At 36.6% G+C, this 72,089-nt stretch overlaps 2 protein-coding genes across 10 annotated transcripts in view; one reads left to right on the top strand and one right to left on the bottom strand.

Annotated features, from left to right (window-relative positions):
• Positions 1-25,885: 25,885 nt before the first annotated feature.
• Positions 25,886-55,893, bottom strand: LOC127864079 (sodium/glucose cotransporter 4-like). 9 transcript variants are annotated; one of them, XM_052403779.1, is made up of 20 exons: positions 55,751-55,887; positions 51,402-51,795; positions 50,507-50,607; positions 49,930-49,998; positions 49,426-49,530; positions 46,239-46,298; positions 45,894-45,998; positions 45,265-45,370; positions 43,977-44,057; positions 43,180-43,317; positions 42,009-42,082; positions 40,943-41,078; positions 39,880-39,987; positions 36,478-36,628; positions 34,614-34,779; positions 33,135-33,350; positions 31,129-31,270; positions 29,159-29,245; positions 28,406-28,488; positions 25,886-26,539 (listed from the first exon to the last, which is right to left on the bottom strand). In XM_052403779.1, the coding sequence occupies exons 3-20, from the start codon at positions 50,594-50,596 to the stop codon at positions 26,423-26,425; spliced, it is 2,034 nt and encodes a 677-aa protein (XP_052259739.1). In that variant the 5' UTR covers positions 50,597-50,607; positions 51,402-51,795; positions 55,751-55,887; the 3' UTR covers positions 25,886-26,422. The 9 variants fall into 9 exon arrangements, with proteins under 9 accessions (XP_052259739.1, XP_052259734.1, XP_052259736.1 ...); XM_052403774.1 differs by lacking the exon at positions 25,886-26,539 and adding an exon at positions 26,779-27,310 and having other exon boundaries at positions 51,513-51,795; XM_052403776.1 differs by lacking the exon at positions 25,886-26,539 and adding an exon at positions 26,779-27,310 and having other exon boundaries at positions 51,672-51,795.
• A 2,030-nt stretch (positions 55,894-57,923) lies between these two features.
• LOC127864078 (sodium/glucose cotransporter 4-like) overlaps positions 57,924-72,089 on the top strand; it is a gene marked incomplete at its 3' end in the record, with an annotated part of 20,670 nt that continues 6,504 nt past the window's right edge. The window contains exons 1-10 of the mRNA XM_052403770.1: positions 57,924-58,004; positions 58,189-58,261; positions 59,337-59,474; positions 61,691-61,764; positions 62,653-62,788; positions 63,233-63,335; positions 65,773-65,928; positions 66,803-66,968; positions 67,843-68,058; positions 68,693-68,834. Coding sequence (XP_052259730.1) covers positions 58,228-58,261; positions 59,337-59,474; positions 61,691-61,764; positions 62,653-62,788; positions 63,233-63,335; positions 65,773-65,928; positions 66,803-66,968; positions 67,843-68,058; positions 68,693-68,834 — 1,165 coding nt within the window. The remainder of the gene's footprint in view (positions 58,005-58,188; positions 58,262-59,336; positions 59,475-61,690; positions 61,765-62,652; positions 62,789-63,232; positions 63,336-65,772; positions 65,929-66,802; positions 66,969-67,842; positions 68,059-68,692; positions 68,835-72,089) is intronic.

The raw sequence follows: 72,089 nt of genomic DNA, 5'->3' as shown, positions 1-72,089 counted from the left end.
ATGAAGAATGCGAATGAGAAAATGCTAAGTTAACGTATGGCTGGAATTTTCACTAGCGCATAAACTTGTCGAAACTTGTGAAAGTATCGAGTACTTGAGTTAAATATTCTCTGCGTACTTGTGTTGTAACATTCGATGTTTGTATTCGAGTAGTATTAGGGCAACATTTGGTATATGAATAACGAAATCGGGTCGCCTGTTCTGAATTGTAATTCGTGTTTATGTACAACCGACAGTCGCGCGTAATGTGGAAATGTCTTTCTGAGGTACTGACCCAACTCGCTAACGTACGTTGATCAAAATCTTTCAGACATGAAACTTTGCTCAGCGCTTTTCTCAAATATGAGTGTCGACATCTACACGCGTAAAAAATTTGCTATTCATCTTTATCAAGGACTTTGGTATGTAAGCGCTATGCTTTGTCTATACACTGAAAACGCACCAGCCCGTTGGGTATATAAAGCGACACGGACAGCTATTGTCATCATTTTGATTTGAGACTCCAAGAGAGAACATTGACTCGAAATCATGCCGAAATACGCAAACCGACTGCCAAAGTTCGAGGACACAGACGCTGCTAGTGGTAGTAGCGAAACGACTGGCAAGGGCAAGCGACATGCTACAAAGCCATACACTCGACCAGAACAATCGGCGTCAATTGATCTAAAGTCGTTCGGCTATCATTTGAACAGACTTGGAAGTCAGGTTACAGCGTTCGTTAACAGCAGCGACTTCGCTATGTCTAAAGAAGGTCGCGATGTCTGCAAGAAAATGGTATCGTGTATTCAAAAGGCTTCATCTTATCAGCGAGAAGCGAGCGAACATTTGGTTGATGATCAAGAGCGTTTCTTCGAGGATGAGTGGTCTAAACGCGAACGCGCGCTAAAAGAGCAACATGAACTCGAAACCGATAGGATAATAGCGCAGCTCCTATTTGAAAAGAGCAGGCTTTGGATTCGCTTAGAACAAAACTTCAAGAAGAAAAGATGAGGCTATTCGAGGATTGAAAACGTGTACCATATGCTACGATGAGGAAAAAAAGCAGTACCTTGACAAGGTGTGGGCACACTTTTTGTGAAAACTGCTGCCTGATGATGTTCGATGGAGACTGCGCTATGTGTCGAGCTGACGTTACTGGCTGGGTGCGAATGCTTTTCACGGATTAAATGTTTTGACTGTTTTCATATGTTTGATGTTTGTTGTAAAATAAAATGTTTAAATGCATATGATGTGTATGTTGTTAGTCGAGCAGGTTAGATATAGTTTGATTGTATAGTAGAATAACGTTGAGCTTACGAACAATTTCGTATCGAATTGCGATGGATTGAATGCTAAGTATGAGTCATTGTGGAATCTAGCATCTTGTTGCATCAACATGTTTCGAAATGTACAGCGAAATAAAAAAAAAATATAACTCAAACTTGTACGATAAAAAGCCAGTCTTTTGACAAGCTCAATCATTCTCATTTGAGTAAGCAAAGCAAAATGGTCTCCAAACAGCGTGCCGATGTTGGTTTATGTTTGGATGATGAAAGTCATCCGTTGTATCTCACCCCAAGTGAGCTCGACCAAACTTGTCAAAATGTGCACTCTCTTCTCAAAATGACAGACGAAGAAGCTGGCAATCAGTTTCAATCCCGAGAAGACGAAGAAGCTGTTGATTTTTTAACGCAGCTTGTACAGAACAATTCTAACGACTCGTCAGGTTCGACTAGTAAAAGGATTCGAATAAACGCAAAGCTATTGCCAATAATAACGGCCAAACTGCCAAAAAACCTAAAGGTTCGCGAAATACAAAACAGGACCCGATTTCAACTGGAAACAAGCAGACTGACTTTGTAGAACAGTATCTGAAGAAACAACAGAGACTAAAATCGCTGCACGCTGATGCTCGTACTAGGATCGCGTTTATTGAAAAATCGTTACAATATGTACAATCCAAAGAAAGCGATGAGCCAACGGTTTGCTCTTTTCTGTCAAAGGCATCTTCAAACATTGCGCTTGCTATAGAAAGCATCTCAAGTGAACTACAAAACAGTGGCGATGTTGACTCGTGCCGAATATGCAAAAATGAAGACAATCCACCAACAGTTATAAGCAAGACGTGCGGACACGGGTTTTGCTGTATGAAGTGCATAGTGAAGTATTTGGAATACGTCTACAACAAAAATTCTGGGCGACTTATTTGTTTGAAATGCAAACATTCATACGATAAGAATGCAACATGTCAACTTGGTGCTTGCTATGGCATTGTTGGTTGATACATTGAAAGAATAAATCATATAAAACATGTAATCTGTGTTTTTTTTTTTCACATGCTTGAAATGAATGTTATATGCTTACACGACTTCAGGCTCATATTGGCCTTAAAAAATAGCGGAATGAAAACTCAGATGAACACACGTTATTGTTCAATATTTTGACCCATTCCACATATCAATGTTTCATCATAAGTAAGCGTTTTTTTCAACAGTTTTGGGCTTGAAAACATATTGATATTAACTGTGATATATTGCAAGGAAGCAACGATGTTTGATTTATCTACGTCACGACACAAAATATGGTTCATATGGTTGTTGGTTAATTTGAGTAATATCGCTATGAATATGGCTATGGGCTTTAGTCGAAATCTCATCAGCTTGACTCAAATGCGAATGCGTGAAATTGACAATTACCATAAATGAATACAAAATAGGAAAATTAAGGTCATGGGTATAAATACCTCGCTTTTGACACAACTTAATCATTCTTACTTGAGTTTTCAAAGCGACATGGCCTCCAAACAACTTACAAATGCTGGTGTTCAGTTAGGTGATGAAACTCATCCATTGAATTCAACATCCAGTGAGATCATACAAAAGCATCCAATTTTGTACTCACTTCTCACAATGACTGACGAAGAATTGAAAACAGAATATCGCTCGCGAGAAAACGATGCAGCAGCTAATTTCATGGCTCAGCCATCACAGCAATGTTCCAACGACTCAACAGGTTCAACTAGTACAACGACATCGAATAAACGAAAAGCTATTGCTAATTCTGACGGTCAAACTGTCAAAAAACCAAAACGAAACGCAAAACAGGACGCTATTTCAACTGAAAAGAAGCATGAAGACTTTTTCGAAGAGTATTTAAAAAAACAAGAGATACTAAAATCGTCGCACGGCAAAGCTCAGATAAAAATCGACAGTCTCAATAAGGCGCTAAGGTACGTTAAATCTGTACCAATTGATGAGCCGAGGTTAACATCGTGCGTAACAACTGCAGCTACAAACATTTCCAATGCAATTGATTTGATTATTTCAAACCATCTAAAAAGCAGCAGCAAAATCGACTACTGCAGACTATGCAAACTTGAAAGCAATCCACCTAGAGTGTTCAGCAAGAAGTGTGGGCACGGGTTTTGTTGTCTAAATTGCTTTCCAAAGTACATGGAATTTGTAAGTGCTAACACTGGTGAACAAATTGTTTGTTTGAAATGCAAAATACCATATGATTGTCACACTGGTTGTTTTGGACCAGGTTATTTCATGTTTGGCTAGCAATTTATCAATAAAATCTATGTTAAACCTTACATTTGTGTTTTTGTGTTATATGATTATACATAGAGTTGTGAGTGAAAGAATCTGAAAATACTGAAAACTGCCATTTCACACAATCAGACAAGTAGAAGGTTGTGCTTGCTAGCAGTAATAGGCTCTCGGAATGGCAATCTCTTTTGAACCAGACCAGTTATGTAAGCCGAGTATGAAAATTCTCATCTTCTTATTCATATAGACAAATAAAACAAATCTGAACAAAAAATTGGCTTGTGGTTGTGCTTGCAAGGTCACACACACACTGTAATATGCGCTCGGAATGGCAATCTCTTTTTGTACCAGACCAGTTGTGTAAGCCGAGTATCAAAATTATTGTATTCTTAATCATATAGACGACTAAAACAAATCTGCACAAAAAATTGACTTGTGGTTGTGCTTGCTAGCTCAAGCAGACACTGTAAATTGCATTCAGTGATTTCTCAAATCATATCAGAGCTAGGACTTGAACCTAGATCTCCTTCTGCAAGAGAAGGCGTTCTTCCTTGAACCACTCTGAGAATATGAACTGAACATCACTTCACACATAACACACACAATGAGTTTTGTGGCCAGACATAAATGTGCTGACAAAAAACCATGCTTTCAAAATAACCTGTATATACTTTTTTTCTCATAATTTGCATCATACCTGCTATGTTGGATGTGTACTAAAATTGTCAAATATTCTTCTATAGATATCAATCTGAACCAAAAACTGACTTGTGGTTGTGCTTGCTAGCTCACACACACTGTAAGATGCCTTTCAAATATTGACACTGAAACAAGACAGCAGATGCACTTAGATTACATGTATTTGTAGACAGATGAATGTCAAGGTCATTTTGCATTAGGCTGTTATGTAGGCTGTGTATCAAAATTATCATATCTTCTCTTATAGACATGAAGAGACAAAATCTGAACAAAAAACTGACTTGTGGTTGTGCTTGCTAGCTCAAGCAGACACTGTTAGATGCGCTAAGTGAATGACTGAATCACTGCACAACAAACACACACAATGAGTTTTGTGGACAGACATGAATGTGCTGACAGAAAACCATATTTTTCTAAATTGCATTTATATACTTTTTTTCTCATCATTTGCATCAGAAATCTTATGAGAGCCATGTATAAAAATTCTCATATTCTTATCCATATGCATGAATAAACCAAATCTGAACCAAAACATGGCTTGTGGTTGTGCTCGCTAGCTCAAGCAAACACTGTATGATGCGCTCAGTGAATCACAGTATCACGGCACAACAAACACACACAATGAGTTTTGTGGACAGACATGAATGTGCTGACAAAAAACCATATTTTTCTAAATAGCATTCATATACTTTTTTTTCATCCACTTTCATCTGAAATTGTTATGCGTGCTTGCTTGAAAAATTTGCAAATACATACACTATAGGCAATGATAATAAAAACTGACTCGGGACAGACTTACAAATGGGTTTGCTTGTTGATACACACATTTGTGTTGAGTTGAAAGAAAGATTGTTGTGACCAAACATTCACATGTTGGCAAAAAGCAGAATTTGCATTTTGGTGTGTATATAGATTTTTTTGCAGTTTTAGACATCAAATATTTTTGTGAAGAAGACTTTGAAATGGACAATTATGCATTCTATGGATAAAATATGAAAAGTGAGCCTCTTTAGAAGTATGCTGACAAATCAGTTTTTTTTCACATAAAGTGTCATATTAAATGTAAACTTTGGTCAGATATTGTTCAACCTATGACATGAGATGAAATATTCAGTCACGGTGTTAGCAGCACTCGGTTACAAGTAAATACTGAGTGTTCATTCATTGTAGAAATCAGCTTTGTATGGAAGAGTTTGATGTTTACAAATAACCTACAGTCAAAAAAGTCTAATGCCGCTAAAAAACAAAACAACACATATCAAGTGTTAAACTGACTGACTTTGTATAAATCAGAAGTTTTCACAATAATCTGAATTGCAAAACACATTTTGTAAAGAGCATATAACTTTTGGTACCAAAATCTACACAATATGATTTATCATGTACTTCATTTTTCTTTGTTTACATTTGAGATGTGTTGACATTTCAACAATACACGGTTTTGTCTATCACAAAAAAACAAAACCATTTTCGTGGTACTTGCTTGTCATATCATCCATGTTTTGACAGAATTCATCGTTTCTTGAACTCTCAATCCAAGAAAGAAAGCCTTAACATGCCTCACATACATGTATCGATACTGTACATAGAACAACACCCATTTTTCGGAAGGTTCGGATGAAACTCATATCTTTGAACGTTGTATTTCTCCAAAAAGCAAAGTAAACTACAAACTTTTTGTCAAGCATGAATTAAAACTATCTTTTCTAGAACTAATGACACCGCATATTCCGCAAAATTCGGCTTGTTGATAAAAATACTCGTCGATGAAAACATAAAACACTTTGTTTACATACAATTGGGGCTTTTGTCGACTTTGTGAAATTTCGTGTTTTGGGGAAGGGACATGCATTTCGAGTTTTATGCTGTTGAACTGAAAAACGGCAGGCTATAAAAGGCGAATCGCTTGTGTTTGAATCATTTCGATTTTTGAAACTGAACGAACAACACGCATAATGAGTGCCAGAAAAGCTTGCGAGCAATGGATGTTAAGTGTGGAGAAAAGTGGCAGTTTCCAGGCATGGTTAGAGAGACAGAATAAACATCATGAGAATAAGTCGTCAGCTGGAAACAACAAAGCAGCTTGTGACAGATGGATTAAGAGCATGGGCGAAATGCTGCCAACTGTGTATGACACTACGTTAGTGATTGTGTGTCATAGGTGCAAAAACTTTTTTTCGATGGTGAACTTTTGCCGTAGATGCGAGGCCCTCAGCTGTGTGTCATGTACGCGGATCGACGATCGCTGCGAATGGTGTGGCGAAATTCAGGGTTACGGCCAAAAGAGAGGAGTGAGGCTTTTGCATCTGTGATCGAGCGGACTATGTGGGCTGATCTAGTGGACTATGTAAACTGTTGTACGTTGTTGTTGCGAAAGATTGAATGTTTGAAATATTGATTGTTGCAGAATAAAATCGTTTGAAACTACATATACATAGTTGTTTGTATTTGCTTTGATTAGAGTTGGATAATATAGTTTGAGAAAACATACGACACTGGGTTATATCAATAACTAACTCAATAGCGAAATCAAACATTCGTGCAAACAATAGTACTTGTTTTTCAACTTTGCGTTTGGTAGTTGCATGAATAAGTATATGTTACTACAAGAACAAGAACAAAACAAATTAAACGGTTCATGATATTTATTTACAACACGATCATACAAAACATACTCATGTGTCTATCAATAGTCTTGTTCCTGGACCCACCATTCGCAAAAACTGGCAATGTGGTGAATGTTTATGGTGTTCCAAGAAAGCATCGTCTGTAGATTTCCAATGATACAACACAATGCCACAACGAAAACATTTGCAACGATCGTGTTGTCCCAAGTAGTACAACCCGCACGAAGCAAGCTGGTATTTGTTTGGCTGTATTTGGGGCGACCAATGCTCAAACGTTTTCAGTCTGTCGATATAGTTGTTCATAAACATACTTCTTTCATTCGTGCAAAAAGCGTCGGTATCATCCATGATATGATATGATATTATATTACACATGCAATTGGTTATTTCAACATCTTTATACATTTTTTGTCTCAAAAATACTCTTGGTCAAACGTTACGAGTTTTGTTCTCTTGGCTTTTGAGCTCAACAAAATCCCATTAATGGTTTGAAGTCGTTTTGTGGGATCTTGGTGTGTCCAGCACAAATCATATTTCGGATTGATCAGAATAACCTCAATATCGACATAGTACACAATTTCCGTATCTGTCGCTTTCCAACATTGATCTCGCGTCGAAAATGTAAACTTCACATCTGGATAGAGATCCATGATGTACATTTCGACAGCTTTGTTCCACTTTTCAATATTCAAACGCAACATATGTCGAAAAAATCCCAAATCTTTGAGTTCAACGGCTAGCATTGTTTAGGTGTATAGAGTCAATTTTCAAGTTACTACCTATATAACATTTTCTACCAAACAAACAAACACATGTTAACGTTTCAACAAGTTTATTCAATGTTTAGGACATCGACAATTGACAGGCACGCAGTGACAGGTCCAGCATCGGTGCATTCGGTTTATACGTCGCTGTGTTATTTTGCCCACGCTGAGAAAGAATGGAGGACGTTTCGCCACCGCAATTTCAGCTTCCCAGTCTTCGGTTTTCGTTTTTGGAGTGACCACCCCGATGCTGGTATTTTCTGAAACAGAAAAAGCAAAAGTTAACAACTAAATGAACAATGCTTACAATAAAAACTGCTATGAAAACACAATATCTTATCAACACAACTTACTTTTCATCTCGGACTGGCTTATTTCTAAGTCCCAATTCTCAGTCTGTGGAACTTGAAATTTATTTGCTGGTACAGACATGTTGTCGCTTTGGTGTTTAAATCAAAAATGATTTGAATCAATAGTCATGTAGCGCATTTTATATCCAGCGAATGTTTGAGAACCACTAACCCAAAGTTGTTGTCACTTGTGTTCGTGTACAGAATATTGAGAATTTTGTTTGCAGTATTGTATTGACAAGAAACAAAGTTGTACTTTGTTTGCACCAAACGCTCAATTTCATCACGAAGTGTTGTTGAGTCATCTTGTTGTGAGACCTTATCTATTTTATCACGAATATTTTTTGTGCGAAATGAGTCAAGTTGTTTGTTCCAAAATTCAGTGGTGCATTTGGGTACGAGTGTTTGACCATAACGTTTGATTAGACACGAAGCCAGTTTGTCATGCGTATGCTTTGAAAATGTAAGTACTCCAATCATACTCAACGCGTTTGTCAAGTAATAGCTTGTAGCTGCCATATCTTTGGTACATGTGTTTGAAAAATAAAGGTGACACTGATGAACCTCATTGCCGTAGATATCTTCGTAATCGGTCTGTTCACACAGCAGAAAATCAAACCCATTGCTTTTAGAATCACTAAACCTGAGCTTCACAAACTGTATGAATTCAGATTTTGATTTATGAATGACAACTTGTTCTAAATCTGTTTGTGTGAAATTAACAGGCAAAACATGTTTTTCGTTGATAACAATGTAACACGATGAATCAAAATCAAAGTTTTGATTTATGTGTGTTGCTAACAACTCGGGTTGGTTTGATTTGATGAGTGCATTTAATTTGCTTTCGCCTTTCCTTTCGATGCAACGAGCCATATCTGTTTTCAAAACCTACTTTTTCAAGCTTTTAACACTAACTTTGTAACATGACGGGTTGTATATAAAGCGAAACGACTAACTGAATGCGTCTCATTTACAATCTGACAACCAAAGCGACAACATGTTCGTCCAAACATTGTGCGAAAAATTCATTCGCGAGAAAAGAAATTTCAATGCGAATGGTCACCAGAAGAAGTACATGTTTAGCGTTACATGTCCTTTCACAGATGTCGAGGGACTGCGTTTTACGTCGATAACGAACAGTCCGTATGACTACTTGAACTACAAGCCAACGCTGGACCATGTGTTTCTCGATGAACCGACACTAGCTGCGTTTGAACGATATGTTGACTTGATGTTTTCTGTTGCCGATGAAAAGATTGATATGTGCTACTTCAAAATATTGAAAACATTAGTACCAGAACATTTCGCAACTCTAAACGAGCGCATAAAGAAGGGTAGATACATGCAGTCGAATCCCACGTTAAACTACAGACTGCCGATATGCATAATACCAGTGTTGGAGTTGCACGGAATCGAGGAGTTTAGCAAAGTCTATTCGGTGAAATCCACTTGCCTATCTTTGGAAAGGACTCAGATACGATTGAAGCTGAACACCTACTTTCGAGCAGTCATGACATTACTCGATTGTTCGGAAAATGATATCGTGGAAATATTGGTGAAAAAAGGAGTGCTACCGAGTAAAAACTTTCAGCTTGTCAGTACACAGAAAGAGCTCACAATAGGTCTGAAAATTGTGAGAAGCTGTGGTGAAATATACGAAGCGTTGCAAACTGGCATCGAAATGAGAGAGATGAATGCTAACGTATACTCACTACAACCAAATTATGGATATCCAAATACAAATTTGTGTCAGGCGTTAGAGGTTTTGTTTGTGATGCATCCTTTGTACCGCAAGCACATCAACAGTCTTCACATTGAAACGGAGCTGATCGATGGGGGAAAAGGTAGACTAGTCAATGCTATTCCTAATCGCAAACGCAAATTTGTTGAAGATCCAAAGGATCAGTCGAGTCTCCCCAAAAAGATGCTTTGCAAAATTTGCAAAACAAATGAAATGCCTTGTTCTGATGTGAAGGCATGTTCGGAGCAAAATGAGATAATCAGTATGCCGGTCGATTTGTCAATCGTGAAAGAAGAAATTGCGGAAACGTTTATCCCAAAACAAGAGGTACAAGAAGCCCCAATGCCCGTTAGCGAAATGTTACATGAAGAAGACCCATGTAAAGTTTACTTCATCAATCAGTGTCAAAACGAAGAACACGAAGATATGCTCTCTCAAGCGGTTAGAACATGCATTCCCAACATTCACATCCCACCGAACTTTGTCGCATTTTGTGTGTCGAAGGAATTGCTGACAAACGGCCTCGTTTTGTACATTCCTGCAGATTTTGTGTTGTAGTCTGTTGTGTGCAAATTTTTTGTTATATAGCTATTACATGTGTTTTGTTAGATGAATGAAATAAAAACCAGCTATGTTGCGCTTCATACTATTTGTCTTGTTTGTGTCTCTATGTAGCTGTAACGATAACTGCTTCAAGAAATCGCCAGAGCGCGATCTGGGTATATACAATGGTGCATTCTCGATCGTTTCCTATGATGATGCGCTAGACAAGTTACGCAAAATTGTATATATTCCTGAGAGAATGTACACAACGCAATATGATATTCTCGAGGCCATACGAAAAGTCATAAATCAAAATTTGGGCGTGAAAGACAATTATTTGACCATTGAAAATCACAGGGACAGGTTTTGTTTCCAAATCAAAGGCACACTCTTTTTGATTTTGACGCCGAATATAGGTAGGATGCTAGCTACTGATTCTCTATGGCGATTCTTGGTACCAGACAATACATCTAATCATGTTGCTGACATCGAAAAACGCAGTTCCGAAGAATCACACAATAATGGTTCAACAACCACAAGGCAGGAACGAAAAAATGATATTGTCAATTCGACTGTTGCATACAATAAAATCAATAACACAACGCTTGAAAATATCACCAACAATATTTCAAGAACCAGAAGGCAGGAACGAAAAAATGATAGTGTAACTTCGACGGTTGCATACGAAATTGACACACAAGGATACAATAAAATCAATTACACAACGCTTGGTAATATCACCAACAATGGTTCAACAACCACAAACGTTGACGAAAATAGCGAAAACATATCTGTGGTCGTTATAATCGAAGGTGTGTTTGCCATACTAGCATGTTTTGCAATTATTCTCGGACTGATAATATTTGTGTCAAATGTCATGAAAAAACAACGAACCTAAAATAAATATAAAAGACCTTTACAAACGCATCTTGTCATTCTTGATGTTCTAAGCCAAGCATGCGGTCGTTGATCATTTTGTGTTTTTGCATAGTTGTCCGCGCTGACACAACATTTCAAAACGTTTCTTCATACGGTTTACAAAACTGTTACTGCAATAACTGCGATCCGTCAAAAATCATTGGTAAAATATTTAATGGGTCTTGCTACTTCATCAGTATAGAGCAACAGTTGAAAGTTAATTACAAGTTTTCAACGCCAGTCAACGTAAGTAAAACTGTTAATAGCACCGACTATAATGCATACGATGTGGTCATTTTTGGACATAAAAACATTCATCTAAAAACGGTTTTCACTCAAGTAAGCAACGAATTTATTTTGAACAACATTCAAGGTTCTATCAAGATAGCGCTGTTCAACAACAAAGATAGGCCTGCTCAATGCGTTCATTTGTTCAAACGAAAATATTTGGGCGTATCATGCGAAACGGCTAACGTAGCGCTGTTAAAAGCGGATCGAGGAGAGTTTGTGACTGTGTCACCTTTCAATCCGCGTGCGTACAAGACATGTTCATTTGACGAAAACGCAGCAGCGTCGATCACATCACCTAAAACTTGTTTCGTGGTGAATGAAGATGGCCAGTGCTTACCAGCAGTGCTGCAAACAGAAGAAGAGTTTCAAAACGCTTTTGACTATCTGATTAACAGAACGCACGACCCGAAGGTAAATGCAATATCTCAAAATTTGATGTTTAAAATTGACAGTCTGAACGAAACGCTCGAATTAAACGATTACGCGATAGTTTATTCGCGAGTGACATATGATGAGGACAATACGTGCTTGTATATCGACGTGAATGAAAAATCTATTTCGTATGAAAATTGTACGACAACACGAACTCTGTGTCAAATTAGAATTCCTGGTATGGGACTGGATTCACCGAGTGACGATGATTCCAAAATAAACAGCTTTTGGGTCTTATTTATTGCACTTACATTTGTGGTTGTTTCTTTGGTTATAGTTATAGTTATTGCGTATGTGTTGCAAGGATTTCAATCTAGACGTTTACAAACTACTACAACAGTTCAAATAACAAGCGCCTAACTCGAGTATAAAACCATTCACGCAAAGTCAGTAGTTGTCATAACGTAAAAAAATGTTCAGCTGTGAGTTTGTGGCTGCGATGGTAGCAAATTACTTGGAATGCAAGCAGTTTGAGGACTCAAATGACACTCTTTGTGACATCGTCGAATGTGTGATTTTGCTTGTAAATAGCACTGTTACGATGCATGTTCTTACAAAAGATGAACTGGCCATAGCTTGTTTTGATGAAGACTATTTCCCCGAATTGCTTGAACAAAAGCTGAACAATGGTTTGAGCTGGGATGTGTTTGTGACTGCATTTGTTTTGTTTGCGGCCGTCGTACGTGAAATATCGAATTACAACGCTGAAGGCTTCTACCACCTGAATAAACTACAGAACGTGTTCCGTAAATATAGACTTACTGACTGGGTTGCAAATCAACCTGGTAAATGGACATCGTTTGTACAGTATTGTAAGCGAGTTTGTTGAATAAAAAGTAGAAAACAAACAAATTTGTGTTAAGTTGTTTTATTCAGTATCGCATTCACATTCAACTTCACTTTTTATAGATAACGATATGTTTGAAATCAAATTTTCGAATAATTCATACTCATCGATAATGTCTTTGAGACCAATCATATCGATGATTTCTTTGCACATATCAGAACCATTGGTTTTAAGCAAACTGTGTTTCTAATCAACCACACCATCGCGGTCAAAAATGTTGAAATATAGTTTTGTATCGTCTGGTCTGTCCATAACAAGCATCAAGTCGTCCTCGTCGTCATCTTCACCTAATCTAACATACACAGTCAAATGAACTGTTAGTCCAAAGCATGTGATTTTGACCTGATAATCGAATTCGGGTGTAGGTTCATAGTCCGGAGAAAACAATGCATATGGTTCAAATGTTTCAGATTTATACATGCGAAACAATTTCACCCTAGGCTCCTCTGTGGATTTAATGCTCATATGCTTTGAAATAATCTCCCACAACTTGTTTGCAGCAGATTGAGATTGGATTTTCCATTTTCTTTTCTGAATACGTTTCTGCTCTGGTGTTTTCGAACGAGCATTGAAGCATATGCTTTGATAGTTTTCCATGTTCTGAAATGTGACCAATGTGGCAACGTTAACAGACAAAGTGAAATGGTTTGTTATACAGATCGTTACCAAATTTGCATATAAAAGCTCTGCACAAAAAGTAAGCTTCATTTCATTTGTTGATGTTTGCGACTATATTTCTTGGCATTTTGCTTATTCGATTCATCATCGAAGAACGAAACCCCGATTTTTGGGATCGCAAAACGACTAAACTTGACAACAACAAGAAACCATGATCGGTGTTACAATGCTTGCGATGATCTGTATTCAAGACTTACGATGGTGGTTTTCTGTTAGAAAAATACGAAAAGAATGCATACGGGAAATGAAAGAACTTCGTGAGGACTTTCGAACAGATTGTTGCTGTGGTCGCAAAGTCTGCACCAAACTTATGGCGAAACTTAAGCTGGAGAAAGAGCAAGCAGTGAAAGACTCGCATACGTGTATCATTTGCTACAATAACGAGAAAACCTGTGCCGTGACACCATGCATGCACCTTTTCTGCGTAAACTGTTGCTGGCACATGCATATGCACGGGAACAAATGCGCTGTTTGTAGAAGTGAAATGTTTGGTTGGACGCCGATTCATTGGACTGACTAGCAGTAATAACTTTGTGTTTATGCTTGTGTGTGTATTTGTGTGAATAGTATCGTGAAATAAAATGTTGAAATGAATTTCATGTTTTAGTTGTTAGTTGGTAGATAAGATGCAAGTATATTAACATTATGGTTTTTATCTTGCTGCGTGAAGAAAACAAACACGAAAACAAACACGCAAGTTTACTGTTTTTACTCTTTATTTTCGACATACAACAAACAACATTTATACATACAATATTTAGTTCATAACATTTTCTTCTCTGCGCTTTCGGCTCAGACTACGACTGAACACTTTTGTAAAGCTTCTCTTTCTAGTTCTTGACCGCTTTTCATCGTTTTCGCTAGGTTCGTTGACAGACATTGGTTTTTGGTTTTCCTTAGACTCGTTTTCTCTTCTGAGCAATTCGTTATCATACGCGGTTTTGTTGTGAAATGTAAGAAGTTGTGGAATGCGTTTAAGAAACATCACCACTTCTGTCATGCCTAGGTGCTCAGCGAGTTCGATCATGTTTACCAGACTAGAGATTGACTGCCAATCCGAGTAATCTAGCGTGAGACCGTTACATTGGTACTCAGACAGGTTCATGAGAATTTCAAACACGTTCATCAATTCTTGAACACTGTACTTCGGCTGAATCTTGACATGATTTGTCTTAACGTTAGTGAACATTTTCACAATTGCTGCTGGGTATGATCTTTGTTCTTTGCCCACATAAAATACAACCCTGTCTTTGCTTTGTTTAAGCGACTGAATGAGCTTTGAAGAGATTTCAATACCAATATCGTACTTCAGTTAAGTGAACAAGCGATTAGTGGCTTCGGTGTCAGTGACCCGTTTAATATCTTTAACGTTTATGGTTGACATGGTTGACATGGTTGTGTGTGGTTTGAGTGTTTCTATAGAAAAACTAACCTTAAATAGATTTTTATCGCAGTTTTCCAAACCGTAATTTGTGATTGTATAGACAGTTGAACATCCACAAAAAGTCATGTTTTTTCTTGAGCTGGGAATCACATCCTATAGTGTTAATCATAACAAGAAAAACATAAACGCCTAAAAGCGAGTAAGGACAGAGTGAAGTGTTTCTCGAAGTTTTGTATGTATCGTAAATAAACTTTATGTATGTGGAATTGTTAACCGTACTTTCGTCAAACAGAGAGAAAAAATTGTAAGCTTTCAGTCGGTTGTATCCACACATTGGATAACCAAACACTGAGTCAAAATGACTTGTTATTTCGCTAGTTGTCAATTTCGTGAACAGCGACATGCGTTCATCGTCTTTGAACTCATTGAGAACCATCGTGACACACGTTTGAATTCCGCACCCGAGTTTCGAGTTAATATCTACTAGCTTGATTTCGAATGTGCGTATTTGCTCTTCGTATTCTGTTATGTACTGCAAAATGCATAGCGAACATTCGTTGTGATGTCTCGAGTACATGGGTGAAAACAAGTAGGTGTTTTGAGCTAACTGTTCGTCTTCGTCAATAATCAAATCCTCATCGATATCCATTGATAAAGAAACACATGTGTACAGTTCAATGGTACAATTTATTTAACATATATACGAAAATATGACAAATACAAGTCAACATAATCATACAATATTGCAACAACGTAGTCATTGGTCATCATCGCTCAATTCTAGATCACTGAGTATTGTTTTTTCCTTTTTCGGTTTCTTAACAGTTTTTTTTTCACCAGATTTTCGCATTATCTTAACAGCCAGAGCGTTCATAATTTCCTCTTCATCATCATTCAGCGTATCTGACATTTCTGCATCGGAGATGTCGATATCGGCATAGTTGCGTTTTTCCTCAACCTTGGAAGATTTGATTCGCTCTATCAAAGAAAACATGGTTTCGTCTTCCCCAGAACCGAGTATTTTGTTGAGCACATCAATTGGAACTCGATCGAAAACCTTGGAGCTCACAGTCTTCAAAACATCGTCTTGCAGGGTTTTTGTTTTCTTGATGCCCTTTATCAGATGCTGCGTTCTTACTTTGAGGCGTCTGTACTGCGCTAGTTTGGTATCAATCTGTTGTAATTTCTTAGAAAGGTCTTCTAACTTCGAACTATAGTTAGGCGACACGAAGACACCTGGCTCGACTTCAGAAACCCAATTCCTTTTCACGCCGTGTTGCAGGACAGCATTTGCAAACTCATTTATTCGTTCACGGTTGTTCAGCATTTGTTGTGCCATCGTTGAAAGTTATTGCGAGTGTGCTTATTTCGTTAAACGCATCAATATATATACGTGTGAAAAAATAATGCACGCCTTACTTGTTCATCATTGGCTTGAATAATCGAATGTAGTACGCCTCTTTGGCTTTACGCACGTGCTTGTCTCGCTCTGTCTCCAAAACGAATACAGTGTACCGTTCCTTAACATCGCACAAGTGTTTCCCACATTCTATCAAATGGTCAGTAGCTCGACACAAATGCTGCTCTGTTCGAATATGAGAGTTGTGTGTATGAATGCGTTTTCTCAGATTAATGGTCTCTCCAATGTACTCACCGCAGCAAGTGTTGCACTTCAGTACGTATATAACATCTGTTGATTTACAAGTTAAGTTCTCTCCATCTTCCACTATATACACAAAACCACAATTAAACTGAAAACTATTTCCACTCTTTATTTGAGAACATAAAGTGCAACGCATACCGTTACATGGTTTAACTTTGTAATCCATACAAATTTCGATATTTCGAGATTGTGAATAAAAATGTGTTTATACGCTTTTTTTTACGCAAACGTGAAGATCAGCTGGTACAGTGAAATTTATTCCCTGTTCTTGCATAGCCAACGTAATGTCAAAACACGAACAGTTTTGCGAATTGAGCTGACTGAGATGTAACGTTTTACTAACGTTTGTGAAACAAAACTCGATTGTCAAGTCGAATATGCACACGTTTTCGTCTCCGATATCGTCTAGTATGGTTTCAAAAATGCTCTCGAGCAGTTCATACGAAGACATTGTAAATTGTGACAAGATGCATTCATCAACATGGATCCAAAATTCTTGAATGTAACCCTGGCTCTCGCTTTCAATCGTATACATGTCCTCATACGAAGAAGTCATTGTGAGTTGTGACAAGAACGGATACAAACGGTTTGATATATGTCATCAGTTTAAAACATTATCGTTACGACTAGCGATGTTGTGCAGTGCAACTATGAAGCAAATAACAGCCATCACAAGCACAATGAATCCACCAACACAAACAGCGACAGTTTCCCAAAACGTTAATTTTCTTAGTCCCGGTTCGTCATTCAATGTACTTTTACCCAACAAAACCTCGCAAATCGTGGGACTGTGTTTGCATTTTTCGATTGAAATGGTCTTTGATCGCATATCGACATACGTGCATTCTTGTCCACTGTTCGTCCTTTTGTTGTACACAATGAAGTGTTCGCTTGTGACAGAACTGTCATCTATATTTTTTATTTGAAACTTTGCCTCACTCATATTGTGTGCAGTGTTCTGAGTAATGCTAACCAAATATGAAACAACCGTATTATCCAAATTGTAAACACTAGCAATACTTGAGTGCGAACAATTTGCATCAATCCGAAAACATTTGCCATTTTCCGCTTTCACAGCACCAATATCGCAGTACGTGAAATTAGCCAATTGTATTTGTGGTACGCGAATGAAATGACCATTTCTCGCTATAAGCACAGCATTCGTGCTCTCGGTACAATTCTCAATTTGATACGTATTTCTGAATAACGACATACAAATCTTATCAACAGTTGTGCCATCTTTGGTGCTGAAGACAGTAAGTCGATATGATGAAGCCTTTTTCGCGAGAATAACTTCGTTACTCACTTGTTTCACTATTTGACTTAGCATCGCACGTAAAGCATGATTACGTTCGTTGATAATCAAGAGTGTGTATTCACGAAACGGAGAAAAATGCGTATTAGAGGAAATCTTGAATGATGAATCCAAGTTGATGAAATAGCAACGATTGTTATGTACTTTACCGATTGTAGTTGAACGATTACATGTTAGGCAGTAACAATTTTGCAATCCATACGTAGATACTTCTGCAACGGTCTGCTTGTGGTGCTTAATTCCCATTTTATGCTTGTTGATAGCATCTTGCATATTTTGAAATTGTTGGTTAACAATGTTATCGTTTTTAACTGGCAGACTAACGTTGAGTTTTGGCTTGGTAAGAGCATTTTGAATTTTGTGAGAAGTTTGGTTAACAACAGTATTTTTTTTAACTGTTGGACTTATCTTGTTTTTTGGCTTGTTGGTAGAAGTTTGAATATCGTAAAATTTTTGGCTAACGAAAGTATTGGCATTTTTAATATCGTGAACTTTTTGGCTTACGATAGGTTCAACGATAGGTTTGTTTGTTACTGACAGAACTTTAGTGTTTTTGAAAAAAAAGTCAGAAAAATCGATAATTGGTACATTTTCAGCGCTTTGCTTTTCATCCAAATTATCGTCAGAGTAATCCTCATCAAAGTTATCCTCGTCAGAGTAATCCTCGTCAGATTGATCATAGTCAAAGTCGAACTTATCATCGATTTTTAAGCGGATCTCACTCATTTCTTGCTCTATTTGTGTAATTGTGTCTTGCAATTCTTTGGACTTAGAAGGGATTATTTCCAAACCTAGATCATATTCTTTGATATACTTGGCGACTGACAAATCATTCAGTTTTCTCTTCAATAACGCATTTTTGATTCGTGTTAACGCATGATCCTGTTTCTCGGGACTAGCACCTTCTAAATTTACATCGCACCATGTTCCGAACGTTGTACACAGTTCAGTATTAAATCTGATGAAGGCATGACCGTGCATCCCATTTGCACAAATTTCACTTCCATCATAGGTCAATGAAAAATTGTATGGAAACAAAGGTATCCAAGCGTGTGTGTAAATCTCAGTAAACACAGATTCCACAAACTCACTGATAGAGTACGTTTTCGGCTCAATTTGCAATCTAACTAAAAGACTGGGTAAGTCGTAAGTGATAAACATTGATCCCGCTACAAAACCATCAACTACACTGTATACCGGTTTCGAAAACGCTTTTTTCTTGTTCGGACATCTAGATAGACCTATGGATTTGCATTGTTGCTCATGACCTTCTAAACTAAACTCTGGGTTGTTCATCCATTTGTTGAAAAATTGTAAATTTTCTTTGACATCGTCGTATAATGACAAATACTCATAGGTTACGTTTATCAACACATAAAATAAACCATTCGTAACGTCAATCGGTTTGTCCTGTACATGCTTCAAACAAGACGGTTCATAAAAATTTGGTTTAGGACGTCCTAACGCATTTGTTTGTAAAACTAAGGGAAAAAACAGGGCGACTATATGCACAAACATATACATGACGAGTTTTTGATGCATTGTCATTTTGGAAAGTTCCTATATAAGTATTTTCTACAAACAAATTGAAGTTATTTGTCTTCCAGTCATTCACATGGTTTACACCACAAATAGCATTCCTATGTGTCTGTGGACAGATTTCCAGCATGTAGAAATAAATACAAGAGAACATTTTGCACATCAATTCGAAACGTACGCAAGACTCAAAGCTTCTCTACAACCAACGAAGTTGATAATGTGTCTATTTGATGAAATTGTTGAATTCGTTTGCAGCAAAACAAACATAAGCAAAATCAAGATTCAACATGCGCTGATGGACTCTTGTACTTCAAGGAAAACCTTTTCAGTTTGGTCGTTTCTGATCAAAGATGTGACAAAAGAAACTTTAAACGTTCTTGCTACGAAAGCGAACCTGTGTAGATTCGATTTATTGTATGGTTTCATTCATGCCGAAAACTGGATATGTGGTGCAATTGATTTTCGAGGTGCTGAAAAGTCAAAAGATATTGCCAAAGATATTCTTGAAACAGAGCACGTTTTTGAAATGTTTAGCGCGAATGCGATGACAAGATATTCCAATAAAATGTCCATGAAGAATATTCAATAAAACGTATTGTATCATAGCTTGTGTTTTCGTGATTTGTTCAGAACATACTCAAATAACAAACAACACGCACAATTGTTTCAAGGTTTTTTATTAACATATACAATCGAACACAACAATACAAACATGCATAAAATGTTAATTATTGAGTCACACATCTATGTGTTAATATCATGTATCACTCGAATGCCGCATCGGATGCATCATCGTCAGAAAAATAAATATGGTCGGCCTCTTCGTCCCGCGTTTCGATGTATTGCGCCAATGCCTCGTAATCAGAAAAATAAATATGGTGGGCCTCTTCATCCAGCTTTTTGTCAATCAAATATTCATATGGCGATTGAACATATGGTAGACGTTCAATTTGATTTTGTTCTTCATCATCGACGCCACCGATTTCGTCCGCAAAACAATTTTCGGTTTCTTCTTGATATTTTTCCTCAAAAAACCGTTCGTAAGATTCCAAAAATCTATCTTCTATCCTATCATCGATATCTCTGCTTCTGCAAACCCAACACATTTTTCGATCATGTATTTTCACATCTCGATCATTGGAACCTTTTTGAGTTGTGTAATTATCATCGTCGTTTTTTTCCTGGAAATATGTTTGTTTTTGATCTCGATTTGCATTGCGTATTTTTGTTCTTCGTTTTGAAAGTTGCCTTTGCAAACGCCTTTGTTCAGCCTTTTTACGTTGCTTTTCAGTTTGTTTTTGATAGGAATTGGGGCGGGTACGAGTACAAGTCTTTTCAATTTTCGCCGTAAGCAGGTCATCGAAATCACTGTAATCATCGTATTCGTCATCATTTTGGTTATCTTTGGTTTGAAAGATATCAACCGATTTCGTTGAACATCGTTGGTTATTGCTTTCTGTTTTCGCAATTCCATTGTGCGCTTTTTGATATAGCTTAGAAAACTCATTTTGTAAGTACCGACCGAATGATTCATTGTCAAAAGGACAAGCACGGCTAAACCGTCGCTGACTAAGTTTCACTTCTTCTTCTGTGTTCATGACCCAATCGAACACAAAAGGGCAAACGGGGCACAGCTGTCGATGCCTCAGTTTTACATCTTCTTTATCCATGTTCCAAATGGAAATGTGCACATGGCAAAACACGCATCGAACGCACTCAATAGTTTCGGAGATTACACAAGTGTCGTAGATGAACCCTTGGCTAGCCAGGTCTTCCTTTGACACGCCGTAACGACCATAGCCGCTTATATGCGGATTAATGCTTCGTTTTGATGGCCTGTTTTCGTAATATTGAAGTCTTTGATAAACGACATGTTTGCGAACGAACGTTCTTAGACTCAGTTAAGCATTCATCTGCTATTTATACAAAAAATTGTAATGTAAATTTTATGTCCATCCATGTAGCGATCAAATGCCTTATTGTCAGAAAAATAAAACGCCCGGCAAAATTAGCGGGGGGGGTCTTTTTAAAAACCCCACCCCCCTTATTTAACCCTCTGACCATTTTCCGGGCCTATAATATAGCGCCGCATCCCATTCCTAAAATGGACACAAGAAAAAAGTGGCTGTGGTATGTTTTATTAGTGTTCATTCACGTCTTATTATCAGAACAAATACGGCTAATTTATTGTTTTGTTTTTAGGTATTGCCAGTATTTCGTCTTCCGTTCACGTTAACTCTATGCATATAACTACTTCGTATTTTAATGAAGAGGAAAAGATATTTGTGAATATACATTTATTCGGTACTAAATATGATATATGTGCACCATTTGTTAAGAGTTTTAATGTTTATGTCGGTTTTATTATCAATTTATTGAATAAACAAAAGACCGTTATACATGTTTTACGTTACTGTAACCAGGTTTTTTTGCTAACCAGTCAGTGCGCATGCGCGCAAAATCCCGAATGCAAACAATAACAATTAACTCGTCTATATGACGAAAGATGCTTTCAAGACATTACATGATGCAGGAAAACAATTTGACAGATCGCGAAATTATGCAAAATTTACCTGAATAACATTCCAGCCACACTGAATCCACTACCGTTGTTTTTAATACAACTTAGAAATACAATAACGATTGAAAACTTACGTATTGCCATTAGGAATTGCATTTGCAATGTGTAAATCCTCAATGATTTCGAATTAGTTTTGCTTCCGGCGCTCATTGTAGCTTGAAAATATTCAAAGTTGTTATGAATGTACATATGCTCAAATATTGAACCTTACTGTTGTGGTTACACTGCACTATCGCACGTAGTGTATATTGACAGGAGATGAATCGAGTATTTGACCCTTACTGTAGTAAATTCAATCTTATGCAAAAACTATTCATCCGATTGTATTGGTTTATACGTTATCTTGTTGCTTATTAATTCCTCTTTCAAAAAAATATAACTTTTAGTATATTCCCGTTGTTATTAATGGATTTATAGCGAGTTAAACACAAGAAATACACATTTTATGTTTTACCACCGCGCGTTTTAACGTGTTGTGGCTATCGATCTTTTACGATTAGCGTACAGCGAAGCGCAGAGGTTATACATTTTGATGTACCCACTCACGTCTTTTGTTAAATTATAGTTTCATTTCTCGGCCGATTTTGACAAATTATATATCATTAGAAAGCTTACGTTACGTAGTAAACAGGTTGTCACGTAATCGTTCATAGTTCATGGACGACACATAGTTACTAACAATGTTCATTACTCTTAAATTACCGGTATGTAGCCTATCATTCGATATCTCGTCATGCGCATAATGCCAAGATGACGAGTTTTGCATTAACTACCATTTTCTCATGCCGCGCATGGGACAAGTCGGTCCCTCCCTATTTATGTTAATTTCTCTGCATAAAACAGGATAAAATATTCAACAACACCATGTATCAGTTTCTAGTCCAATTTAATGTTTAACATACTTAATATTTTCAGTTATACAAATACGTTGTGATTGCTACATGATCGTATCTTTCTCGATCCGTACGTCTCCAAGTCTAAACGCTAACTGTCTTGTTTCCCTCTAACATCTGACCCGTGAAACTCAGTTATGAATCCCATTGGTCAGTGTTCTATACGTGCTTGTTCCTGATTGGCTGAATTACAATCTGGAGAAGTCACTATTCAAGTATGCACACGTTAATGAGCGTTGTGGTACAAATAATAAATAATGCAAATACAGCCTATGGCTTGTGTCAACAGCATTGTAACCCCTTTGTTGTTAATGCATACTCGCTACTGATATACTTGTCAATATTTCGTACATAAAGAAAACCCAAATATTTCACCCAATTTCATATCATTATTTGACAAGATATATCAATATATATTAAGTTTTTCTTCTGATTTTAACAGCCCGGCGAGTTATAACTTTAACTTTTGCAAATATCATACCGTTTTGGAGTTTTAGAATCTCTGTTAACATCGGCGCTTCGATAAAAGATCGACAGATACGACACGGTCACGTGACTTAGACACAACAAGATATTTGGCGTAACGGTCCCGTTTCATATCCGTGTAATCTAGAGTCCGTGACTATCGTTATTGTCGAAAATGGGAGCTGAATATGTGAGGGGCTGAGAGCTGCAATATTATATTTTTTAAGATTTAAACATTTGCACCAAAACTAAGCATACAACTTCAAAATGGCGTCCAAGGTTGTCGAAAAATGCGAGTTTCGAGCTTTATTGGCGAGGCTCAACTTGTATGGGGCGAACAAATTGAACACATTCTCGTCTAATATTATAAAGTTAATTAATACAATCTCGCCATCAATATCCACGCAGTTCGATGTTGATACAATATATTCATCAATATCCACGTTTTGTGATGTTTATACCATCAAGTCATCAATATCTAAGGTGTGCGATGTTTGTACAATCTAGTCATCAATATCCACGCAGTTCATTGTTTTTACAATGTAGTCATAAATATCAATGTTGTGCGATGTTTATACAATTAAGTCATCAATATCCACGTAGTGCGATGTTTATACAATCCAGTCATTAATATCGACGTTGTGCGATGTTTATACAATCTAGTCATCACATCCACATTGTGCGATGTTGATACAATCTAGTCATCAATATCAACGTTGTGCAATGTTTATACAATCTAGTTATCAATATCAACGTTGTGCGATGTTTATACAATATAGTCATCAATATCCACGTTGTGCGATGTTTATACAATCTAGTCATGAATATCCATGTTATGCGATGTTTATACAATATGGTCATCAATATCCACATTGTGCGATGTTTATACAATCTAGTCATCAATATCCACATTGTGCGATGTTTATACAATCTAGTCATTAATATCCACGTTGTGCGATGTTTATACAATATAGTCATCAATAGCCACGTTGTGCTATTTTTATACAATCTAGTTATCAATATCCACATTGTGCGATGTTTATACTATCTAGTTATCAATATCCGTATTGTGTGATGTTTATACAATATAGTCATTAATATCAACGTTATGCGATGTTTATACAATATGGTCATCAATATCCACTTTGTGCGATGTTTATACAATCTAATCATTAATGTCCATGCAGTACGATGTTTATACAATCTAGTCATCAATATCTACGCAGTACGATGTTTATACAATCTAGTCAATAATGTCCACTTATTGCGATGTTTATACAATCTAGTCAGATGTTTTCTTTTAACGATGTTTATACAATTAAGTCATCAATATCCACGCAGTACAAACATTGTACAATCTAGTCATCAATATCCAAGCAGTGCGGTGTTTATACAATCTAGTCAGTTGTTTATTTTTAACGATTTTTATACAATCTAGACATCAATATCCACGCAGTGCAATGTTTATACAATCCAGTCAGATGTTTACTTTTAGAGATGTTTATACAATCTAGTCATCAATATACACGCAGTACGATGTTGATACAATCTAGCCACCAATATCCACGTTGAACGGTGCTTTTACTATGTAATCAATAATGGTCAGGTCGTACAGTGTTTATTCAATTCAATCAGCAATGTCCACGACGATCGATGTTTTAACAAACCACTCAGCAATTTTCGATGTAGTACTGTGGGTATACAGTATTGTCAGTGATAACTATGTAAAACGGTGTTTATTTAATCTTATCAGCTATGTCCACGTTTTACGATGCTAAGTTAAACCAATCAACAATGTAAGAGGGGTTAATCACGTTACAAACATGACGGCGACGTCCATGCCGAGGCAGGTATTTTTCGTCGTTTTATATCCTTTATTACATGTATAATATTTTTAATTCCAGTCACTTTCCAGCCACTGTAGGAAGAAAGTAACTGGCTTTCATTTCATATTCATATTCGCTCTGCATCTCGACTTTACTCGCTGCGAACTTTCTTAGCGGGATGACCTAATTAGGGCTCCACTAAGGAAATTTGCGGGGAGTAAAGTCGAGATATAAAGCGAATTAAAATACGAAATTAACGCTAATCACCTTTTTTTACTGATATGGCTGGAAGTGTGCGTCATTTAAAAAATAAACAAACATAATAAAGGGTATAAAATGGCGAAAAATAACTGCCTCGGCATGGACGTCGCCATCTTGACTATCACGTAATTACCCCCTCTAAATGTCTTCGTAATAAAGTGCTTCAACCAGATAGTCGTAAATGTCCGCGTTATATGGCGTCTATACAATCTAGTCAGCATGTTAACAAAATTAGTTGTTTATTTCAACCATTTAGCTGTTTCTACGTAGAACGGTGGTAACACAATCCTGTCAGAAAAGCTCAAGCAGTACGGCTTTTATACCATGTAGTCACCAATGACAACACAGTACGACCTTGATACTCTCTGGTCATGTATGTCCACATGGTATTGCGTTGACCAAATACAGCCATAAATGTAAACCTTGTAGGATGTTTATATATTCAATCAAGTCAGCAATATCCACGATGTTCAATGTTTTAACAAACCACTCTGCAAATTTCGATGTAGTACAGTGTTAATACAAATAGTCAGTAATACTTAGGTAGCTCGGTATTTATTAAATATATTCAGCAATTTCCACATTGTACTGTGTTAAGCTAAAGCACTCAACAATGTCTTCGTAGTATGATGTTTTTACCAAAGAGCCGTAAATGCCCACGTACTGCGGGGTTTTTACAATCTAGCCACAAAAGTCTAGGTAGCACGATATTTGTACAATCTTGTAAGCAAGTTCCATATAGTACGGTGTTTTTAATGTAATGTAGTACGGTGTTTTTAATGTAATGTAGTGCGGTGTTTTTAACATCTTTTCATTAAATATATGTACTCATAGTAGGGTGTTTACACAATATATTGACCAATTGCTGCGTAACTGTGTGCGTAGGCTAACAGTATGGCGACGGTGATCGGCACTGTGTTTATGCAAACACGATGGCTACTGTGTTTATGCATACACGATCGGGACGGTGTGTATGCAAACACGATGGCTACCTTGTTTATGCAAACACGATGGCGACGGTGTTTATATAAACGCGATGGCTAAGGTGTCTTGGCCTACACGATGGCTACGGTGTTTATGCAAACACGATGGCGACGGTGATCATGCATATCATACAGACGACTGCTGCTACGTTGGAGACGAGTTTCCAGCGAGGCTGCTCAGCAATATCTACCATATCCACCCTCTGAACCTATGAAGTAATGATAATACAGGATGTTGACATGCATCGTTATCCGTAAATCCGATCAAATATTCACACAAATACAGTTAAAGCGGGTATATACGATTTTGTCAAATATTTATAACTTTATGTAAACTGTGTAAAAAACTAATTATATATATATTTCAATATAAATTAAAATAAAAGTTAAGAAGAACATGTGTCGAAAATGCGAAATAAGCCAGATATTTAATTCTGAAATTGAAAACGGCTGTACAGCCGAATTCGCCAGCATGTATACCATACATGTACGATGTGCATCTTAACTTACGAGGGGTGTTCCAGAAGTTCGTGGATTTTCGCTATAACTTTCATTTGGTAACATAAATGGACAAACAAATAGCATGTTAAGAATATTTCGTCCTTTCCAAATCTACTCTCCCAATATCATGGAAATACATAAAACAATAAATATATATCAGAGATTTAAACATGTGCACAATGCGCACACCGACGCACGTGTAACGTTTCTGTTCAAAGTCAATGACGTTATGAAGTTAACAACTGTCAAATCTTTTCCACATAATCACCTCCAATACGAATGCACTTTATGTGTCGGGAAATCCACTTGTCAAACGTGTCTCTATACCAGTCAGCGTCAAAAGACGACACGATTCGCTTTGCTGCAACTGTAAGTTCCTGTTTACTTGCAAAGCGAATACCGCGCAACTGTGATTTAACTTCCGGGAAGACGCGGAAGTCCATAGGGGCCAAATCCGGGCTGTAAGGTGGACTTAGGCGCTGTAACGTGAAATTTGCCGTAAATTCTGTTTATCAACGACATTTAAACCAAATTATATTCGCGTAACGCTCACACTTATAATAAAATACACGCGTGCGCCGCATGTCGTTACTGAGGTCTCTATGGCAACGCGTTTCAAACGCGCTTTATGGAATTCATGCATTTTTAGCTTATATATAAAGTTCATGACAATTGGTTTGTATAATATGTAAATTTCATTGACTTTTACCAGCAAACTAATAAGTTATAGCGAAAATCCAAGAACTTCTGGAACACCCCTCGTAGTTTAACGGTTTATAATACAAAGACGAGTGCTTCGGTTATTGTAGGAAAATATGTACGTCACTATCGGCTCGGGGCGCTAATTTGTCTGCTGCATTTTATGAAATTCGGCTTTAATGTATAATTTTTCTTGCCTATTTTGTGTTATTGTAACATATTTTATCAATATATTACAATCAAACACATATAAAAAATCGTATATACCCGCTTTAAACATAACGTTACATTTTCACACGAAGTATTTTTTTAAAACAGAGGAGATGTTAATAGGAATATGTTTTTGACAACAGTTAAAATATGATTTTCTAAAATAAAATAGAATGCTTTGTAAAACCACACCCTGGTACGGCAACGGATAGGAGAATGGTGAACGAAATAATGAAAAGTGGATTTTTTAAAAACATTGTGTGATCTGATTGTTGATGATCAGACTCATTGTTGAGTGGAAGATATTCATGATTTTTATGAGCACTCTATCGGATAAAAATCGTTTCCCTGACGGCAACCATGTCAGCGCAATAACAGCTTTCGAGTTTTCACTTTGAAATAGCGCAAAAACTCCGAATACCAACGATTTCATTTGGGTGATTCTTAGTATTTTAACAATAAGGAGTATCTCACATTAGTGTTAAGTTCGAAGTTTGGTCCCACTGACAATTTTCTTTATTTATTATTCAGCATAAAATAAAGAAAGTTAAATCTTAAAAGTAATTCGTGATTTTAACAGAATGAATTCGCCTCTTTAAATCTTATCATTCGTGTTTTATGATTTACGAAAAGTTGTTGTGAAAAAAACGAGGAACATACTGTACCTTCCGCTTGTTTATATGAGTCTTGTCGACATTCTCCAGTCCACAGATCCAGTTGAATATCCGGCGATAACAGGAAGTACCTCCTGCAATATGAACACTACAAGCTAACAAGCGTGGTCAGTTTATGATCATTGTCATAAGTCAGTTTACAATAATGGTCAGCAAACATCGTGGAAAGGGTTATGATCGGAGTATTCAACTATCACACTCACCGTGGTATAAATTAGTATCTGAGTCTTCAAATATCAAACTAAATTATAATCCAGCTCCTTCAGTCCCCACACTCACCGTTGTACTCATAATTACGCCGTGGTTACACTAGACCCTGATAATCAATTAGACCGAGTCGGCAACTGCCTATGGGCCCCGCGACTTTTAATCGCTCAATGAGACCGTGACGAGAAAAAATAATTACGGTATGGTAATGACCGAACGGTAACTACCTATAGTAATTTAAGTTTCATATTTGTTCTTTCTGAATAAAGAGTTAAATACCTTAATATACGGACTACATCGATTGTTTTCCACAAATTTTATCAAATAATCATTATGCCGTATTTGAAGTACGGTATCATACTGCCATTTTCTACCTATACAATGATTTAGTCACATTATGTCTTGCCAGCCGTCACGGTGCAATTCTAATGTGAACGATTGAAATCGACTGGGTAATGGCGTTCTATTAGAGATTTGGTCAAATACTGCCTATTGGCCACTAAAGTGCATATCCGCGCACTGTAAATTCAAACTCACCGTGGTTTGCGTTATTTTCGGAGTCTTCAACTATAACGTCCCCCGCCTCGGTATTCTCTGGCTTTTCTGGAAAATCCTCACTCTCGTCTGCAAAAAAACAACATATTAAGTAATTCAAAAGTTGATTCGTGATATGCAATCGTAATGATTATCAATACTTCTCTTTATGTATTGAGTTTTCATTACGTTAAAAGATACAAGCGCATGTTTTACAATTCAAAGGGAATTTCTCACATATTGGTAAAAAGCGCCATGGCGAGTGATCAATGCAATCTTGCGAATTTGATCAAACTCATACTAAACTTACCGTGCAAGTGCATTTTGTACGTCTAAAATCGTAAAAGTGTGTGAAGAATGATCCCAAGTACATGCTCGACACCGCATTTATCTTCTTTTCTTAAACAGACACTAAGAGAACTCAACATGGTACTGGGAAAATGCCGAAATATAAAGGTTTCGCTTCATAAGCGTCTATTTACAAAGATGCAAACGTAACCAAGAAACTACCTACGGCATGTATTGTTTAAGTAATAAATTATTGTGTTACATTATAATTCATTTTTCTGAAATGCAAAGAAACGCAATTGCTTGAACAAAGATTTGTTAACTGTTGCATGCAAACGGGCATCTCTTGTCAAGTTAAAGAATAATGCAAATTCCTGTTTTTGTCAAAACAACCGTCTGCACTTCCTTCCTTTTGTGGTGCATCTCGTGCTTTTCGAAAAGTAGGAATTAAATAAAATAACAACATAAAATCATAATTTGACATTTATGTGAAAAGAATATTAAGTATGATTGTAAATGCAAACGTGAAATTGTGATTTCATAAAACAAAACATTAACACGATAAAGGATGAGTACAGAATTCATAAGAGTAAGTATAGATTTGCAATCGCCAATCCTACAAGGCGAAAAGCATTTTGTTATTTTACATCCCAGTTAAGCCAGGTGGTAGTGCATTTGACGTCACTAGCCTTTTAATGTAATTTCCATCCTATCTTAACGTCTTCAGGATATGAAGACATCGTTTTACATGCCATATTTTAATGACCTTGCGAACCACCAATCGCTCAGTTCCCATCGGCTTTATCGACCGCAAATTTTTCGAAAAGGTAATCTTTTCCAAATTGATCCACAAATATATTATTCAAATTTAAATTTAAATGTGGATAGAAATTGGTATATGAATACTTTAATGCGCTTGACCACCCATAGTTCACTAAAATGTCGTGCAGAAATTCAAAACGTGTGTACAACACCATTTTGAAGGCTACATCATGATCGCTTTTGGCTAATATGGGATGTCAAATTAAGTCTAATTTTCGAAGAGCGATCATCAAATGTGTCCTGTTCTGAGAAAACTGGGCTTAATTCATATGCGTAGAGTGTCGTCCCAGATTAGCCTGTGCAGTCCGCACAGGCTAATCAGGGACGACACTTTCCGCTTTAATGGTATTTTTAGTTTCAAGGAAGTCCCTCCTTAACGAAAATCAAGTTAAGGCGGAAAGTGTCGTCCCTGATTAGGCTGTGCGGACTGCACAGGCTAATCTGGGACGGCACTTTACGCACATGCATTAAGCTCAGTTTTTCTCAGAACATGACACAAATAACCAAATTAGATAACTCTCATAACTTATTATCATTGATCAATATGTCAAGCTTAAGCTAAGATTGAGACTAAGATCCTCAGTAATCGTGAAGGCAGATGCAGTCAGTATTTTTATGAAAAGCATAAAACTGTGTAATATTTTGGAGATGTGAAAGGTTGCCAGATTTTGTATCAAGATATTCGTATGCTCTCTCCGAATACTATCACATATGTATAAACCGACATAAACCGTCAAATATTATAATTTTGTTTACAATTATTCGGATAATTAATTACTGTCTCAAAACTAAAGCAGTATTTGAATAATATGATACCCGGACATGTGTTGATACCCTTTGGGTATTTACATAACATTGCTCACCTGTTTGTTTGAGCACCTGCATCTCGCGTTCATGTGACTCGGAGGAGGTTTCACTGCTCGAGCTCGAGTATTCCGCGTGCATGGAGTCGATATCCAGACGCGGCTTCTTGCTGTGCCGCGTCCAGAATGTGAGCCGGTACAACTGCACGTGAAACAAGCAGGGTGCAATATTGCACAGTAATGAGAAATGGAACTTCTAAGATGATGAATGAAATTAAAGCCACACACCTTGAAATGAAATACACGGCATAGTTAATTTAAGTATAAATAAGAAACATATGTCATATATGCCAATTAGAATATATCTGGTGGTAACAAGGTAAAAATCTGTCAAAATAGACGTATACGTCTAGAAATCCTACTTTCGGTTTTAAAAAGGGAAGCGTTTGAAAAATAATAAATAACTTGCTAACTAGGCTATATATTTAATTGAATCTATCTCAATGAGAATATATCTGGTGGTTACAAGGTAGAAATCTTTTTTGCGCTTTAAAACTCAAGAATAATCGCTTTTGTCGAAATGTACGTATACGTATAGAAATCCTACTTTCGGTTTTAAAATTAAAAAAAAAACTTACTTGCTAATTAGGCTATAGATTTAATTACAATTTTTCATACTTTCAAATTGCATCTATATGTATTGATTAACATGTACTTCATTTCAAGGTGTGTGGCTTTAACCAGCTGGATTAAATTACAAAATTGTGAATGTGATGACAACAAATATATTTTGTTGTTTTGATTGACATTTAGAGTAAAACGATTTATCAACGTATCGAATTCCTATATTTGACCTTTGACCTCTTGCGCGTGGCACTACATCACTTAGATTTAAACATAGGAAAGAGGTTCCTGTGCGTGACATGCAAGGTTAAGCTATGCTCTTGACAAAATTTTAGAATATATCGAACCCAACAACTGTACGTAGATGTCCTAGACAACAATTCTTACATTTGTTAAATGAATACGGAATATTACGCTAGTCAAATGTTCCAAGAATTTGTATCACTCGAGTGGCTTGTGTGATGACGCATCACACCTCTCGTGTGATGCGAAATAGCACAAGCCACAATTGACTAGCGTAATATTCCTTTTATTATATACAACAACTAACGAAAACAGTTAACAGTTGTATTTTTTACTTTAACAAACCTGACAAAACAATGACTAAAACGGTAAGCCATAGTTTATCTAAGACGCGTATGAATACAGTTTATGTAAATTAACGTGAAAACATTCGAACCGGGAAAACACAGGTTTCCGACACGGTTACCTTAATGCCATCGTTAATCCAATGTTTAGAACAATTAAGTTGACAACTTTAATCCGATGTTTATAACAAAAACGTTGAAACAATATGCATTTCCGCTTCTATCTTCCATGTCTTTATCGGAACTTAGTTTAAACCACACTATTTTATTGTATTCTTATCGAAAGATACATTTATGCATGATAAACACACACTCCAAAATATGTTTTGAATTCGTTCGATGTTTTTAACAAATAGTTTACTGTTAAAAAACACCACGTCATATTTTTATTTATTTTTTTTATTTTAATTTTTATTTATTTATTATTTTGATAAAACTATTGTGGTTCGTCACAGAAATGACGTCACAAGATGTACTGCGTAATATATTTCGTAGTATAAAATATTTATATTTTCGGTGTGCGTAATGTGACGTCATTAAATGGTCGAAGTAGTCCGGCTAGTATGGTAATACGGAATTGGAAACAGCGAGTAGCGTAATACGGGATTATTTATTTCAACGATTGATACAACCAGTATTTTGTTAAAAGCATTAAACAGGTATATAATAAATACGAATATATCGAACCCAACAACTGTACGTAGATGTCCCAGACAAAAATTGTTACCTTTGTTAAATAAATAAGAATATATCGAATCCAACAACTGTACGTAGATTTCTCAGACAACAATTCCTACATTTATAAAAATAAATACGAATATATCGATACCAAGTACGTAGATGGCCTATACTTACACAGCGGCGATCTATGGGTTTGGTGGCCATGGTAACGATAGTGGCGACCATTCCGGTAACAACGAACAAAAATATGGAGAAGTATAGATAGTGGAAGTTCTTGATAATACCGGGGCGGGTGTCCTCCTCCCCACACACGGGCGCTTTGAATGAGTACTCGCCCACGAAGCGGGCCAGGCCGACCAACATTCCGAAAACTAAGCCCCAGAACGCGCCCTGGAAAAGGGGCAGAGGTTAGTTTAGTTTATTTATTTAAGCTCGATTGAATATAAAGCATAAGGTTTATTGAACCGTTCGAGTCCGTTTTCTGGGTAGAACCAGTGATTGGTGTCTTAAAGGGAGACGGGTACTGTGTTGAGTACATTAATGATATAATAGAACACTTTTAAACTCATAACCATTGTACTATTTCGAGTATGTATAATTAGTCGGTAATGCAGATACATAATTAATAATTATGACAACCCTTCACTATTGATACAAATCCGTGATTCAACAATATTGTATTTATGTCAACAAAAAGATATACCAATTATTTAAGCACATGAATAAGTTAAGAAAATTGAAATTATTGAGGCTAATTTGGACCGTTATAATGAAGAGTTATTCTTCACTAAGCAACATGATTAATAATATATAAAAGATTGAAAACAACAAAAATACATCTTCTGTAAATGTATTATTATATATGGTTAATTAGTTTTCGTTGATTTAACTGTTTATCTGATCCACTAAGTTAACACTAACACATCGGGGGTAAAAGACCTTCACAAGTTCCTCAGTTATTTTTAAAAATCGCATTAACGTGTCTACGAACATGCATTTTCTCAACAGCGCAATTTCATTCCGACTAATATAATATATTTTACAGTTATCCTAGCATAAGCTGAATAACAAAAAATGGTAAAAATCCTTTTATAATTTAGAAAAACAATTACACGTACACAGCTAAACCCTTTTCAGAAACAATTGTTGGGAATGTAATCTATATGAAATGAGAAATGTTGAATGAAACATAATTATTTTGAAATAATGTATATAATTATACTTATAAAATAAACAATCTTGATATTGATAGTTTACTAAAACATGCTCAAAGAGATAAATAAATCACAAAACAGTCTGGGCAATTATATATAGAGAGCAAGAAATAACAAAACCCTTTGGTATTCACAGAGGAACTTTCCAAAGTTTGCTTAGCCCTTGTAAGAATTTACCATCGAGTAATGGGAATGTAACCAGTATTCAAAAAGATTCTTCAAGTGACTGCATAACTTGTTCGTTTATAATCGCTATGTTCAGGCCTTAATACTTTGCATTTTTCGAATGTTAACTGCATTTTTGTTATATTATCGATATAGATCGCGTTGGCCATTCTGGGATCGTTTGTCAATTATATCTGGACTCGTATATATTACTTATGAGCGGGACAGCTGGCTTACAAGTGATTGATCGTGAGTAAGCTATGGCTTAACAAACCTGCTCGTTAAGGCGAGGCCAAAATATGGCTAGGAGGAAAATACAGCAGATAGGCGGCTGTAGGAAACTGGACACCTCCTGGATATACACATAAAGCTCGGTACCAGTCAATCGCAGGACCGGGATCCAGATGATACTTATAACGACCAGGACAATCACGAACATCCTAAAAGAGCATTATATGGATATACATATACAGCTCGGTACCAGTCATTCGCAGGACCGGGATCCAGATGATAGTAATCACGACGAGGACAATCACGAACACCATAGAATACACGTTCGCAAACAGAAAAATAAATTAGAAATGAGCATCGCAATGGGAAAACATGATTGTATGCATGTGCGTCAAGTGTCGTCCCAGATAATCATGTGTGTGTATGTATGTGCGTCAATTGTTGTCCCAGGTAATCATGTGTGTGTAAGTATGTGCGTCAAGTGTCGTCCCAGGTAATCATGTGTGTGTATGTATGTGCGTCAAGTGTCGTCCCAGGTAATCATGTGTGTGTATGTATGTGCGTCAAGTGTCGTCCCAGGTAATCATGTGTGTGTATGTATGTGCGTCAAGTGTCGTCTCAGGTAATCATGTGTGTGTATGTATGTGCGTCAAGTGTCGTCCCAGGTAATCATGTGTGTGTATGTATGTGCGTCAATTGTCGTCCCAGGTAATCATGTGTGTGTATGTATGTGCATCAAGTGTCGTCCAAGGTAATCATGTGTGTGTATGTATGTGCGTCAATTGTCGTCCAAGGTAATCATGTGTGTGTATGTATGTGCGTCAAGTGTCGTCCCAGGTAATCATGTGTGTGCATGTATGTGCGTCAAGTGTCGTCCCAGGTAATCATGTGTGTGCATGTATGTGCGTCAAGTGTCGTCCCAGGTAATCATGTGTGTGTATGTATGTGCGTCAAGTGTCGTCCCAGGGAATCATGTGTGTGCATGTATTTGCGTCAAGTGTCGTCCCAGGTAATCATGTGTGTGCATGTATGTGCGTCAAGTGCCGTCCCAGGTAATCATGTGTGTGTATGTATGTTCGTCAAGTGTCGTCCCAGGTAATCATGTGTGTGCATGTATGTGCGTCAAGTGTCGCCCCAGGTAATCATGTGTGTGTATGTATGTGCGTCAAGTGTCGTCCCAGGTAATCATGTTTGTGTATGTATGTGCGTCAAGTGTCGTCCCAGGTAATCATGTGTGTGTATGTATGTGCGTCAAGTGTCGCCCCAGGTAATCATGTGTGTGTATGCATGTGCGTCAAGTGTCGTCCCGGGTAATCATGTGTGTATATGTATGTGCGTCAAGTGCCGTCCCAGGTAATCATGTGTGTGTATGTATGTGCGGCAAGTGTCGTCCCAGGTAATCATGTGTGTGTATGTATGTGCGTCAAGTGTCGCCCCAGGTAATCATGTGTGTGTATGTATGTGCGTCAAGTGTCGTCCCAGGTAATCATGTGCATTAGCTCAAGCTAATCTTGGAAGACATTTTAAGCGCAGGCATTTTGCAATGTTTACCTAGATCGAGACTCTAATAAACAAATAAGAGCGATACTATGTAAGTTATGTATACTACTGTTTTACAGAAGTTAACTTAGGTTGTTGCTCTAAGATTTTGTACATCAAGTTTAACGTGTGTGCCTTTAAGACGCCTTGCATATTCAGATTGTCGAATGGACCTATATGTATGTGATATATAATAAGCCAATCGAAATATATGTGTTCCATCAACGGTCCCTATGGATTTAATGCAAGCATATATCCAATCCTTTTCACACATAGATAATGTAAGTTTGAAGCAAGGGACTATTTGGAGTGTTTGGCGGAAAAGTCATACTGGTAAGATTTCATACATCATTTTTTTAGATTCATACCTTCCCACAATCATCAGCTCCAGTTCGGACGCCTTCTTCCGGATGTGGGTCCAGATATCCATGGCGAATATGGTGCTGCTGCTGTTGAATATTGACGTCAACGATGACATCAGCGCTGACATCATAACCGCGAGCATCATACCGCGCGCACCTGCATATATCCCAAACGTTTGTTTTGATACGTACATAATAACTAATTTGATCCTAGTACTGGGAAAACTGGGCTTGATGAATTTGCGTAAAGTGCTGTTCCATATTAGTCCACACAGGCTAATCTAGTACGACACCCTCTGCCTTACTGGGATTCTCTCTAAAAAAGAGACTTTTTTAAAAAGAAAAATGACATACGAGTGGAAAACATTGTCCCTGATTAGCCTGTGTGGACCCAACAGGCTAATATGGCTCGATTGGTCATTGGCGGCTCGTATTTGCGTATCGTACTACTTACATGAACCCCCGGTACTCTTAACTATACGTACATGTACCCCGGGTACGGTAAATATACTTAAACTTACCCGGGAATTTTAACGCTAAATCGGACGTTGTCGGCTTTTTTTTTAAATTATTTATGTTCACATTTATATCAAATTTTCTGTTAAATGGCCTCTAAATTATTAAAACTCATATTCAAAAAGCAGGTTGATGCAGTTTTTTAAATAAAAGTTTGTTTAGGATAAACAATATCCACGCCGGGTATGCGAATACTTCGTTGACGGATGGCACTTCACTAACAGAGAACAACAAAAGCCACGCGCGAGAGGTGAGTAGTTCAGCTTTTTTGTATTAATGTTCTGTTTATTAGGTTTTTAGACACAGAACATTGTTTGGGTGATTAATGGTATAGCATTTCGTATTGCGAAGAAAGAAATTCGCGGAAAAACGGTGAATTATTAAAAAAAACACGATAAAATTCAATCGATAATCAGCATTAATTGAATGATCAGTACATATTTTAACAAAATAAACATACTTGGAAATAAATCAAGAACGTGCTTACTATTCGAAATAAAAGATCAATATATCCAGTAATGTTACATGTTAAATTTTAGTTTATTAATGTATTTGAGTAAATTCAAATGTTTTAAGAGTCGCATGCACATTTTTCATCTGCACCTCGTTTACCGATCATCTTAAAAACAATGGCACTTCGTTTCCCGACATCTAGACACTTTATTCCAGATATAACACACTCGTTTTTTTGTAAATCAAAAATGCAGAATTCTCTGTGGAATACTGTTAAAGTAAGCAGGCAATAAATAAAAATGTATGTACTTAGTACGCAAATAAAAAACGAATTACCGAAGCATGTTCTTATCCTATATAGCACCCTAAACTTCGTTTGTGGGGGTATACTAAGTACTTACTCCATACTATGACATTTAAACATTTTATGTACGCATTTCTTTTTTCCAGAATCAGTTGTTTTTACAATTTAATTTTACCCGTGTTTTTTTTAATCTCAACCAATACAGTGATTTAGGGTCAGGTGAATCGCACTTCGAGCAAACGTTAGCGTGTTTTTTTAAACTCAACCAATACAGTGATTTAGGGTCAGGTGAATCGCACTTCGAGCAAACGTTAGCGTTGCGTAAAGGGAAATGCTTCCTATAAGCAGGGCTCAAAATTAAGGGAGTTTTACCATTCTCTTTTTAATTTTGTTGCTACGCATAAGTATCGTCTTGGTGATGCGATTCAAATAAGCACAACCGACATAGGATTTTATGAAGAACAAATGTGTATTTGCCTCATAAAGACCCCTTCTCTACCGTTATCAAGAGCCCTGCTATAAGTAAAATTAAAAACGATTGTGTTGATCCGCATTATCCGTTGTATTTTCATTTCTCTGAATCTCAAGTTACCAATAAAAAACAAGTTCATTATGTACACATTTATTTAATAATAAATATTATCTTATTTGAAAATTGAAATTATAATAAACATAGTATAAATTAATAGTAATGTGATTTTTGAAAAATATATTTTCAAAATGTTTCGTATGAAAAGCGATAATATAAATAAATGCATTTAAGGTAGAAGATAAAACTCAGTTATTAGAGTGCCCGCTTTGTTGAAAGTCTCCGTAATCTGAAGTGCCATTTATCGGTAAACAAAGTGCCTGCAAGGCTGCAACTTTATGTATGCCACCTATTATAACATGCACTATCTTTGTTTATATTTCATTGAATACTATCAAAAATTCAGTATTTGAAGCACAGTGATTACTCTACATGCTGGAATAGCAAACAATTTCTTGCAATTATTCTAAGAAGTTTAATTTTGTTAAAATGTTTACTGTTCATCCAGTTTATGCTGTTTTCCGATCGAATTTTCAATTTTGGGGGCAAAACTGTACCATTCTTCCGTGAAATTGTGTATTCCCAATACAAAAGGATACACCATTTATCAACTCGACCATGTGTCTTGTCTTAAAAACTAATATTTAGGTTATAACTTTAAATAAAACAGAGGAACTTACCTCTCGCGCGTGGCGTTTGTTGTTTATTGTTAGTGAAGTGCCATCCGTCAACGAAGTATTCGCATACCCGGCGTGATATCGTTTTACAGTAATCGGTAGCGCGTTTTACGACATCGGATTTTGGGCGGGACTACAACTCGGGTACAGTCTAATATCGACCGGGTACGTTTAAGTATACTGTCTGTACCCGGTGTATATGTAAGTATACTAAATAGTACTCGGGGTTCATGAAAGTAGTACCCGAGCCGACATTGACCAATCGAGCGCTAATATGGGACGACGCTTTAAGCACATGCATTTAGCCTTGTTTTCCAAGAAAGAATGTAATAGATTTCCAATACCGGTAGAGTGGTGAGAGAGAGAGAGCAGGAATTTGGAATACAGCCTCTTTATATAGTGCTATACACTTGGCACTGACACTCCCTAAATTCAGATATTTAACACTTTGGTAATTTACACAACGTTTGTTTGTTCACAACAAATCTAGAAATAATAATGTAAACACGTAAAAAATGTACATTCAATTTATGAAATACTGAGATATTCCTTTATTCGAACTGTCGTTTAAAGACGTTTTAACAATGATTACGTATTAAGCTCACCTAAATTAAATGGCTTAATCGTCTATATCGATGGAGTGATACGCAACTTTAGAAAAACGATACTGAAGTCAAAAGAATAATAATTAGTTTTGGATATGCCACAATTGAACGGACTGTCATGTACAACGAACTTAATATTGTGGATGGGATACGTCACAGTAGAAGTGCATTCCAATAAAGTATTTATATCGAGGGTGGGAAACGTCACGATAGAACAGCGTATTAGGCGCATGACGTTACTGAGTGTAGGATGCGTTACACTAGAATCTCTTTTTTAACGGAGGGTGTTTATTATTTGGAAGGTGTCACATTGAAACTGCCTACCTGGAGGAAGTAGGTTAACTACAAGGGTGGGGTATGCTACGTTTGAACAGCCCCCAGGACTGCCGCACACTTCTTTACATATTTCCGGGTCTGTACATCCCACAGTCTCTGAAATATCAAAGACCAACTAAACATTGCATGTCAAGCAACCAAACTCACACGCAATTCAATAACAATCGAGTTGGGAGAAACTCAAGTACTTTATTAAAATTTGTATTATCTAAGAGGAACGATAGGGATATGTCGACTTTTATGGCATTGAAGGAAACGTTACAAATGGGTTGTGATTCAATATTACATTACAAATGTAATTCTCTTATAAACAATTTACACACGTTTTCTATTAATGACATGATCGGTATTTGTTGACTTAAACGTTTTCAACTTAAAAAAATATAAGAACGCGGTTATGAGACTGGGTAAAATTCGGTTTAAATTATATTTACAGTGCATAACAAGCTCACTTATATAAACAGAGAATAATAGGTTAGTGTTGATTATAGATCAGGTCTATCATGCGAGGCTTAAAAAAAGCTCGAGCCTTGGCGAGTGCTTTTTCGCGTTCGTGCCGAGCATGATGAACCTGATCTATAATCAACACTATTCTAATATTCTATTTATCCCACTTTTAATTCAGTAAACCTTTTTATTTAAACAAAATTAGTTTTCATGAGTGTTTGTCGTACTTTAATAATGACTGTAGTGTAACCAAGGTCAGTGTATTACTCCGCGTTCCAAAATTAACCGCTGGTCAATTAATCATTTTTTTTAATCAGAATATCGTTCTTTGACAAAGAGTCGTGCGTTATTAATAACAATTATATTCATATTGAATTGCAAATTTAAACGTTTGATAACATCGATATAACATTTAGTTGTTATATACAAAGAACTTCATTTGTTTACAACGTAGCCTAACACCTGCCGTGGTTTATAGCAGAAATTTAATCAACGTGGCTTTAATCAACCGATTTCGCTGTAAAAGTGGGATAAATCATGTTTAGTCTTCTGTTTTACAACTGACTAATGAATGCGGACCGGCCCTTCTTGTTACGACACTTGCCTGGAAACAGGATGCGCGCAATCATGCCCGGAAGAACGAGCATAAAGAGCGGAAGTATCTTGATGTACGCGCACAGGATCGTGCCCGCCTTTGCGTGGTCGTACGTCTTCCCCGCAAGGGCGCGCTGCACTATCACCTGGGTGGTAGGCAAATGAGGTAGAATATGTTCCACAATGCGAGTTGTTTGTACCAAATGACATATCATACGAACAGTTTTGGCACGTGTTTCAAGTTCCTAATTAATTTTTTTTTATCTACATGCGAGTTTTGATTTTCTGTAGTTAAAAAAATAATGCATCTATTTGCGAGTTACGTATGTTCTGTACTTAAGTAAACCTATAGCCCCATTTCCGATTATTTAAGCAATCTTACAAATACTCTTTTGATAATCTGGAATCTAAGAATTATTTTTACAACAATCCGTATTTTGATCATTCTTTTTTCATATTGAATATATTTAATGGGTACAGTACAAGTTTGTTTGAGAAAATGTTATGGTAAAAATATTACTTATGAACTAAATTGGTCATATGTCTAGAAATTGGTAAATAATCATTATGAAACAGAATATTGCTGCTTAATAGTTTATATCAGTAAAGAGTAGAATGTGAATTAAATCATATCAAAATCTGCTTTTATTGCTTTCATGTCAAAAGTATGACTGGAAAGAATGACATGTCACATTTTACAGATTTCGGGTTGCTTGGTTGCTTTCCTAGAACCAAGAAAATTTATATATATGTCCCTATTTTTTGGAGGTGTAAGGGATATAACAAAGTACGCCTTTCGTAAAAATAAAATAATACATTCTAATAAAATTAGAAATGTCAAATTCACACTGCATTGGCCCAACGGGTTTAATGCGAATTTTTAACAACAATTCACCAGAACATTTGTTGTGAAGTCTGAAAAAGACGGGTGAACTTAAGTCATTCACTATTCGAGCGAATATCTGAGTTTTAGCGGATATATAAATACCAGTGTGGGCATTCATTGAATTACTTTTCAACATCTATCATTTACGCAAATGTTCAAATGTTCCGTTGATGTTGTAATTGTCACTTACCTGGTCCGAACACCAGTACCATATGGAGTTGATTGTTATACCGATTAGGCCTGGCCAGGGTATGTCACCGGTAACTGAAAAAAAGACAGGTGAAGGTAAGGGTAAGTAAGGCATGTCGTGTTTAGTCTGATGTGATAGAAGTCGTCTTCAGCGGACCTTCACGTGAATATAAATCGTCCGAGAACATTCTGCACAGAATGCAACCACGACAAATTTGCGTAATTTCCCTATCATGTACCCTTTTATATCCTGGGTGGAGAGGAGCAAGCGTGGGACTATTGTTTTGCTGACAAAAATTCCGTGGTCTAAGCGGGATTCGAACCAGGGGAACTCTGAGTCCTAGATCAGAATACAACATTGAGACCACGGTCCTACATATGACAAACTACGAGAACCGGCTATCAACGGGGCTTTAATTAAGCATTTCATTTTCTACAAGACTTGGTTGAGGTTTTGAATAAGGAAACATAAACTGGAAATATATACCTATTTAAAGGGGCCTTTTCACAGATTTTGGCATTTATTCAAGTTTTTCATTAAATGCTTTATATTGAAAAATTTAAACATTGGACCTAAAAACCTCCATTGAAAAAACAAGAATACAATTAAAAAAAGAAAAAAGTAACCCTCAACAAGGCTCGAACCACTGACCCCTGGAGTCCTGTAGTAAAAATTATTCCGCTTAGGCCACTCGGCAACCCGTGCTCATGCTATGAGAAGATGTAGTTTTTACTTCATATAAGCGATCCTCGTTATTTCACAAAATATAACAACAACAGAACTTTCCAAATTATTGAATTGTTTCGCGTTGCAACGCTTTATAATTTTCAGGTTTTCAAATCGATGCATATAATGGATATTTTAGAGCATGGTAAATGTTCATTATTACTATTTCCTTACAAATATCATAACTAAAACGAACATTTGAAACAACTTTTTTTATTTTGTTAATTTACCAAAACGTGAAAAGGCCCCTTTAAGATATAAGTCGCAATTGAAAAGTGTTGCATATTGTTTCATTGTAACAGTGTAACACTGCTCTTTAGTTTGGTATACTTACAAAAGAGTAAACCATTAAATAAACACAAATGCAATGCATGCCTTAGATCTTACGTGGTATCAGACACTTATTTACCTAACGTCGTATATATTTGTTAATAACACTAATCACCAGGGTCCCGGAAGAGGTGCATGTAGTCCCCCCGTGGCCGCCCGCACGTGCTGTTCGCTTCGCTGTGGCGCGTGTGGTTGGAGACCGCATCCGGGTACTTGGCCTTGATCCCGGCGAAACCGCCCACCTCTATGAACGCTGAAGTCAGTCGGAAACATATATTATAACCATTGAACGTGAGATGTTTATCTTAGAACGGCACACCAAATGGCCATTATAATAAAGACGAAACTGAAATTGTATTCATTGATATTTCAGCATGCTTTATAACGTTGACATTTGACAAACGAGAAAGCTAAACAGAGTATTATCGTAAGGTATACTAATACAAATAGGCCGCGTTCTGTGAAAAGGTGGTTTAATTTACGTGTTCATTTTATTTTTCGTTTAAAGGAAGACCGTTGTGGACAAAAATCTAGTTAATGCGGGAAGTGTCGTCCCTGATTAGCCTGTGAGGACTGCACAGACTAATCTGGGACGATACTTAACGCCCGTGCATTAACCCACTTTCTACAGACCTCGGCCGATTTATACAATTAAACAATTCAATATTAATGTGTAACCTTAACCTTGGACATACACACATTGGGTGGGTACACCTTTCATTTTCTGGTCACAAAAAGTATTACAATATTTAAAAAACACTTTCATGCGTTTAGAAGTTGCGAGCATGAAACAAGTCCGGACAAGGGCAGGCTTTAAGCGATGTTAATGTTTGTAACATGGTGAATGTGGAAACAGATATGTACACATTCTGCAATGTTGGTACGTTGACATTCTCGGGATACTATACGTACCCATGACTGCCAAGACGAGTGCTCCTATCAACATAATGATGGTCTGGATGAAGTCAGTCCAGATGACCGCTGTCAGGCCGCCTACAATGAACAAGTAACTCAAGCAATAGTAACCTACCTCTTCTGACCTCTATTCCTGTGATAAAAACCTTCTTTTAGCAGTGAACTCTTAATTCATGTAATGACAACTTCATTTGTGCAATGAACCCCTAATTCCCGCAATAAAAACCTTGCTTCAACAGTGAACACCTAATTAATGAAATGAAAACCTAATTCATGAAATGAAAACCTACCTCCTGAAATGGAATCCCCATTCATGTTATGAGCATGTAAACCATGCAATACAAATATAACTCCTGTAATGAAAACAAAAGCTGGGCGCTGACCGTATATGCATAATGTAAAGTGTGAACTAAACTTCTGAAATTATTCCAGGAACGGTAATTGGGATGATTATATGGCGCTATGAGTTTTACATGTTAGTGTGGAGACAGCTGACAATGCAAATTATGGGTAACTAAGATAGTTTCGTTTTACCTTGAACATAGTTAACATGGTTAAAACGGCGGTTGCTAAGAAACGGTAAAACTAGGCTTCGTGCATGTGCGTATAGTGCTGTCCCAGGTAAGCCTGTGCAATTCGGAGAGGCCAATCAGGCACGACACTTTCCGCATAAACTGGAGTATCGTAAAGAAGGGACTTCATGTAAACTAAACATTCAATAAAAGCGGCAAGTGTCGTATTTCAAAGGCTAATCAAGGACGAAACTTAACGCAAATGCATAAAGCCCCGTTTTCCCAGAACCTGGCCCATACGTACCCGCTATTGTCAACCATGCAGCGACGGCAAGAAGTACTAGGATGGACAGAACCTGGCCTATACGTACCCGCTATTGTGAACACTGCAGCGACGGCAAGAAGTACTAGGATGGACAGAACCTGGCCTATACGTACCCGCTATTGTGAACACTGCAGCTACGGCAAGAAGTACTAGGATGGACAGAACCTCGCCTATACGTACCCGCTATTGTGAACACTGTAGCCACGGCAAGAAGTACTAGGATGGACAGAACCTGGCCTATACGTACCCGCTATTGTGAACACTGCAGCCACGGCAAGAAGTACTAGGATGGACAGAACCTGGCCTATACGTACCCGCTATTGTGAACACTGCAGCGACGGCAAGAAGTACTAGGATGGACAGAACCTGGCCTATACGTACCCGCTATTGTGAACACTGCAGCCACGGCAAGAAGTACTAGGATGGACAGAACCTGGCCTATACGTACCCGCTATTGTGAACACCGCAGCCACGGCAAGAAGTACTAGGATGGACAGATAAATATTCCAGTTGAGAGACTGCTCGATGAAAATGGCCCCTGCGTATAAATCTGCCTGAAAGTAACGTCCGGAACTAGTTGTGCAGTAGTAGAGGCAATTTAAACATGTTTAATTAACGTCGCGGTCTTGTATTTTTTGGTACGCGATGCAGTTTAACTATAAGTTTAATAAAAGTTTACGATCTCCGGCCACTATTTACGAAAGCAATTTCAGTTTGGACAATTTGGTGACAAGCGCATAGTTAAAGTTGCATGTGCGCTTGTGAAGAGCTGTACATGCGAAAGTAAAGAGCTCACGCTCGCACGTTAACACTTTCGACTGTGCACGTCTATGGTATATCTTCAGATACGAACGTGTAGAAAACAAACAATATTTCGGATGTTATCTCACTGCCACTGTACAAATGATATCTTATTCGCAAAGAATGTGATCCTAAGAAGATACAACGGGTACAGCCCACTCTTAGAGCGTCTGAAAATCTCCTCCGAAAGATAGTAATAGTGGAAACGGTGTTTAGGGTGTTAAAACAAGCAGAAGCTAAATGCAATCATGTTTAAACCACAAAGCAGCTACTCACTGAGATCTTGGTGAAGATGTAGACTAGAAGCGCCAGCACGGCCAAATAGATCTGTATCCGGTTCCCGCCGAATCGCAACTTCAGGTACTCCGGCATCGTGAACACCTGAACAAGCAGACGACATCAATCATTTGGAACGCCTCTGTATTTACATAGAATAAGGGGTCTACATCAAGATTGTTTCACTGCTGTAAGCAAATAATTTTTGATATTTAAATAACAAAATACACAAAAAGTATGTTATTGTTTATTAAATCTTTTGCCAGAAAACAGTTGGCTTAATTCGACACCATATGATGAACATATTTAACGAAATAATTTGATTCTAGTAACTTCTCCACTCACCCCAGATGCGATGTATACAGGAAGAAATATGTAGGCAAGTATCATCAAAACGTACATGGCCTGAAACAAACATGTCGGCAGTTATGACGTACTTGGCCGAAATTTAAAAAACTATGTAGGTAAAAGTCATCAGCACGTATATGCCTTTAATATATGATTGCAACTGTCATTTATACGTGCATAGTCTGAAAATATACACTTACCTTTTATGAACTCGTACGTGATCTTAAGAAAATAGTATCTCAACGTATGTGGTCAGGGAGAAATATGTCGGCCAACATTGTATATAACCACGATATATGTTGTTAACTTTTATCAACTCGTCCATCGCTTTAAAGAAATATATATTGGCAATCTTAATCAACCTGTTCATTGCCATAAAGAAATATGAAGGCAACTTCTTTATTAACGCGTGCGAGGTAATTTGCTGGATAATAACATCAACACGTACATGAACATAAATAAATATGCAGGTAAATATAATCATCACATAAATGGTCTAAAAGCTTGTAAGCAAGTATCGTCGACATGTACATATGAGCTGAACAAATATATACAAAATAACTAGGTATTAAGTTTTACGCTATTTAGACACTCGGCGTCTTTACACTCTCTAACGACAAGGGTTATTCACGCATTACAATGTAAGCCTCGCCGGCTAAATGAATGTGCGTCAATTTTTGTCCCATTTAAGCATGTACAATCTACACAATCTTATCAGGAACGACACTTTCCGGTTAAACTGGATTTTTGTTCACAAGAGACTTCGTTAAGATGAAAAATACCATACTAATTAACGGAAAGTTTCGGTCCTCATTAATATGTGACGAAACTTTATGCACCTGCAGTAAGCCCAGTTTTCCCAGAAATAGACTCAATTAGTCATTCTAAGAAACCCACGATCACAATTTGATCGAGAGCGCGGTTTGTTCATTCCATCTTATCACCCTATTATCACTGTTTGTAAATTCGTACTAACAGGAATATGGCGACTTACGTTCACCTTACACATGTATATGTCGATGTACTTACGTTCAGCTCATAAAGGGATATGGCGTACTTACGTTCAGCTCACATAGGTAAATTGCGACTAACTTTCAACTCATACCGATATATGGCGACTTACTTTCAGCTCATACAGGTATTTTGCGACGTACGTTCAGCTCATACAGGGATATGGATACTTACTTTCAGCTCATACAGGTAATTTGCGACTTACGTTCAGCTCATACAGGGACATGGTTACTTACTTTCAGCTCATACAGGTAATTGGCGACTTACGTTCAGCTCATACAGGTATATGGCAACTTACTTTCAGCTCATACAGGTATTTGGCGACTTACGTTTAGCTCATACAGGTATATGGCGACTTTAATTCAAATCAAACATGTATATGGCGAATCACTTTCAACTCATACAGGTATATGGCGACTCACCTTCAACTCATACGGGTATATGGCAACTTACTTTAAAATCAAACATGTATATGGCGAATTACTTTCAACTCATACAGATATATGACGACTTATTTTCAGCTCATACAGGTATATTGCGACTTACTTTTAACTCATACAGGTATATGAATACTTATTTTCAGCTCATTCAGGCTTACAGGAACTAGCGTTCATCTCATACTTATATATGGCGACTTACATTTAACTCATACAGTTTTATGGCAACTTACTTTAACATCAAACATGTATATGGCAAATTACTTTCAACTCATATAGGTATATGTTGACTTATGTTCAACACATACAGGTTTATAGCGACATACGTGCAAACAGATAAATGGTGACTTACGTTCAGCTGATACAAATATATGGCGACTTACGTTTAACTCATACTTACGTTTAGCTCAAACATGAATATGTTGACATACTGTAAACCCATTCATGCATATGGTGACATAAGTTCAGCTTAGATATGTATATGGCGACATACGTTCAACTCATACTTTTACATGGCGACATACGATCAACTTGTACATGTATATGGCGACATTCGTTCAACTCATACAGGTGTATGGCGACATAAGTTCAACTCGTACAGGTATATTGCGAAATACGTGCAACTCATACAGGTATATGGCGACATACGTTCAACTCAAACTTGTATATGTCCACAAGCGTTCAATTTATATAGGTATAAGGCTTCATACGTTGAACTGATACTGGTATATGGTCACTAACTTTCAGCACACACAGGTATATGGCGACATACGTTACATTCATAAATGCATATGGCGCTAAATGTTAAACTCATACAGGTTTATGGCGAAATACCTTTAACTCATACATGTATATGGCGACCTGCGTTCAGTTCATACTGTTATATGGTGTACTTACGTTTAGTTCATACAGTTATATGACGACTAACGTTCTACTCATGCAGGGATATGACGACGATTGTTAAACTTATACAGGTATATGACGACATTCGTTCAACTCATACACGTATATAGCGACTTACGTTCAGCTAATACAGGTATATGGCAACGTACCTCTAGTTCATACTGCTATATGGTGTACCTACTTTCAGTTCATACAGTTATATGACAACTAACGTTCATGTCATCCAGGGATACGACGACGATTGTTAAACTCATACAGGTATATGACGACATACGATCAACTCATACAGGTATATGGCGACTTACGTTCAGCTCATACATGTATATGACGACTTATGTTCAACTCATACAGGTTTATGGCGACTTACGTCGAATTCATAATGATATATGGGGTACTTACGTTCAGTTCATACAGTTATTTGGCGACTAACGTTCAAGTCATATAGGGATATGGCGACTATTTGTAAACTCATAAAGGTATGTGACGACATACGTTCAACTCGTACAGTTATATGGCGACTTACGTTCATCTCATACAGGTATATTGCTACTTACTTTTAACTCATACAGGCAAATTGCTCCTTACGTTAAGCCCATACAAGTATATGGCGATATACGTTCTACTCAAACAGATATTTGGAGACAACCGTTCAACTCATACAGGTATTTGTCGACAATCTGTAAATTCATACAAGTGTATGGCGACATACGTTCTGCTTATACAGGTATATGGCGTACTAACGTTCAGTTCTATAGGAAAATAGCGACTAACCTACATCTCATACAGGTATATGTCGACTTACGTTCATTTTATACAGCTTTATTGCGACTTACGTTCAGCTCATAGAGGTATATGGCGATGCCGGCGGCTGCCCCAGAACCGACCATGCCGACGAAGTGGAGGCTTCCGATGTTGCTAGCAAACAACGAAGCTCCGACCTGTAAAATGCGAAACACCCAATATGCCAATATGAATTAATTTGAAGCGATGTAAAAGATGGAGTCACCTACAACAGTTGAATATATTAACGCATTTGAAGTTATGTCAAATAAGTATAAACATTCTACAGTTAGACAATACAATACATCTCAATACAAGGTTCTTTGTCAATGGTACTATCAAACTTAAATAATGCTTTAGTTGAAGTTGACGTTGTATGTTATGTATAAACCACACATCAACTGCAATAAAACGCAAACTTAAACACTCAATTCCAAATCTATTTGATACTGTTACAAAATATACACTTAAATATGTGAAAGAAGTTTTGTAAACGCGTCGTGAATAGTAAAGGACGTAAGCAAATCACTCAATCAGAAATCATTCAACATACTGACCGGAATCCAGTTCATATTTCGTCCGGCAAGGAAATACCCGCCAGCGCTACCCCTGTTCTTTCGTGAACTCTAAAATATACAACTGTTTCCTGAATGACATAGAAAAAATATTGCATACCCCGTGGTTTCTCTTCGATAACGTCAAACCAATAACAATTCGGAAAAATGCGTGTCTTAAATAAAAAATTATTTAAATCTGTATATTCCCCCTATAAGTCATCTTATTTCTCGGCTTTGCTAATTTAAAAAAACCCCAATACATTTACAGTGTGATTAGAAACATACAAAGTCGTATTTTTGATACATCCCTGCAAGGCAAATTATCATAATCTAAATTAGTAAACAACGAAAATGTGCCTATGGATTTGAAATCACACGATCGTTTTATTTCAGAGGATTGGACATATTTTATTGAATAGCAACAGCAATGGCAATCGTTATACATCGACTATCGCCGGAATCATCCGCAAGATGGATTTATACAAAACAAATCTGCTTATTCAGAGAGCAGCATTGACGGCGTACCTATTACGTCACTTACCCATACCCTTAACGGTCTAACTATGACGTCACTTACCCATAATCCAACGAATAGCACGAGCAGGAAGTAAACGATGATGACTACGATGTCAGACACGTGGAGATAGGTACCAGCCACAGTCGCCATGGTAACTCAATCTGCAATTTCATACAAGCGGCGCTCTGTAAAAACGGGGTTTAATGTATGAGCTTAAAGTGCCGTCCCAGATTAGTATATGCAGTCTGCACAGGCTTATAAGGGACGCAACGTTCCGCCTATTAGACTGGCTTTGTCAATGAAGAGATTTACGCATATGCATAAAGCACCGTTCTAACTGAGCTAGGCTCATATTGTAAGAAGCATAAAAAGGGTGAAAGAAAAACATATCACTGCGCAGAGGTTTATATATATGGGCTCTTAACTATATTCTAATAAACACACATTGCATTTGTATGATAATTTGATATTTTTAACATATAATGTTGTTTACATATTTTTTGTCATAAAATATATTTTATATGCAACATTTTACTTGCAACAAATCTGATTCGGTGGATCGGCGCATGTGTCAGAAGCAACAATATATACTAACATTTCATATCAAACACTTAATACTATAGCATACTTTGGATATTGAAGACAATGTAAATGATATGTGTGCAGAATAAAATTAAAATGTTAACACCGGTAAAGAAAATGCTTCTATTCCTCCCTTTCTGTAAAAATATACCTAACAAGTAAGGTATATAATTTAATCAGTTAAGATAATTACATCCAAGTTAAAAGTTATATTAGTGTAAAGTGTTTACGCTAATAGCACAATGGAAAATCTGGTGCTGCTGCTGATGATGCTGAACTGATGATAAACTGAAGACAAATGCGTAATAAGACGCCATCTAAAGTATTAAAAGAGAAATTAAATATGGATATAGGCTTAAATACGTATTCCTACCTGAACGGTTGGCTTCAATAAAAAAAGTCATTAACGATTGCATGCAAGGTCAGTAAATCATCACAACGAAAATCACAATCGAACTAAAAGGTTGATATTGTTACAACCTACATCTGGTTTAATGCTTTATCTAAGAAGACGCTCAAATTTTTTTCTCTATCATGGCACAGAGAGATTAGATGCTGTTGAAAGTTGTTCGCGGATGATATGGCCGGAAGACACAGTTAAAGTTAGCATTCAAATTATCAGGTGTTATCATCCACTCGTTACCAATGGCAGAAGATTTCTTAATGCGTCTTCTTTACTTTTCCGGCGTTTTCTTTGTTTGTCGATCCTTTATTCAAACATTCTTATGAAGTGTCGCTTGGGCAGTTTTAACTGTAACTCCGAAATCCTAGATAAAAAGTACAATGGGTCAATATCCGTACCTTTAGATAACAGAGCTTAGTATCTTTCATTACGCGTTTGACGAAAATATTATTCGGGTCATGAACTGAGTGGATAAACTTGTATTAATCTCGTAAATAATTAAACCCGACAACTAATACACACGGATGTGCTTGCAGCAAACATGAAAATACGTAGTTTCTTTTAAACCCGCGTGCAGAGTAATACAAAGTACTTTTTCCTCAAACAAAGTCATCTGATAATACAAACCAATTCAATACTTGTTTGCGTATTATGTTGAGTAAATTTAGCATGAGTATATATCTTTATCAGACAGACAGACAGACAGACATAGTTTATTCAGACTTATACAATAGTACATCGTCTTAATACTAAAAATACACCTCATATTCTGTCAAGTGAATGCGAATAATAACATAACATTATATAACATAAAATCAATACAAATAAACAAAATATATGGTAAGAACACATAAGTTCTAACGAGGGGTGGTGAAAGCTATTCAACAGTATTGTTTACGATTTGTATTTCTTACAACTAGAGCTTCTTTTATATATTTGCATACATTGGAAATTATTAATCTATCGCAAGAAACTAATAATTTGTGAAATTTATACACAGATGGATTAATATAATATGTATTCCTTATATTTTTTTCTTAAATCGATGTAACATCGGCATATACATATAAAATGGTATTCGTCTTCTAAATCAGTGTCATTACAACATAAACAATATCGTTCATTGCGTGGAATATTGTGTTGGTCATATCTGCCAGTTTGAATTCTCAACGGGTGTGCAGAGACTCTTATTCTTACAAAAAATAAATCTCGTGACAGAGTAAGTGCTTAAAGAGATGCAAACTGGTGATTTCAAGGTCGCCGTGGCGTAGTGGGTATGGTGTCCGCCTAGCGATCGGGAGGTCACGGGTTCGATCTCCACTGTGGGAGCGTTCTTTAGATCTCCCCCATAGACTCCCCCATAGACACCAAGGAAACGGACTCGAGGGCGTTTAATAGACAGACAGACAGACAGACAGTTTATTTCAATCCAATAAGGCATTTAAGCCCACGAGGACATATATACAATACAAGTGTTGACGAACAGTGTAGACTAGAATACAAAATTTTAACAAAAGTTGAGTTGTATGTTTTCAACATTTGGAGAAGATCGCTTTGAAAACAATATTTCAAAAAGCATACAAGCAAGATAATTCTGGAACGTTTTCTAAGCATTTAACCAATCTATTTTAAGATATAATACAATATGTTTTTATCTTAGAGGTTTCTTCAATCCGATTACTGGATGATATTCTAATAACAATGTAGAAACATAGAAATTGGCTTTTAAAATGTAGCATACATTTATCCTAATTTGTTTCGTACTATCAAATATCATCATATAAGCATGGTAGTATGTTGTTTAAAGGAAGCATGTTCGGGCTGTATTCTAAACATATACATCGATTTAACAAACAACGACATAACATACACATTTACATAAGTATGCCATATTACACCACTTTATCCTGCATTAAATGGTTTCTCTACATCGGCCTCTTCGGATATGTTTATAAATTTAGTTCAATTTTACTATTACGAAAAACAAGTAAAATAACCAATCGCAAAGAAACCTTTGAATACAAAAAATTATAATATAGTTTAATATAAGCCTAAGGCTTTTTATGCAATCGAGCTTAAATGAATAGGTTTAAAAAAATGTATTGAAATATTTCTGTTGTATTTCTAAATGTATCAATCTTGTAATAAATGTTAGTCTTTAGAAAAAACCGTGTGTTGATATTCCAATTGTATTTGTTATGTTTATTGATATACTACTTTTTATTCTAGCAAGTTTATATCCAGGTATTGAACTACATATTTGTGAATATTTCTCGAGTTCACCAAAGCGGTAATATTGTCTTAATTCAATTAATGTAAAATAAAATTCAAATTTTGAAATGCACTTTAAAAAGTACATGATTTTGTTATACATACTGCGAGCAATATGAAATAAATAGGTGTATACCAAACGTTATTCATATAATGTATCACTTAAACTAATTAAATGGTCATTTCAGACAATATTTATTTGAACTGAATGAAAATAATACGATATGTTCAATTCCCACGTCAATACAATTTTAATAAACGCGTCCTAGACCAGTACTAGGGTAGGAAGATTTCCCGAAAAGGCGTGGCTTCACGAAACAACAGTTTAAAAAAGCAAATATATAGTAGGTATTCAGATGCGTTTTACAATGGTAATTCCTATTGGTATTCTCTGCGGTTGTTTCTTGTTCTGTTTTTCTTTTGCTTTGGGTTTGGGACACTATTGTGAAACCTGATTATATTATACGATACTTCATTATGTCATTTATTAATCCGTTAAAGGTATATTGATAACGCACTTAACCGTAAAAGATTTCCACACTTACATGTTATCCGCTGATTTATAAATAAACCAGGTAATCACACTCTTTCAGCGAATCTTCTTAAACGAAAGTTTGAATCACCGATTTTAACCTGTGTTACAGTGTTTGCTTATACTGTATTTAGATCGTACACTACTTGAGCGGTGTAGCGTGCAATGGAATCAATCGATAACGCCAAACAGACGCGTAGCAAGGGTACACAGACGGTAAGGAGGTGTTAAACATGGTAGTGAGATTGGTTTTTCGCCGTGTTTGTGGGTAAGTTCACTTTCTTAGTTTGTCTCCCTCCCAAACAACTAACCTACTAAACTCAGTATAATTCTAAACCATCCTTCAATCCAATCATGCTAAATCATCTCAACTCATCCTTAAATCTGGTCACGTTATGTAATCCTAACGCATCCTCAACACTAGTCCCGTTATATCACTTAATCTCACCAGTGCGTCCACTCCTGTTATAGCATACTAACTCATCCTTAAACTTATCCTTAAACCTAGTCCCGTTATATCACTCAATCTCATCGATACGTCCACTCCTGTCACATCACTTTTACTTATCTTTTTATCCACTCATGTGGTGTCATTATAATGTCTTTCAATGAAAGAAAGGGGGTACAGCATGCGCAATTCCATTGCGGCGTTGAAAATAGCATTTCATTCTGAAAACCGTGACATGTAACATGTCAACTTGTTTGGCACGCTACATCACTTGGTTTACGCTTCATTCTTCTGCTCGTAAATTTTATTTAGTAAGTCGAGTTGGTGCTATGAGTGCTTTGATACGACTTTTTAAGCCCGTTAGTCAGAACGTTACAATGTTTAGAGATAAGAGATTTTATTTTTTTTAAGCAATATGACATTCAAATATACACAATCTATTGTATATGCCAAACATCACGCTGGTAAAACTATTGAAAATAGAAGAGTCATTAGATTACATCAAACGTGGCTTTACTGCACCATACAAGCTACAACATTTGGCAACACGATACACAAGTGTTTAAGCACAACCATACGTGTTTATCTCGAGAGAGTTTAAGATTCACACAGAGCTCTATAACACATGTTCTCAATTGCCATGAAAACCACCAAAATCAGCAACCGCAACACATGTGAAAAAAACAAAGGTGTGAAATCAAGAAACAACATTTGTTACATCTGAATATTCAAATGGTTTTCAAGTAAGCTTTAAAGGAGAAATTAACGTTTTTGTTGAGCGATTTTGCAACCGGCTTTTTCACGCGAATTTATCATAGATAATAGCTATCCACTTAAGATAAATTCAAAACTACTTTTATAAAACGTAAACGTAACGTTAGTAAACAGTCAAAAGTTATTCTTCTCACGTGTAAATCATTGATAGTTCTTGAATAAACCAGGCAATATGTTCATATATCACAAATTCGCGAATTGATCATAGATAATAGCTATCCACTTAAGATAAAATTCAAAACTTCTTTTATAAAATGTAAACGTACTTAGACAGTCAAAAGTTTCTCGACTCACGTGTAAATCATTGATAGTTCATAAATATCCCAGGAACTATTTGTATGTATCACAAATCAACGGCAAGTCTTCTGAAACGAAAGTAAACATCCCCCGTGCTATCAAGTGTCGCAGTGTTTGTTTATATTTATATCGGACGCTGTCAAGCGAGAAGGGCGATAATCAATAACGCTTTAAACAGCGGCGTAGCAATAGCAAAGAAACGACAAAAAAAGCGAAAAGTATGCTCGCTTATCTTTGGTGTCCATCGTATTCACAGTACATGTATTGCATGCTTAAAAAGGGATTCAGTTAACCACACACACAAACACACAAAATCTTTATTTTTTCACGTTACATGAAAATAACAGACATGGAATAAGCAATAACATCGCTAGTCGTCGTGAGACTGTAAGGCATGCTATTGAATAAACATAGTTGCACGCATATTTTCAATATCAGAAACCGATGATTACATATGTACTATAACCAGCACGGGGGGGGGGGAGAGAAAGTTTTGTCCCGGGGACAGATGTGTATTTCATTATTGTTCTTTCTTTAAGCCTTTTGTATAGATAATGGTTTCAGTGCAGCTTATTTGAAGAATATATATATATATATATATATATATATATATATATATATATATATATATATATATATATATATATTATTTGTTTATTTATTTTACTTCATATGACAATTAAGAGTAAAAACAAAAAAGGTATAATGGTGTATTTAAAGAAATTAATATTGTTTAAATGTCAGAGATGTGGAAATGCTGGTTATGTAAACAATATACCTGTAGGTACAGTACATAGTACACGTTGCTGTTTCATCTTCTTGTAGTTAGGCACACAATACATGTTTTTAAGGAATTTATCCACAATTGTAAAAATTATTTAGCCACAGTTCATAAGCAATTTATGTATGAATATCTACTTTTATACAATTCAAAATATATGAAAATCATAAAGAGCATATAATCGAAATTGTACAATATCATGCGATCAACATATCTGGATTTTAAAACACCTTCAACAATGCAGCAATTTGTTTTATGCATAGTTATTTTGTAATTTAATCATATGATAAAAGTGTAATAGTATATAATTAATTTGTTATTAAATTGTAATTGTTTGGGAAAGTATTCCGTGGTATGCAGCCTTAATGACGCTATTTTTAGGTAGGTCGGTTTACACAGTTAACCAATCGGAACACTTCGTCCATCTCCGGAGTCTCCGTAAAGAGTGGACTTTATTCAAATAAAAGCCGGTTCGGTCCAGAGTGCACAGTTAACCTGATCTACTAATCGGAAACCTCGGACGATTCCGCCATAACGGTGTGGTGTAGCTCACGCAGAAGTGCACAGTCGAAAGTGTTCACGTGCGAATGTGAGCTCTTCATGCGCGCTCGTACAACTTTTCACAAGCGCACGTGCAACTTTAACTATGCGCTTGAACAAGTTTGACCAACTTGTCCAATGTGAAATATTGGCCGGAGATCGTATACTTTTATTAAGCGAATAGTTAAACTGCATCGCGTACCAAACAATACCAGACCGCGACGTTAATTTGACATGTTTACATTGCCTCTACTACTGCACAACTAGTTCCGTACGTTACATTCAGGCAGATTTATACGCAGGGGCCATTTTCATCGAGCACTCTCTCAACTGGAACATCTACCTTGCCATTCTAGTACTTCTTGCCGTCGCTGCAGTGTTCACAATAGCGGGTACGTATGGGCCGGGTTCTAGGAAAACGGGTCTTCACGCATTTCCGTAAAGTGTCGTCCTTGATAAGCCTGTGAAATAAGACACTTTCCTCTTTTATTGAATGTTTAGTTTACATGAAGTCCCTTCTTAACGATAATCCAGTTTATGCGAAAATTGTCGTGCCTGAATAGCCTTTGCGAATTGCAAAGGCTTACATGGGACAACACTTTACGCACATGCATGATGCCTAGTTTTCACAGAACGAGGCTCGTTTCTTAGCAACTGCCGTTTTATCCTTGGTAACTATGTTCAATGTATCACGAAGCTATTTTAGTTATCCATATTTTGCATTGGCAACTGTTTTCACACTAACATGTAAAACTCATAGCCCCATATAATCATCCCAATTACCGTTCCTGAAATAATTTGAGAAGTGTAGTTCACCGTTGACATTGTGTAAATACGGTCAGCGCACAGATTTTGTTTTCATTACAGGAGTTATATTTGTATTGCATGGATTACATGTTCATAGCATAAATTAGGATTCCATTACAGGAGGTACGTTTTCATTTCATAAGTTATGTTTTAATTTCATGTATTAGGTTTTCATTTGATGATTACTACTGGAGGTAGGTTTTTATTGCAGGAATTAGGGGTTTATTGCAGCAATTAAGTTTTCATTACAGTAATAATGGTCAGAGGAGGTAGGTAACTATTGCACGGAGTTACTTGTTCATTGCAGGCAGCTGTCATTTGGACTGACTTCATCCAGACCATCATAATGTTGATAGGAGCACTCGTCTTGGCAGTCATGGGTACGTATAGTATAATCCAGACCATCAATACGTCAATGCCCAATGGTTGTTACCGTACCCACATTGTAGAATATGTACATATCTGTTTCTCCATTCAACATGTTACCGATATTAACATTGGTTTACGCCTGCATTGGCGCTTGTCCGGAATCGTTTTCTTCACAACTTCTAAGCACATGTTGTATTTTTATTAATGTAATATTTTTGTGACCAGACAATGAACGGAGAACACACCCAATTTTGGTGTGTCCTAGGATAAGCTTACAAATGAATATCGAATTTTTAAATGGTTTATGGACCGCGCCCTGTGGAAAGGGGGTTTAATGCATGTGCGTAAAGTGTCGTCCCAGATTAGCAAGTGCAGTCCGCACAGGCTAATCAGAGGCGACACTCCCCGCTTTTATGTTTATTTACGTTTAAAGAAATACGTTACTTGACGAAAATCCAGGTAAGGTGGAAAGTTTCGTCCCTGATACACCTGTACGGACTGCACAGGCTTATCTGGGACGACACTCAACACACATGTATTAAAACCCCTTTTCACAGAACGCGGCCTATTTTTATTTTTATACCCTACGATAAGACTCTTTTAAGCTTTCTCGTTTGTCAAAGGTCATCGTTATAAAGCATTATGAAATATCAATGCATACAATTTCAGTATCACCTTCATTATTAGGAACATTTGGTTTTGATTCTATAGTAATTTTTCTCAAATTTCGCTCTCGCACTTCAATTTTAATTTCGTACGTGTTTTATTTATGATCTTGCAGCACAGAACATAAACTATTAGTATTGTATTATTTCCCTCATTTATGCCAGAACGCTCAGGAATCTGACGCTAAGTACATTTCCTGAGAATGTATGCTGCAAATATTACAGCTTTTTATTGTTATTCCTTCCTCCCGCAATCCTAAGCTTCAGAAGCCTAGTGATATGCTCATTCGTCTGACAAACAATGTTTCTTTAAAAATACAAGCATTTGTTAATAAATTAAAGATTTTATTTACAACATTATTTTAATAAGATAAACATCACAAGTAGAATTGTTATAATAGTTGTTTCCGACTGACTTCAGCGTTCATGGAGGTGGGAGGTATTTCCGGGATCAAAGCGATGTACTCGGATGCTGTCTCCAACCACACGCGCCACAGCGAGGCGAACAGCACATGCGGGCGACCACGTGGGGACTACATGCACCTCTTCCGGGACCCTGGTGAGTAGCGCCGCGTTATGATCGGCTGTTTTATTGTGTTGTTAACTTATATATAAGGAGTCCGTTTTCTGTGTGTTAATAACTAATATATACGACATTAGGTAAATAAGTTTCTGACAGGGGCGTACCTAGCCATACGGCAGTACGCCCGTGCGTAAAATTCAGTTTCAGTCTTAAAACAAATTAAAACTCTTACAATTCGAAAAAAGCAATAAAAAGTGAGGGCTAATGGGGGTTAGGGACATAATTAAGTAACAACCAAACAAGACGCCCAGTTTTAGAAAATAACAGTGGGTACAAAACACAACACAGTCTTAACTCCCAACATACGAAGTAAAGTATTTTTTCACTTATGAGGGGTAGTAATGGCTGTGTAGACTTTACTCGTTCAACGCCCTTCAATATTTGGGAACCAATATTCGGACACAGGTACCAGATTATGTTTACATTGCGCAACTTTTCAAAATGTCGGAGAACGCTCCGTTTTATCCAGATGGTTTTAGAGATAGCGTCAGCGAAACATGTTCATTAGATGACTCAGATGCTAGCTCTTTTGACAGATAAGTAGGAAAATGTTAACAGCTTTACAAATACTTAAGGTTAGTCAATTTATAGATCTACGAGTTAAATAAACGTTTAGTATGCTCGCTAAAGACTCAGCGAGCATGCTGTTGTTTCATTCAAAGAGTGTTTCTTTTACAGTTTAGCCCGGTAATTAAAACGAGTTTAATTTTCTGTTTAAAAATACCCCAAAATAGATCAGTTTTAGCCGAAAATAATGACAGGCTTATGTTTGGCGCAACGTCGCACCAGGTTTGACGACTTGTTTAAACAAATACACACGCCGTTGGTTTGGCATTTTTACAGTGTCGCAACAAATACATGGGCATGGGAAAGGTTGCCATGGAAAACATGCTAAATCTTTTACTTTTTTAGAGGAAGATATTGAGGAATAAAATTGCCAAATGTCGCTGACAGATAACAACAAAGCGCTCCTTCTGCAATGAAATCCAAAATTTTCTGGAGGAGGAAGCAAGAGTCAAGCATTTCCTTACATTTACATACCCATTCCCTCGCAGTCATAGGCTTCTTGAGTTAAAGCCTTGACACTCAAATTTAATAGATTATGGTTAAAAGTACATTTGCAGTTGGCAATGTTTATTGCAAACATAATTTTTTTTTCTCAATTTTTCAAGCTAGAATTCGAGGATAAACATTGCCGAAATGTGCCTGAAATGCAACACGAAATTACACCTTTTGCAAAAATATGTCCTAATTTGCTTAGGGGAGGACCCCATACTCCCGCCAGCAATAGAGTTGAACACCCTCGTACACCTATGTAACTACGGATCCATTCTCCCCCGCAATGAGGCTTCTTGATTTGTAAGCATTGACACTTAAACTTAGCAAATAAATTATGGTCGAAAGTATATTTGCTGTTGTCAATGTTTAATAAAATATTTCCTTTTATCGCTCTTTTTCAAGAAAGAAATTGATGAATTAAATTGTCAAAACGTGGCTGAAAGATAACACCAAAACGCACCATCTGCAATATATTTTTCAAAAGACCCCCTCCTGCACCTACCGCCACTCGCAGCTTCGCTGCTCGATCGTGCGTATAGCTGAAATAGCTTCAGGAACGCCCCTGTCTGATACCATGTTAGATCTAAGGCATGTATTGCATTTTCTGTATATTTAAAGGATTACTCTTGTGTGAGAATACCATACTATAGAACAGTGTACCACTGTTACAGTGAAACACTATTTAGCACATATGATTGCACCTTATATCTTAAATAGGTATATATTTCCAGCTTACATTTCCTTTCTTTGGCCAACTCTCATAGAAAATTAGCTGTTTAATATGAGCCCACGTTGATAACCGATTCGCGTACTTTGGTATTATGTGGGATAGTGGTCTCTTGGTTATATGCTGATCTAGGACTCTGGTTCGAATCTCGCTCAGACCACGGAAGTTGTGTGAGCAAAACATAAATCCCATGCTGGTTCCTCTCCATCCAGGATATAAAAGTGTACCTGTGAGGGAAATAAAGCGGTCGTGGTTGCATACTGTTTCTAGTGTAAACGGACGACTTATTTTTAAGTTATCGGGGGGGGGATAAAGGTTAAAGTCCGCTGAAGAAGACTCTTGTTTATCAAATCAGACTATAAAGGACATGCCTTACTTACCCTTTCCTTCATCTATCTATTTTCAATTACCGGAGACATACCCTGGCCAGGCCTGGTGGGTATTACAATCAACTCCATATGGTACTGGGGTTCGGACCAGGTAGGTGGCCATTACATCAACGGACCACTTAAAAATTGTGCGTAAATGATACATGTTGTAATGTAATATAATATGTGCAACCGCTGGTATTTGTCAAACTCGAATATTCCCTTAAATAGTGAAGGACAAAAGTTAATCCGTCTTTTTCAGACTTCATAGCGAATGTTTAGGTGAAATTGTAGTCATAAATTCGCATTAAACCCAGTTGGCCAATAATGTGTGATTCTCAAATCTTTATTGTAATTAGCGTTTATTACTTTATTTACCGAAATGCGCACTTTGTTATTTTCCTTTACATATCCAAAATTAGGGGCTATAATTTTGAGATGATAAATTTCCGTGGTTACAGAGCAATTCTAGAAAAGCAACCTAGCAACCAAAATGTTGCAAAATAAAACATGTAATTCTTTCAAATCATACTTTTGACATGAAAGCAATAAAAAGATAATCTTGATATGATTTAATTCACATTATACTCTTTACTGATATAAACGATGAAGCAGCAATATTCTGTTTCATAATGATTTACCGAATTGTTGACCTATGACTAATTTAGTTCATAAGTAATTTACATCCAAATCACATTTTCTCAGACAAACGTGTACGTGTACACATTAAATATATGCAATATGAAAAAGAAAGGAAAAAAAAACAGACTGTTGGTGAACTATTTTTTTATCCATTATCTCAGAAGGCTGTATTTTTAAGATGGCTGAAATAATCGGTAACACGGATATAGTTTTATTAAACTACAGGCAATACAAAACTCACATGTAGATACATTATTTAATCAGGAACAAAATGACACAACTGCTCGTTTGATATGCTTATATGGTACAAACCATTCGCCCTTTGGCACATATTCTACCTCATTCTCCTTCCATTCAGGTAATAGTGCAGCGCGCCCTAGCGGGAAAGACGTACGACCACGCAAAGGCGGGCACGATCCTGTGCGCGTACATCAAGATACATCCGCTCTTAATGTTCGTACCTCAAGGCATGATTGCGCGTATCCTGTTTCCAGGCAAGTGTCGTAAAAAGAAGGTCCGGTACGCATTCATTAGTCAGTTCTAACACTTAAGACTTAATATGATAAATATGCGTGAGATGGTTCTGCACTGTAAGTTTTACTTGAAGTTTACCCACTCTCATAACCGCATTCGTATATCTTTCGAGATGAAAAAGTCTAAATGTACAAATAGTGATCATGTCATTAATATAAAACGTGTGTAAAATTGTATTTAAAAGAGTAGTATGTATATACGATAGATTTGTAATGGTATATTGAATCACAACCCATTTGTAACGTTCCCTTCAATGCCATAACAGTCAACATATCCCAATCGTTCCCCGGTGACAATACATAATTTAATAAAGTACTTGAGTTGCTCGCAACACGATTGTAATTGAATTGTTGGTGTGTTTGATTGTTTGACATGATATGTTTAGTTGGTCTTTGATATTTCAGAGACCGTGGGATGTACCGACTCGGAAATCTGTAAAGAAGTGTGCGGCAGTCCAGGGGGCTGTTCCAACGTAGCATACCCCACCCTCGTAGTTAAACTACTTCCTCCAGATATTCTGTTTCAATGTGACATCTCCTAACATAGTAATAAAACCTCGCCGTTAAAATAGGCGGTTATAATGTAATGCATCCTACCATCGCTATTAACGTTTTTGGCCTAATACGTTATTATATCGTGACGTGTCCACCTTCGATACATATACTTTATTGGAATGCAGTTCTACTGTAACGTATCTCATCCACAATATAAAGTTCGTTGTACATAACAGTCTGTTCAATTGTGGCATATCCAACACTAGTTATTATTGTTTTGACTTCAGTAGTTTTTTTTCTAAAGTGGCGTATCACTCCATCGATATACTCGACTTACCCATTTTATTTAGGTGAAATTAATACGTAATCATTGTTAAAATGTCTTAAAACGACAGTTGGAATGAAATAATATCTCAGTATTTCATAAATTGAATTCAAATTTGTTTGCATGTTATTATGTTTATATTTAGATCAATTGTGAACATACATTAGTTTTGTAAATTACCAAAGTGTTCAAAATCTTAATTTCGGGAGGGTCACACAGGCTAATCATTGACAATACTTTCCGCTGGCTTTATTTTTCGTTTAAAGGACGTCTCTTTTAAGAGAGAATCCCTTTTTATCCTACAGCTAAATGATTTTATAGAACAAATACGACTCATAAAGAAAAGATAAGGTTTTCTCCACGGTTATTTTTAGATAAGGTTTTCTCCACGGTTATTTTTTTAACATGTACATAGGGAATACTTTTTTTGGCCTTTCACCCCTGATTGCGTCATTTAGGTCATTGGGTACGCAGTCGTTAACGAGTTAACGAGTGTGTGTGTTTACGATGGATTATTTAGAGGATAATACACGGCTGAGCCGGGCCGAGCAGTGATAATCGGCCCGCAGGGGGCATAACCCTGGTTTGCGACCTGGGGCCGATTATCACTGCCCGGCCCGGCTCAGCCGTGTATTAACGTCTATTTATATATCTTACTTTTATACTAAATTATAAATGGGCACAGGTTTTGAGTCATACTATAATACTATTTTAGTTCTTCACTAAAATTTATGAATTACCAGCTTTCCGTACTTTTATTTTCATTCAATTGATTACGCAATTTATGACGTATCTCGTGTGAAGTAATTTAAATGACGAAACTAGCTAGACGCTTTGGATTTAAGGACAACATAAATTCGGATTTGTAGTTTTTTTATTTAACAATTAAATATTTTTTAAGCATCAAACGATTATTATATGTGTTTACGATGGATTATTATCATATTATGAATGTGAATAACAGTGTTGGGATATACAACTGGAATAAAACTGGTGAGACTCCATTTTCGATTTCGTTAAAATGTCGAATGTACTCGAATAACGCAATGTTTTGTTGAACAATTGATGGATTAATTTTAAGAAAAGTGTCAGTGAATTGTTCTTTAACTTTTTGAAGGAAATCGATATTGAATTAAAAGGGTAATTCCTTTGATGAATAAGTCGTTCCTTTGTCAGTCGATCAAAGAATGTTATCCACAAAGAATTGCCTGCTTACATCCAGTGCTTTAAAATGGAAAAGATGGATTGCGATGAAGAAATGTGTTCAGAATGTTAACTCCCCATGGAAGCAAATTAAACTTTACGAAAATAAACATGGTTTTTACACAACTTCGGTGAGTAGAACCAGTAGATATTTTACTTTGTATGTCAGTAAGTTAAAAGTGTGTAACAAAAAGAGTTGTTTATAGACTAAAATTAACAATATCGGCGGGGATGAATGCTGAATCATGCTTCATGCAGGTTTCTACACATTTTGTAAATTTAAAAATGGCAGCCATGTTTTTTTTTTGGTATTTTACAGTGGTTAAACAAGAATTGTAGTTTGAACACAACCGTCTGTGTTCTACTTGAGTGTGTTACATTTGGAACGCTGATTAAAATTGAATCTAGGAGAATAGCGATATTTTGTCTCGTTTCTCTACTTTTGCGTGGAATTCTTAAGGACTATTTCAAGTTCCGTAAACGGGAGAGATCACAATTAATATTACTATGCAATGTTATATTCATAAAATGTAATGTGTCTTTTGCTTTTATTTTATCAATTTAAGACTACTATTTTAATTGCACAAGGAATATATTAAATAAAAATATATTGTAGGATAAATAGAATACTATGTTAGTGTGATTGTGTACTTAAATTTATCCCACTCGTCTCAGAAAGGCTTACAAGGCTCGGCAAGCCTCGCCATGTAAACCTTTCTTCACTCGTGGGATAAACTTAAGTACACAATCACACTAACATAGTATTCTCTATAAGGCTGAAAGTGTCGTCCTAGTTTTGCCTGAGCGAACGACACAGGCTAATCTGGGAAAAACTTTATGCAAATGAATCAAACCCAGTTTTCTTCAGAACGAGGCTAAAACCAGTAATTTTGTGCGTATCAAAACAAACGTTTGTGAAATATGCAGGTGCGCGCGGCATGATACTCGCGGTGATTATGTCAGCGCTGATGTCATCGTTGACGTCAATATTCAACAGCAGCAGCACCATATTCGCCATGGACATCTGGACCCACATCCGGAAGAAGGTGTCCGAACTGGAGCTTATGATTGTGGAAAGGTATGATTATGAAAAAAAACGATGTATGAAAACTCACCAGAATGACTTTTCCACCGAATACTCCAAATAGTGCCTTGCTTCAGACTTACATTATTTATTTGAGTGCAGGATTGGATATATGCGTGTATTAAATCCATAGAGACCGTTGATGGAACACATACCTTTCGATTAACTTATTATTAGGGATAGGAACGAATACTGGAAATGATATTCGAATATTCGTTTGTCATTATTCGAATATATTTGAATATTCGATTTTTGAACCTTATATTAAAATGTCCGCAGAAACGTACTATTTCATATTGCCACTTATACCACTATAAATCGAATCATATGTGCAGCTTTGAAAAACTTGATAAAGTAATAATTTTAGAAAAAAAATATTGAATATTATTTTCTTCTTTAAAAAAAAACAATGTTTATTTTCATAAGAGAAATGACATTTACGGAAAACACATTACCGTAATTCTAATTCATGCGAATACATTAATTGATGTCAAACAGTAGCATATATGACTTAAATATTTTCTCTCGTATTTGTTCATTTGAGTCTCGATCTAGGTAAACATTGCTATATGCCTGCGCTTAAAATGTCGTTCAAGATTAGCAAATGCCCAGGATTATATAGATTAGAAAATGCACAGGATTATATAGATTAGAAAATGCACAGGATTATCTGGGGCGACACTTGACGCATATGCATAAAATCATGTTTTCCCATTTTGATTATAATTTGTAATTTATTGTCCTTTTAAAGAACGTGTGTTCTATGGTGTTCTTGATTGTCCTCGTCGTGATAAGTATTATCTGGATCCCGGTCCTGCGACTGACTGGTACCGAGCTCTATATGTATAACCATATAATGCTGTTCTAGGATGTTCGTGATTGTCCTCGTCGTTATAAGTACCATCTGGATCCCGGTCCTGCGGTTGACTGGTACCGAGCTCTATGTGTATATCCAAGAGGTTTCCAGTTTCCTACAGCCACCTATATGCTGTATTTTCCTCCTGGCCATATTTTGGCCTCGCCTGAACGAACAGGTTTGTTAAGCCAATGCTTAAGGGTTTTGTTGTTTCTCGCTATATATATTTAATTGCCCAGACTGTTCAATCTGTGATTTATTTATCACTTTGATCATGTTCTAGAAAACTATCAATATCAAGATTGTTCATTTTTTAAGTCTAAGTGTACTTGTATACGTCATTACGAGATAATAATGTTTCATTCAAAATATCTCATTTCTTATAGATTACATTCCCAACACTTGTTACTAAAAAATGTTTAGCTGTGTTTGTGTAATTTTTGTCTAAATTATAAAATGATTGTTTTATCATTTTCTGTCATTCAGCTCATGATAGGATAACTGTACAATATATTATATTAGTAGAAATGAAATTGCGCGGCTGAGAAAAATATATGTTCGTGGACACGTAAATGTGATTTCTATTTTTTTTTAAATAACTGAGGAACGTGTGAAGCTCTTTTTCCCCCGATGTTTTTGTGTTAACTTAGTGGATCAGATAACCAGTGAAATCAACACAAACTTATGTGCCACATACGACTATAATAATACATTTATTGATGTTCTTTATTACTTGGTATATCTTTTTGTAAATATAAATACAAAATTGTCGAGTCTAGGAAGTGCATCAATAGTGAAAGGTGTTCATCATTATTAATTCTGTATATGCATTACCGACTAATAATACATTTTCGAAATCGTAGACTGGTAATGAGTATTTAAGTGTTCTTTAATACCATTAATGTACACAATACTGTATCCGTCTTCACCAAAAGACACATAGCACTGGTTCTACCCAGAAAACGGGCTCAAAAGCGGTTCAATAAACGTAATGCTTTATATTCAATCCAGCTTAAATAAATAAACTAAACTAACCTCTGCCCCTTTTCCAGGGCGCGTTTTGGGGCTTAGTTTTTGGTATGTTGGTCGGCCTGGCCCGCTTCGTGGGCGAGTACTCATTCAAGGCGCCCGTATGTGGGGAAGAGGACACCCGCCCCGGCATCATCAAGAACTTCCATTATCTATACTGCTCAATATTTTTATTCGTTGTTACCGGGATGGTCGCCACTATCGTTACTATGGCAACCAAACCCATAGATCGCCGATGTGTAAGTATGGACCATTTACCTACAGTTGTTGGGCCCTATATATTGGTATATTTTAACAATTTTTATAATTGTTTTCTGGGACATCTACGTACAGTTTTGGGTTCGATACATTCCTATTTATTTTCCAAATGTAAGGATTGTTGTCTGGGAATCTACGTACAGTTTTTGGGATCGATATATTTGTATTTATTTTCCAAATGTAAGAATTGTTTTTGATACATCTACGTACAATTATTGGGTTCGATATATTCGTATTTATTCTCCAAATGTAAGCATTGATGTCTGAGACATCTACGTAAAGTCGTGGGGTTCGATATATCCTTATTTATTTTACAATGGTAAAAATTATTTTCTTGGACATCTTCGTACAGTTCTTGAGTTCGATATATTCGAATTTATGTCAAAGGTTTAAGCATTGTTGTCTAGGATATCTATTTACAGTTGTTAAATACACAGGAATTAAACACGTTAATCAATCTTTTCACTCTTGGTGTCATTTAACAACAGAAAATGTATGTTGTCATCACATTCACAATTTGTTTTATTTAGTTCAGCTGGTTAATTTCATACATTATCTTAAAATTTCCATTTCGCATTACTGCGCAATATTACATTCTGCTTGTTTCACGTGTAGTTGTACCGGCTCACATTCTGGACGCGTCACAGCAAGAAGCCGCGCCTGGATATCGACTCCGTGCACGCGGACTACTCGAGCTCGAGCAGTGAAACCTCCTCTAAGTCGCACGAACGCGAGATGCTGGTGCTCAAACAAACAGGTGAGTATTGTTATTGAATTCACCTGGCAGTGTCAACAAAATATCCGTATATCATATTATCAAGATACTGTGTCAGTATTCGGATACTAATTTATTTATAATTGCTATTATTGTGGAGGCTAAGGACTAAACTCAAACTGCCACCTAGCATTACATGTGCAAGTCCATATGAAAACCAAAATGAATAACTCCTTTCACGCATTTAATATAAGATATAAGACTAAACTACATTTTTTACTCTTTATTAAAGGACCTTATATAATAAAATAATGGTTCTGGCATATAATGTCTCGACTTTAAGCAGCACGGACCACCTGCGAACATGGCAAGCCGAAACTAACTGAAAATAACTAACTGCACAAATAAATTTGAAAATAACTAACTGCACATATGAGTGCTGACTCCGGGTGACGGCCATCAGCACTCCCAACAAAATCATATTTCCCCCCCAAAATGTGTCAAATAAAAAGCGTCCATCCGGCACTGATTGCAAAGAAACTCTAATCTTCAAGCGAATATCGAAGAATCCGATCCGTACCACCTGCCCCATAGGAAGTGGAGTCGTGACTCACCTCTATCCTACCTTTGGTACTTCTGCTTCTTCACCGCACCTGAAAAACGCAACTCAAACCAGCAGAATAAAAATAATGTAATTTTCTAAGGGCAAATTCTAGTACCCAAAACAATTTGTTCCCTTTATGTTAGTGTAATTAATGTGGACAGGCAAATCAAACCTAAAGCTTGCATTGAATATATTAACTTTATTCACCCTAAGCCTAACCAATTTTTAAATATATAACGGACACATTCAAGTGTAACTGAACACAGTGAACAGATATTTGGAAATAACAAAATACATGGGTTGGGTGGGAGGGGAGAAACATTACGACCTTTACTTCAATCTCTTGCACGACGGTTACATTACATTCACCTCTGTGTTGGGCTCAGAACGGACTATTGTTATGAAAGCGTCTCATTTATGTAATGATCATTCCAAGCGTTCATCATTGAGGTTACAGAATACTAAACAATCTCTTGCACGACGGTTACATTGCATTCACTGCATTAAAGAAAACCATCTCATACCATGATATCTTATATCAGTCTTAATTCATTATTATAAAATTGATATGTTTTTTTTTATGTTAAGAAACCAACAAACATACACACGTCGAAGCAATTCCTAACGTCACTCAAAAAAATATGTTCAATTGTTTACATTTGTGAAGTGCGTGGAATGATTCCATCTGCGTAAATGGGCAATAAATTAGTTCCAAAGAGTTGCATTAAAACTCGCAAGTTTTTGCACGATTTATCGTACATTTAAAAGTCATATTTCTTAATTTAATGCATGCGATCTTAAATATCCAATCAAATATACGTTGAATGCGTTTGTTCGGTTTTATCTATTTTATAGACAAAATGGAGGGCTGAGCCTTTCGCAGAGTTGTATGTGAGAGCAAGGAACGGACAACTCTGCGTGGAGATTGCCTTTACTTGTGTAGATAACGGTGAGAAAGATTTTTATTTTGTTAAATTCGTTACTTTAACTTACGGTTACAAAACACCGACATTAAGAAACTGACCCTACATTTTTGAACTACCCTTTTTAATAACAAATAGGGATGGCAAAATTATTCGAATATTCGATTGAATGGTCAGTATTCGAATAACAGAATTGATATCCGCATATTCGCATTTTTTTCCCCAAACGTTATTTCCTTAATATGTAATGACCTGCGAGCCGCTTACAAATTGGCTACCGAAATTACTTGGGATTAACATGTCTGATTCGACGTTCTCCGTGTCAAACCAGGTATGTGTATTAGTACGTTAATACACATACCTGGTCAAACTGATAACGCGGCCCGTATCAGCAATGCAATATACACACTCTAAGAAAGGCCCCGAATTGTTGTTTGTCAATGGGGTGCCAATTAATGGCTTCATTTGACTGGCGAATAAAAATTAAGTTTCTGTGATCACAGTATGAACAGCCATTAAAATGAGTGAATTACTCAATTTGCGCATAATTTATATTTCAGCTGATCTGTCGATCAGATCTCCGACTTTCATTTATAAAATACCGGATTATTACGCTGGTGGAAAATGTATCGGCATGTTTTGGTTTTGTTTAGTTACAGCGCCTGCTTTCAGTGTATAAGCTCCGCCCATAATTATTCCAGAATAACCCATTGACGATTTTCTTCTCTGTTTATATGAAATTTGGCACGTGCCGTGCTAAATCGAGGCTCGCTTTACGTAACCAACGACGGGCTTCTTGGTTTCTAACCGGCATCGGTCGGCTAGGCAACGACATATGACATTATTCTCGTTTGGAAAAATACGACTTTGTGTTAGTATTGTGCTTGTTGATTTTGCAAAGAAAGTGCATCAATGGTTCAGCGCGAAAAATGACAAAAGAGTGTCGTTTTGGAATTAAAGTACGTTATAAAGCAATATAAAATTCTATGACATGATGTTTTTCCTTTTTTTTTAACCTATTTATTTAAGCTCGATTGCGTAACAAGCCTAAGCTTATATGAAACGCTCTCAAGTCCGTTTCCTTGGTGTCTATGGGGGAGATCTAAAGAACGCTCCCACAGAGGGGATCGAACCCGTGACCTCCCGATCGCTAGGCGGACACCATATCTTACAATAATATGTTTGTCCTTATATTTGCTCTTGAATATTTGGTGTACTTTGCATGCATTATGATATGTTTCTTTATAAAAATGTACACGCAATCGTTACTTTAAAATTTCAAATAAAAATAAAATGATATAACATGATATTTTCTCTTCTATTTGTGCCCGATTACAGTATCGGTCATAGTATTAGCCGACAGCGATAAAATTATTTGATATCAACGTTAAAAATCAGCCTCGTATTCAGCATACAGATATAACTTAAAAAGCAATGAAAGTTATCACAGAACAAGTTTCACTCTTTTCTGATATATTTCGCTTAAATAGGCTTTACCTAAGTTTTTTTTTACAATTAAGCTACATTTTCTTTCTATTTCTCAACAGAACAATTGTATATTCAATTGTATTTCTGTGTCAATTTATATTAAATATCCCAACTGGATACGAAACTGAGTATTAGAAGTTATATCCAACCAGCCGTTTTATGCGAATATTCGAATATTCGATTGAATGGATTTGCGAATATTCGAATACCGATATAGGTATTCGATGCCATCCCTAATAACAAATGATGTAAAGGTACAGTGGTTCCAATACAGAATAATTC

Source organism: Dreissena polymorpha, unplaced genomic scaffold, assembly GCF_020536995.1.
Source record: "Dreissena polymorpha isolate Duluth1 unplaced genomic scaffold, UMN_Dpol_1.0 chrUn101, whole genome shotgun sequence".
In the NCBI taxonomy this organism is placed as follows: Eukaryota; Metazoa; Mollusca; class Bivalvia; order Myida; family Dreissenidae; genus Dreissena; species Dreissena polymorpha.
Note: the sequence above shows the minus strand (reverse complement) of the source record. Positions and strands in the feature narration are given on the sequence as shown.

Excerpts from the sequence above, each read along its gene's own strand:
- LOC127864079 (XM_052403775.1), bottom strand. The coding sequence starts at position 50,596 with ATGGCGACTGTGGCTGGTACCTATCTCCACGTGTCTGACATCGTAGTC. Across the intron at positions 31,271-33,134 it reads AACCCATAGATCGCCGCTGT|TTGTACCGGCTCACATTCTG; the intron begins GTAAGTATAGGC and ends TTTCACGTGCAG. Across the intron at positions 27,311-28,405 it reads CTCATATAAACAAGCGGAAG|CGCCTAAGTCCACCTTACAG; the intron begins GTACAGTATGTT and ends TTCACGTTACAG.